Genomic DNA, 61,400 nt, shown 5'->3' with positions numbered 1-61,400 from the left:
TGCCTTTTATTCTTTCTTTTTCTTTTTAACCATGTTATTTAAAATAATACAGATTCAGAATAACAAAGGAGCAAAGGGTATATCACACTATACAAAAATATTATAAAAAATACAAAAGTTAAGTGTCTTTATAGCTATAGTTAGTTGAATTAGAAAGTATTTTAAATATTGCTTAACATCCTTCAAGAAAACAACAAAATAAGTGTTTTTATTGTTACATTTACATTTATGAACAAAATGTTTTGCCAACATCATTATCAAATGTATTATAAAAAGATATGTCTTCTTGTGTTTTTGAAGTAACCAGTCACCACATTGTCCCATAATAATGTAAAGTCTTGAAAAAATATGATCAATGACAAATCTGAAAAGGTGTAAAACTGTATCTGAATATTCAGAAAGAGAAGTTTGTGCTTATGTATTTTTTAAATGTCTGCATGTAGGGATTGGCGGGGTAATATTTATGAATACTTTTAAAAGACACTTCCTTAATCTTATTCACCATTAAATATTTATGAGGAAGGATCCAGACCTTTTATTCTTTCTTTCTCCCACAGTGGAATATGTCATTTCAATGAATGTGGTGCACTCACCTTGCACCACCAAGTGTCACTGTTGCACTTTTAAAGCTATGATTTCAATGGCTGTCGAAACGTCACGTGATCAAAACATTGGCAGTCACGGAAGGAAGTGGCATTAGTTTAGCGGCTAACACTAGCTGTTTGTTTGATGACCTTTAATCTAAAACCAAAATACGTCCTTGCAAACTACCCGGATTGATAAAGGTGGGAGCATGGATATAAAACAAAACTTTTTGTCTCTATGGGTGGGAGTCAGTCCTTTTTGAAATGTTCCCTTTCTGTTCCCTTCCAGGTATGCCACAGAAAGATCCGTGTCAAAAACAAGCATGCGCAATTCAACATTGTTTACAAGGTACATAAAACAGTCACTTGAATGCCATTATTATATGTTGTCAAAGCCACATTATCGTTTGGCTAACTCCGTGCCCCTCCTGCAGCTAACAAATACGTGGAGAGCATGTGTCGGGACGTGATCAGGGACATGCGGCGCTGCTGTGCGTCTCAGGCCGGAACCTCCGTCTGCTGCTCCGGGTTCAAGGACTCAAACCCACAGGAGAACAAAAGTAACACATAGCTCCCAGTGGGATGCTTTTCATGGCAATAATGGTGAAAAGACCCATTGTATCAATGTGTTATTAAGTGTACTATTGTATCTATACTGCAACTGCGCAGTGGACTGTGTTAAATTACCTCATCTAAATTTGAATAGGCCTTTCTTATAGCAAACATGTTGACCTGTCATTGCAGAAAGGCACACCTACCGTTATCATTGTTATTAATTACACCTGTGTTTGAAAATGTCATGTATGACATAAAGTGTACATTTATAATGTAAGCTGGCAAATGTTGTATTTATTAAAGGCAATTGTTTCATGTCATTGTGTCCACAGGCACATGTTTGTGCATGTCATATTGCAGATGTGACATGTTAAAGGTGACACACACAGGTGATTTAAATACATTTGGCTAATAAGGCCCATAGACTGTATATAAAGAGATTATACCTCTTCCCAGGATTGTGTGAGACTGCTTGACTGGCACTTCCCTGACTCTCCTGTTATTTGTGTTGCCCTCGCATAATTCCCAAATATATTATTTTATTGATTTTTAAGAATAAAAAAATATCACATAAGAATAACATGGACAATAACATTAAATCAAAACAGAACAAGGATAACTGGGATGAAGTAACAAAGGTAGTAAAGGTCAAATGAACATCCAAGTGCAGCAGAAGAGTAAATATATAAATAAATAAATGATGATTAAACTGAAAACATAGTTGGGCCTTTGATAACAAATGTAAATACTAATGTTGATTTACATGATTACCTAATCAGAAAAGTGGTTTTGTCAGAAAAGTTGCAACATATTTTTGATATTCCAATTTGTTTGCAGACCTTAAACATACACATTACATAAAACAGTTCTACAGAGCTTAAAAGGGTAGAAATAGAGAAAATAAACAACTTCATAGAAATCCAAGTGGTACCACAATAACTTCAGCACCATGGATCTTCACATCATGTGCAGCAAACACAGTTTCTCTGAGTACAACACTTTAACTGATACATCTGTCTCTCCGTGTGATTGCATGTCAGGCCCAGGCAACTTATGTATTAGTCTAGAAAGAATCTCTTCTATGTATTCATCATTCATTTTAAAGATTGAATTAACAAATAAGTATTGCTCATTATTTTTATCCTATTCTAGTGAACAACAGATTAGAATTAAAAAAAAAAGTTTGATATATTGCAATTTACCAGATCAAGGAAAACAAATATATACTGTATATCTCTCTCTCTCTCTCTCTCTATATATATATATATATATATATATATATATATATATATATATATATATATATATATATATATATATATATATATATATATATATATATATTTCTTTTTTGGGGGGAGAATAGTGAACATTTGTTATAAAACTGCATTACTACATAAACAAAGCATATTAGCATAGGCTAGGGAGATTTTTGAAAACACATCTAGAAAAAGAAAGATGAAAGCGAAAATATAGAAAATTAATATTAAAAATAAAATAATATTTTGAGATAATTTACAAAGATAGAAAATTAAGGTATACTTCTGTTAAATATATGAATGTGGAAAAACAAGTCTTCTGCTTGTCTGTCTTCCGGCGGCGTACGTCCGTGTGACGCAGTGACGTGATGACGTGCGACGGAAATTTGCAGCAGCAATTCTTTCTAGAAATCTATAGCAGTTTCTCGCTAGCCCGCGCTAGGTACGTCTATCTAAGTTTATCTTGGCTAAACACAGCCAGCCACCGCATTGAATACTAATACATATTCGTGAAAAGTGTTAAGTTTTTTGGTTTTCTGCTTTTTAAAATTTAGATAGGAGATTTGAGTTAGCTTCGTTTAGCCCTCTAACTTAGCCGAGTCATATCCGAAGCTAACGCTGTTTGCGTTAGGTTCTTACTGGCATTATGTCTAGGATAGACTACAGCGTGTGGGACCACATTGAGGTGTCAGATGATGAAGATGACATCCACCCGAACATCGACACACCCAGCCTCTTCAGATGGAGACACCAGGTACATATTTAACGATGTTTATATGTAGTGTAATTGGTGTCCTACTCTTGAATTATGGTGGACCTCCTCTCAGTTCAGCCATTAGGAATTATGGATAGGAATCATTTTCCTCACCTTCACCCCCTCCAGCATTAGCCATTAGCCTTGTAGTGACAGAGTTTGAGTCTCAAACAACCATTTGTGTATCCAGTGCTATAGACTCATCCAGGCCACGCTCTGTTTTACATGTTCATTATGATTTTAAAGCACAAAAGGTCAAGTAATACACAACAAAACACTTTCAAATAAGACTGACAATGATATTCCTCCTTTCACCTACCTTTGCCTCTCTGCTCCTTTGTATTTTTTCTTGTTCTCTCTATACTCTGGCTGTTTTTATTTTTATTTTGGTGAGGCATTTGACTTACCTTTTCAGACTTCTGTCAGCTTTACAACTTGGCATTTAGTGGCATATGTGTGTCCTGCACATCGGACCCCTGCTGTTATTGTGAAATTGTTGCATTCTCACAGTAACTGCGGGTGGTGAGGTATCAGATGACAAATTGACATATGTCTAAATGATAACAATACATATATTTATAATGTATATAAATAGTATTGTTAGTGATTTCAGTCAGTTGGTAAATTGTTGTACCTGATCCTATTTAAGAGTCAACCTTTTGCATGCCCCCCCTTGGGCTGGGGTCATCTCTGCTGCCTCCACCCTCCACCATTTGCATCAGCCAGCTCCCCAAAGAGAACATGAAACCCTTGTACCTGTGGTTTGGACTGATATGTGACTGTTATAATGTTTATACTTCAGGCACGTGTGGAGCGAATGGAAGACTTCCAGAAAAGAGGTGAAGACATGACCAAGGCACTCGGTGACAGCCGGCGTAAGCTAGCAGAGGCACAGAAGAAAATGCAAGAGCTGAGCACTTCATCAACGGATGACGCCAAAGCAGAGCTGAGCAAAGCCCAGGCTGACGAGAAGAAACTGAAAAGAGAGGAGCGGGATATGGAGAAGAAGGTGACGGAACATAACCGGGAAGAGAAGAAGATGCCATGGAACGTCGACACGCTCAGCAAGGAGGGTTTCAGCAAGGTGAGTCAGATAAACATTGTTTTTGAATTGAAATGGTATTATTTAATATTTTTTTATTACCCGCCAATTCCCCGAAGAGAACAAAACCAACAATGAATTTGTCCTGGTAACAAGTATCACTCGTCAGTGTGGCTCAAGTGTTGTCTAAAAAGACATAAATGAGCCACACTGTTGAGTTGAGCTGCATATTTCTTCACCACCAGGAACATGGTCAGTTTATAACATTGCATTAACAATCTCTGGAGAGAAGCTTTGCATCGGACAGACATCACCGAGCATGCGCACCCTCCTGAGAAGAATACACTTTGCCACCCACATGAAACAGTATGGCTTAATTCTTTTAATAGTTTTTGCATCACAATCTAAATAATAAACTATGTCAGACAAGTCAATACTTGTTAGGAAACATTGACGGTTGGTCTTTTGTCTCATGAATATCGGAGGTTCATAAGTGATGTCTTGCAACACACTCTCACCAGCAGAATAACATTGGCTGTTCATCTAGCCCTCTTAGATGATTACATTTGTTATTATAATGTATTTGCATAGTCAAATCAAATTTATTTATATAGCCCAATATCACAAATTATACATTTGTCTCAGTGTGCTTTACAGACTGTACAGGATTACGACACCCTCTGTCCTTAAGACCCTCGCATCGCACAAGGAAAAACTTCCTAAAAGAAACCCCACAATTAAAGAGGGAAAAATGGAAGAAACCTCAGGGAGAGCAACTGAGGAGGGATCCCTCTCCCAGGACCTCAGGGAGAGCAACTGAGGAGGGATCCCTCTCCCAGGACGGACAGACGTGCAATAGATGTCGTGTGTACAGGATAAACAACATAGTACAAATACAACATTTGACAGAAATTGTGTTTCTTAGAGTCAATGCTACGAAAACAATACACACATTTACAACAGTCCCAAATGCTGCAATTCAGTTTATTGCTTCAGTTGTTGCCTCTATGTCTGTGGCTTCGTAATGTGCCCACCTCTGACGCTGCTTCATTGTCTGATGCACGTCACTTCTTTTACAGCCATAATTTCCAGTGATGAAAATATGATATTTTCCCAAAAGGGAAACAGACATGGTCTGTAATGATGATCACTGTTTTTCCTCCATAGAGCATCGTCAATGTCCTGCCTGACTCTGCCGATGAGACCGAAGAGGAGAAGGAGAAAAAGCATAAAACCTTTGTGGAGAAAAACGAGAAGCAGATCAAACATTTTGGTGAGGCTCATTATCGTCCGCTCATCCATAAATGTTTCAGCGTTTTGGTGTCATAAGAAAGTAGAGATGGTCCTTCATCGCTGTCTTTACCACAGGCATGTTGCGACGTTGGGACGACAGCCAGAAGTACCTCTCTGACAACTCTCATCTAGTGTGTGAAGAGACTGCCAACTACCTGGTCATCATGTGCATTGACCTTGAAGTTGAAGAGGTAAAACACTAGGGAACAGAATGTCCAACATTTCATATCCAAAGTTAGTTTTATGGGCTGTAACTCTGCGATCGTCTTCTTTACACAGCTACATCTGTACATTATTCTAACAATGCTTCCTTTCCTGTAGAAACACGCTTTGATGGAGCAAGTGGCTCATCAGACCATCGTCATGCAGTTCATTCTAGAGTTGGCAAAAAGCCTCAAGGTGGACCCCCGCGGCTGCTTTCGGCAATTTTTTGCCAAGATTAAGGTGAGCAGCTGTGTTCGGATGATGCTAAATCTAATAAAATAACTTGTAGCTCTTTTTGATTAGAATCTTATGGAGGAAACTGAGGAACTAAAGTTTCTCGACATTACTCTTGTGAGTTTCCTTCACATCTGAAAGTAGTGACTCCTCGTTTCCTCCAGTCTGAGCGCAGGTCACACCTGGTTGAAAAGCAGTGTGTCGCCGTCCTCACTGTTTCACCTCTCAAACACTAATTGAAATGTTTAATTAAATGCTCATTTGTATGGACACCAACACACCAAATGATGTGTCTTCTCACAGACTGCAGATCAGCAGTACCAGGAAGCGTTCAACGACGAGCTGGATTCATTTAAGGAGCGTGTTCGGGGCAGAGCGAAGATCCGCATCGAAAAGGCCCTGAGGGAGTATGAGGAAGAGGAGAAACAAAAACGCTTGGGACCTGGAGGGCTAGACCCTGTTGAAGTGTACGAGTCCCTGCCAGCTGTAAGTTCTTTAGTTTTCAAGAAGCCTCAGTTTTATCTTCTCTCGTCAGTTTAAAATGCCTTACAAAGTATGTTCTTAATCGCAGGAGATGCAGAAATGCTTTGATGATAAGGACATCCAAATGTTACAAGATGCTATTAGCAAAATGGACCCAACGGTACGTTTCTTTCTTAAAGTCTACACTTGTTCTTCTTTCTAATAAACAGACTGATGCAGCGTGTTGATTATTAATAAAGTGCTGTGAGTCATATTGCAGTTAATAATTGGGTTTTCATTGATTTTAGGAGGCGAAGGCTCAAATGAAGAGGTGCATAGAGTCTGGGCTCTGGGTCCCCAACTCCAAGACAGACGACGGGGATGAGAAAGAGGAAGATGCTATCTATGAGGAGGTGAAACAGGAGCCGGAAGCAACTAAGAAGGAATGACCAACATTGAGTCTATGACTTGTTGTTTTTGCAAATGTACTTACCCACTGTATTGCGACTCCACTATGTGTATGACTAGTTTGCCAATCATGGAACAGTGAAATATTTAGCTGAGATTTAAGGGATTAGTGTTCACCTATCGGCACAGCTGCGTTGCATCAGTAACTCCTGCTTGGAAAAGAAAGTGCTGCTCGTGTTTAGGTCTTTTATTTTGCTCAGGCTGTATTCTTCCATTTATTTGTATGCACCTGTGTGGTAGTGCCTGCCTGCTTCGTTTGTGCTGTTGTATAGTTGAAATATGTTCTATACATTTTCAGGTTGTGCATATAATTAATCGGATGGATGGATGTTTTTTTGTTTTGTTTTTTTGTTATTTCCAAATTTAAGATTTGTTGCCTGACTTTTAGGGCTCGAGCTTCCAATGTATTCTGATGGTTGTTTCCCCAAAGTGACATTTTCTACAAACTTGCTTAACTAAAGGTTGAATTATATCCAACTACTCAAGGCCGAGGTGTCGTGGTCGTCTCTAAAACTCAAGGTGTGGGTGACGTGAGTCTCAAATCATAAAGTTAGAGGTCAGAAATGTGAGTCATAAAAGAATCACAAGAATATTATCCATCCGCAAGCCCTGTTGTCATGGTAACTGCTGTTTTTTTTTTTTTTATTATGGACAGACTGCATCTGTGAATGAGTTTTCTAATGAATCATTTTAGTATTTACAACATTTGCGCTACACACGGATTCAGTGATGCTGTAGGTAAAATGATTGGTATGCTATGGTCACATCACATATACATTAGACATCAAAAGACAACAAACAATGTTAAATATATACAAAGCAGTCCTAAAAGTGCTAGATGAGTGCGGTTGGACTCTATACTTTGACTTTCAATGCTTTTATTTTGAAGGTGAGAGTGCAAAGTTTGGAATTTGCTTGATGTCAGAGCTGGCATAAAAATAAACACATTAAGTGAAACAGCTTTAACAAAGGCATCGTTTGACTATCTTTAAATAAGACTTCTAATGTATCCTGACAGAAGCTGTTGTGGGGAGGGAAAAAAGCCTGTTTCTCCTGCAAGCTTTTGTGTGAGATGAGTTACTGATGATGGACTGGAGGCACCTGATTGTGGTATACTACTTTACATTGCAAAGTAACTAAATGGTGAAGGACAGCTGATCCTCCTCTTAGTCTGACAAAAGGCAGAACAAACAAGATACCATTAAAATGTGACTGACGAAGGTGGCTGCAGATGTCCTGATATAGTGGTTGTGGGTGAGGCTTCTGATTCGCAGGTGCACAGAGCAGAATTAGACAACACCTGACATCAAACAACAAATGCTTATCTAAAAAATGGCCAGCTCAAATGATAAACATGACAGTAGGCTCACACCATAACATGAACATATGATTAACCTGTTCATTATAGGCATGTTGTTATTGATGAATAATTATAATATTAAAGCCCAGTTTTTAGTCTTCCATACTTTCAAAAATGTTCAGGACATCAACTTGATCCCTTCTTATAAACATTGTAGACCTTTCAGCCCTGTAACTGATACAATTAATAATGACCCCATGCCATCTTGTGTAAAATTGTAAAGTAGGCTACTTGTGTCATGTACTTAGTTACTTTATACCACTGTGTTACTAGCGATGTCTTCTTGTCGTCTTTATGTTTTGAGTAAGAAAACTGTCTTTACTCACACATTAAAATAACTAGAAAATATGAGATTAAGAGCTAAAGGCTCCATATGTTTCTAATGTCCCCTAATACACACTCCAGTGCAGTTCAGATTAATAATACAAAATATAATCAACCGATAAATTATGATTTTACAGGTAAGTGTAATATTTTATTGATCCCCAGGTAAATTCACAGGCTACCCAGCAGCATATAAAGTAATTACAACTACCCCCACCTTTACTTTGCTAATACTTTTGTACTATTTTGAATGCAGGACTAGTAGCAGAGTATCTAATGTAGTATTGCTCATTTCTAGTACTTTTTCCACCACGTGGATTAAGTTTATTGCATACTTTGTAAAAAAAATCATCAGTGTATCGCTTTCATTGGCGTTTTATTTTGAAAGGGCAGCCCCCAGTGTGTACGTGCTTTTGCGCGAGCGCCCGCTCGAGGGAGTGACCGTGTTGGTTTCAGGAACCAGCGGTCTGTCGAGTCGACGCTTCGCACTTTCATGAGAACCGAAGAGTGGGCGAAGGGGGAAATACGGTCACCAGATAATGAAGTGTGACTGCCACTTCATTTCACCGTGTTAAAGCTTTTATGTAACGCCGTCAAAAGCTCCCCGTTGGTAAGATTACTTATTCGTCACTCACGTTAAGTTTGATTTCTGTAATGATGTTTACACATTTCCTTGTCATGGCATCGGATAAACCGTGAAATGTGTAAGGACGCGTGTTTATGTACAACTCAGTGACGTCACCGGCGTGTGTTTTTATACATCTATATTAAAAACAACAACATATAATACCGTGTGTTGAGCTATACGCGGCTGTAGAGGACTGTGGCATGTAAACAAGTGAGACGAGGAATATTCCCCGGTAGGCCTTATGGCCAATTGTATTTCCTGACGTCATATTTCTAAGTTATTGCTACATTTTCTTTGTCATTAGTTAACAGCAACGTAACTAATGATCGTTTAAACAGAATGCATCATACAGACAGGTTTCTATTTCAAATGTGTGTTTACGTAGGCCTTAATTTGTACTTGAGTTCATCCAATGCAACAGCTGATTAACCTAGCCATCATATATATATATATATATATATATATATATATATATATATATATATATATATATATATATATATATATATATATTGTGTGTGTGTGTGTGTGTGTGTGTGTTAGTGATTTGGCGGTCCCTACCATGGCTGGAAGTGCGTATTCCAAGTGCTCAACGCACGGGCCAGTCTCCGGCCTGCCCGAGCCCCCTGAGGGTCCAGGCATCCATGTTTACCTTTTCTGCTCAAAGGGAGGGGAAAGATATTTGTCCCACACAAGTGGAGAATTCACAGCAGAGGACCTGTGCATCTCAGCTGCGGAGGCTGTAGGTGAGAGTGACCAAATAGTCCAGCACAGACCAAAATAAAAGTTTATTTTCCTGTGTTATTTTAGCCTGCTGCTGCCAAGTGTGTGTGTGTGTGTGTAACACCCCTGTGTTACTCCCCAGGGATAACTCCTCTGTGCCATGTGTTGTTTGCTCTGTACAATCCACAAACACGCTGCTGGTATAGTCCGAACCACAGTTTCAGTCCAGAGAACTCCAGCCTCGTACTTCACTACTGTATGAGGTTAGTGCTTGTGTAACACTGTTTTAGGAATGCAGATGAACACACTCATCATATTCACACTGTCTGTCTTTCTTGTATCTAGGTTTTACTTTCGGAATTGGCACGGACTAACTAAGAATGAGCGAGCTGTATCCCGTTATGCTCTCAGATCTGGGGCAAGTCAGGGGGCTTCGCCTTTGCTTGAAATCGCATCCTTAGAATACCTATTCGCCCAGGTTGGTGTTAACTGTGTATTCATCACATGTGTTTGTTGTGTTCACAATAATTAAGTACCTAACCTGTTGGCGTCTCGTGTCTCCAAAAGGCTAAGTATGAATTTGTGAACGAAGTAGTACAGATGGAAGAAGGCGATTCAGAGGAGGAGCTAAGCAGCTTAAAAAATGAGAGCTTGGGGATGGCTGTGCTTCACCTCTCACACCAGGCAATGCAAATGGGCTGTACCTTACAGGATGTTGCTGACAAAGTCAGGTAATATCTTTGGAAGGAGTGAATATGTCTTATTATAATTATATTGAGTTTGTTGTACTGTCTTTATTATCCTATGTTCTGCTCCTGTGCCAATCCAGTGTCTGCTCCTGATCATTAAAGCTTCTAATCTAACCACTGGATCTATGTAACATAAAAAGATATTGTTTTCTTTCAGCTTCGTACAATGCATTCCAAGGTCTTTCGCCAAATACATTTCCAAAGTCAACTTCCTGACAAAACTCCGCATGCGGCGGGTGTTTGCAGAGTTCATGCGGACCTTCCAGCAGCACACTGTGGACAAGGGGCGACTGGGCGCCCACGAGGTCATGTACAAGTACATCTCTACTCTCGAACACTTGTCACCGAGTTTTGGAACAGAGACCTTCCCTGTATCCCACCTGGAGCTGAGAGAGGACGGGGGTGGAGGCAGCTCCTACTCTAACACCACCCATGCTCAGGGTGCCTTGAAAGACAACTTCATAGGTCCCACCACTCATGAGATCATGGTGACTGGCACCCAGGGGATTCAATGGAGGAAGGTGTCCGGTCAGAAGGTTTGTCGAAGACCGCAATTTCAAGCTTCGATGGTGTTATTCTGTGGCAAGTTCTGTACTCTTCTAGTGTGGACATTTTGTTCATTTCAGTCTCTTTGTCCAGGCTCTGGAAAACCCGTACCTCAGAAATGACTACTTAAAGAAAGCCAAACCAAAGTCCAGCCAACCAAACGCGAACACTGCCAATAAATGGACGTCCTTCTGTGATTTCCCTGAAATAACTCACATAGCCATCACTGGAGATAATGTGTGCATTAGCACTCAGGACAATCACTGCATGGTGAGAGTACTTGTTTACCCTTTTTTATGTAAAAGCTGCAATGCATTCATTTAATTAGTAAATGTGCTTGTGATGCATTAGTCCAATTGGTATGCTGAATATTAGTCATTCTGCTGATCAGATTGTTCAGTCTTTAAATTGTGGATATACTGAACTGTATGCTTAGATTTTCATAATTCTATATGTTCATGAGCTCTGGTACGCTTCGGGCTGTTTATTATGTTTTGAATGTGTCTGTAGGTGGGAGCTCTGATTGTAAGCTAGTGGTGTTTCTGTTTGTGTATGTAGGAGGTTCAGATGAACTCCAGCCAGGAGGCCCGTTCCTTTATCTCCCTCCTCGATGGATACAACCGGCTGACTGCATTCGCCCACCACTATCTTTGTCATGAAGTGGCTCCCCCAAGGGTAGTGCTGAGTGTAGCAAATGGACTGCATGGACCTATGCAGTGAGTGTTCTCCTCTTACACATGCACACACAGACACCAGCAGGCTATAGAGGAACGCAGTGTGTTATATCACAACTCTGCTGTGTTTCCAGTGATGATTTTGTGCTGCTGAAGCTGAAAAAGGAGATAGAGGAGGGATCTTTCCTCGTACGTTGGAGTGCCCTCGATTATCGCCGCATCATCCTAGCTGTCCTGAACAAAAATGAGGTAAGTCAACACCCACACTCCTCTCTGGAGATGATGGCAGTGCAGTGATGGTGGAAATGTGTGCACTTTGTGTTTAATATGTACTTCTGGCTCCTAGAATGGATCGAAGCCAAGCCACAAGCAGTTTCGAATTCAGCTCAAGGGTTCGATGTTCTGTCTGGAGGGCTGGGATCGAGAATTCTCCAGTGTCAAGAAGCTCACAGAAAGCCTCAAGACCTTTGTGCTCAAGTCTGGTTCAGAGAGCTTTACTGTCAAAAGATGCTGTTTGCCAAAACAAGCAGGTTTGTGGATAATGGGCTTTTCAATTCTAGACATGTTTTGCTGCTTTATGCCAAAACCCTCGCGTGTATTTCAAAGGTATTCTGTGTTGTGGGATATTCGTCCCAAAATCATAAATACACATTTCCTTTCATTTGTTGTTTTGAGTGTTGGACATATCGGCCGTGGAGATGGAGAATATAATGGAACTACATGGCACTCGACTTGTAGTGTTCAAAATACATTTAAAATCATGACCTCAAGATAATCCACAGGCAAACTATTTGTTTTTACCGTATCACTGCACAGAAGGAAGCGCGCATCTACTCTACTCAGGTGTAGGGAGTTAGAAAGAAAGTAGTTCCTACATGAAACTGCCCACAACAAGGTCTCCGGATTATGATTGCTGTTGAGTTTTAATGAATCTTTTGAGAGATTTTGAGGAAGAGATGTCTATGGCCGGTAACCTTTGTGGTGAACTATCCCTTTAACGTGGGTTCATCTATGTGTGTGTGATGTAGAGCTATCCAACCTTCTGGTGATGAGGGAAGGTGTTCACACTGACTCCTTGTTCCTGAACATGACCCAGCTACGCTTCCATCACATCAAGGACAAAGACATCGTGAAGGTGATCGAGACGCACTCGCCGCCTTCATATGATCTGTTCCACCTTGACTGGCTTTGTTGTTCCCAGCTCTGTGACTGACCAGTGGGTGTTGTGTTTATGAGCAGAAACAGCATTTGGGCAGCGGGACCAAAACTAACATCTACTTGGGACTTCTGCTGGTGCGAGGCGGAGGAGAAGATGACGAGGATGAGGAGTTCAACAACAACTCTACTGACCGCAAAGGGATCCCAGTGGTTCTCAAGATTCTAGACCAAAATGATAAAGATATTGATATGGTGAGCCTTGTGATCTTTAAAAGCCTTAATGGTCGCCAACACTCCAAAGGTATAACAGTGGAAGCCTATGTCTATTCGACATGCTAATATATATATACATGTGTATTCGATCTTTACCCTTCTTTTGTTTTTTCAAGGGATTTTTGGAGACTGCAAGTCTCATGAACCAGGTGTCCCACAGTCACCTGGTGTTTGTGCATGGCGTGTCAGTCAAAGGATCTGAAAGTAAGAGCAATAACACTGTTCACCTTCACATACCCACATTTTATTTACAGGTGCGTGACTTCCTCCTTTAGCTACTTCCCCATCACGCAAATGTTCTGTGTTTACAGTCAAAAGTATGATTCCAGGGATAAGTGAGCCATGACGCAAATGCAAACCCACGCACCCTGTTCTGTTTTAAAGAGGATGCCACCGGTTTAAGTGTAATTTTGTCTTTACTGAAGGCTGGACTTGTTTCTACCTTTTTTTTTTTTACAGACATCATGGTGGAAGAATTTGTGGAGTTCGGGCCTTTGGATGATTTCCTTCGCAAAGAAAAGGCATCGGTGACTCCTCAGTGGAAATTTATCGTTGCGAAACAACTTGCCAGTGCCCTCAATTATCTTGTGAGTGCAAACTCTACTTTGTGTGCCGCAGATTATATTTCAATACAATTCACTTACATTGAACACACAGCTAAGTGGTCATTAGCATTGAATTGAGAGTGAAGTAATACAAGTGTGGTACAATTCATCTCCAGATAGTTTTAAGCTTTACAATCGGCTGCTAAAATATTTAGAATATATATGAAATATTAACAGAAAGCGGGTAGTGAAGCTTTCCAACTGGACGCCAAGTTTTAAGTCTGAGCTGCAGGCAGGAAATGAAATAATGTTATTATCGGAATGTAACGATAGAAGGTTAACACCAGTGCAATTGTCATCATTGTAGGAGACCAAACGGCTGTTTCATGGAAACGTCTGTGCCAAGAACATTCTGGTGGCAAGGCGTGGTCTGGAGCCTGGCACTACTCCTTTCGTCAAGCTGAGTGACCCAGGAATTGCCCTGAGTGCCCTTTCACGGGAAGGTCAGTACCAGAAACTCACTTTACATAAGTTCAGTCAGCTTCAGGTCTTCTGTACGTTCTGTACTTTTCTGCTTTATGTTTTATCAGATTTAGGAAACCGGAAACTTTAACTAGACCATTTCCTGCGATCTATTTCCTGTTCTCTTGCAGTTTTATCTCACAATATGTCTGAAATAAAATAAAAAACTCAAACTGCTCGGAGGTATTCTTTCCAACCATCCCGGTTAGTTTTGTCTGACGACTATAAACAAGGATATATAAATCATAAAGTGCCATTTTTTGTAGCTACTGACATTAAAAACACATAAGAAACCAACTTTGTTTATTCTTTAGGTATTTTCTTTATTGAATTTATGTCATTTCATATAAAAGTAGAGCAACAATTTGCAACATTGGTTCAGTTTTCTCAAACAAAATTCTTCTGTTTTAATGGAGTTCTTCAAAACAGAGCACACGGACCATGACATGACACATGTAACTTATGTCATTTTAATTATGGCTTCTGCACTGCAGAGCGTCTTAAGCGTATCCCATGGATTGCCCCTGAGTGTGTGGACAGCGGCGCACCCATTGGCAATGTTGCTGACCAGTGGAGCTTTGGCGTCACGCTGCTCGAAATCTGCAACAATGGCGATCTTCCCATGAGTGGCAGCACATTGTTCGAGGTAGGCCCTTTATTCTACCTCCAACGGCCACGAGCTGCACCTGTTGACTTCTAATTGTAACAACGTAACCTCTCCCCCCCCAACAGAAAGAGCGCTTTTATCAGCAAAGGGGCCGTTTAGCTGAACCATCCTCCCAGGAACTGGCCAGCTTCATTAGCATGTGTTTGACCTACGACCCCGTGGAGAGGCCTTCGTTCCACACTGTGCTCAGAGACCTCACAGAAATCATGATCAAAAGTGGGTCTTTACTCCATCGCCTCTCTTTGACCTTTTTCTTACAACCTATCTCTGTGCATTTGATAATTAGTTGTTTTTTCCTGCCCACAGATCCTGATATATCCCCCAGTGAGACTCTCCCTAAAACAGACCCGAGCGTGTACCACAAACGCTACCTGAAAAAGATGCGGGACTTGGGACAGGTGAGTTTTAATACCACCTGAAGTTTTCTTCTTCCTGTATCAGAGGGTAATCCACTGCTCCATTGTTCTGTCTGCAGGGTCACTTTGGGATGGTGACTCTCTACTTGTACGACCCGGCCAACGATGGGACAGGAGAGCGTGTGGCAGTGAAGTCTTTGAAACAAGACAACGGTCAAGCGTCAGAGTGCTGGATTAAGGAGATCAACATCCTGAAGTCCCTTGATAACATCAACATTGTCAAATACAAAGGCTGCTGTACCGAACTGGGTGAGTCCTCAAAATATGTTAATGAAATTGGTACATACATATACAGTGTAGAATAATAATCGTGTTCTTATCTGATGTGTAAAATACAATACATTTTTCTCCTAAAGAAAAGTTATAAAGCTGCTTGTGTCTGCTGTCAATTATGGTTCTTGGAAATAGAAAGAAAATCTTAATTTTCCAAACAGCAGGTCAAACTTTAAAGTAATCGGAATCGACCCAAGAAAATCTCTTATTGAAATATACACAAACATACAGTGTCTGCATGTGCAAAGGAGCGCTTGCTCAGTTCTCTCTTAGCTCGCTGTGCTCAGTGGAAGTGGAGTTGTGTTCCCTGCTGTTCTTCTGTAGATATTGAAAATCTATTTGAAGTGCATCACTGTTTCCTTTGTGTGTTTGAGCGTTCGACACACAGCCAGCTTCACATAAAGTAATGGAGATAGGAGGATGAGCACTGTTGCATTGTTCATCGACAGGAGGACAAGCCGTGCAGCTGATAATGGAGTACCTTCCTCTGGGGAGTCTGAAAGAGTACCTTACCAAACGTAAACTGGGAATGCCCCAGTGCCTTATGTTCGCTCAGCAGATCTGTCAGGTGAGTTGTCGTGCTTTTGGAGTTTGTACTAATCCACATTTCCACTTGACTTTACAATATTCCTGGTGCTATGTGCAAACTGCAGAGACTGTCTGTCTGGTTATGTTCTCCTTCATTTAGAAGAAGCTGTGTACAATATGAATCCATCACATTAAGCTCAAATAGCATTTTGCGACACTGTGTAGGTTTCGGTGTTTTGTCATTATTTTGTTGTGTTTACGTTGAGTAGTTCAGTCGCACTTGCATTATGTTACACTGTCAGTAACCAAGAAAACAGGAAATAATCAGCATGCTGTCAATCAGATGTGTATCTCAGTCAGTAAATTACATTTTATTGTTTATAATTAACTTAAGTATTAATATTTATTTTTATAAGTAAAGCATGAGCATCTGACCGCATCTGCGCTGAACAGACAAGCGTAGGAACAAAGAATGCTCTTCTATTTTAATCAGGAAAAGGAATGCACATGTCATAGTTATGCATTTTACTGCCAATTAACAACCAAATAAAAACGTGTCCACGGCTGATTTTCGGGTCACTACCCTACGTTTGGGAAGGACTGGTGTCCTGCTGTAATTCAGCAAGATTCTGGGGATCATGGATGTCTGTGATGGACATATTGACTGACAGAAAAACACTGGCATCCCTAGAGACACATGTGCCGTGACTAAAAATGTAACGCTACAGGATTTACGCCATTTAATTTTCAAAAACATTATACTATACTATTTCTTTACACTGTTAAAGAAGTTCAGTTTGAATTCCACATTTTGCCCCCTCTCAGTTATTGGATCCATCTTTAGTTCTGCTGTTCTCGTTTAAAGGGTATGGAGTACTTGCACTTTAAGCGATACATCCATCGAGACCTCGCTGCCCGTAATGTCTTGGTGGAAAATGACAGTTTGGTAAAGATTGGAGACTTCGGCCTGACGAAATACATCCCTGATGGGGAGATCTACTATCAGGTCCGTGAGGACGGGGACAGTCCGGTGTTCTGGTGAGTTCATGCAGCACTTCAAAGTGTGTTTCAATGCTTTGTTCCATGACTTTGGCCGCTAAACTGTATTTTTTTGTCCTACATAGGTATGCCATTGAGTGCTTGAAGGAAAGTAAATTTTCCTTCTCCTCTGACATTTGGTCCTTTGGCGTTACGTTGTATGAGATCCTGACCCGCGGTGAACTTCACCAAAGCCCTCCAGAAGTACGTCATCCCCAGCCTCTTATAACGAGCTCAAACCTGCATATATTTCAATGTGAGACTAATCAAGTCCATTTTTAATCCATGTGTTAAATGCACTATGTATTCTGTTTTTTTTTTTTTTGCAGATGTACAATATAATGAAAGGAGAGAAGCAACCACCGATTACTGTAGTGGAACTCATAGCACTGTTGGAGAAACCGCGTCGATTGCCTCGTCCCAAAGACTGCCCGCACGAGGTAACAAGCTCATTAAACACTATTGACTTTTTATTGTGATTATGAGTAGTCAGATGTTTTCACAATTACTTTTTTTTTTTACCAACAGGTGAAGATGTTAATGGAGCAGTGTTGGGCTGCAGAGACGGCACAACGGCCATCATTCAAATCCCTCATCGAAAAGTTTGAGGCTATTCGCCAAACTTAAGAATGGCAGTCCGATATAAACTTTTCCTCGGCTCAGATTCACTGAACAGGACTCTGAAGATCTAACTTGTCTACATGTCATCACAATGCCACTATGGCCACTGTATATTACATGGTAGCCAGTGATGTGTTTCCCGCTGTGCAATGCCTGCTGTCTCCTTTTACATAGATGTCTTTATATTGTAAGTTTCTTTTTGATAAAAGCACACTGCTATCCTCTCATGTGATATTAACACAATGATACTCAACCAGCGTCTTTGTTTTCTTAAACTTCATAAAGAACAGTGATGCCTTGGGCAGTGAGCTTTTCTCTTACATAAATCATAGGTTTGCATATATCACAATAAGTACGTTTTCATTTTATGTTGAATTTTTGTCATTTGTTTGTTGACTTCGCGTATTAATTTTGTATAAATCAAAAGAACAAATTCTAAATCTAATAAACCATTTTTTCACATTCCCTTTTATAAAAGACTGAAACAGATCGATGAAAAGGTGTATAAAACTGTTTTACAGAATGTGCAACTAAGCTCAGCTACATATCTGTCGCTTAAAAACTCCCTGATCACAAGCTATGCGACACACTAAAGATTTCAGACCGGTCACTGACCTGCGAATAGTCTTTTCTAATAACCTGTGCCAGCTGTAGATGCCTGTTTACACTAGGTAGTTAAGGAAGTATATTTAAAAAACTTGAAGTACCACTGACTGCACCACACTAATCCACCTATGATCTTGCTGCACAGTGACTGCTGCTCTGACATTAGACTAATTTATACTAACGTACATGTTAACCACATAGAATTGTGTCTGTATGAGACCGGCCAAATTACCCAGATGCATCAGTAAAGAATCATCTGACGCACCACACCTCCTGTCATGCAGCATGCAGTTTGAATCGGTGCGTACACCTTGAAAAAGAGAGTCATGGACACAGCCTCAACCACATCACTGCTGCAGACATTTGTTCCAGATATTCCACTAGAGGAAGCTGACAAACAGTCTTGTACAATACAAATGAATAGCTACAAAGGGTCTCTGTTTTTCACCGGGGGTTTTCCAACCACACTGTAAACATACCAGACCTGCTGCAAGTGGAAGTAATACATACATAAACCACGATCTTAAGCCTATAAACATTTAGTTTTCGCTCTGTGGCTCCTATTAATATACTCACTCGATACACATGATGTTATCCGAGACTGTTAAAGAAAGATTTAAACATCTTTATATCTCATCCAACCTAGAAATACAAGACTGCTTATAGTGTAGAGTTGGAAGACAAATTAAAACTGATTATAAGGCAAAGTAGTTTTATTTATAAAGCATGTTTCATACAGAAAGGTACATTTAAGATGCTGTACAGAGAAGCTAGAACAACACAATACAAAATTAGAACAATATTTATATCTTACAAAATATATATATTATTATTATTAGAATAGTAGGGCCTTGGGTTTTAAAAATATTTAGTAAGCTGCAATGTTTGGAGCATTCCTAAAACATAAATGTGTAGATTTTTTTAATATGCTGAAATCTGTGTAGTTCAAATATAAGGGGAATCCCTAACATGTCATTTGTACACCACTGGCTTGTCTCTACTGAGAGATCTGCTTGATGAGCAGCATTCACATCCAGTTTTGAGCAAACTAGGCTCCGCCCCCAAACTCTGTTACGTAGTAGTCATGGAGAATGCGTCCTACTCTCGTCCAATGAGAAGCGGCGCTGGGGCCATGTGTGTATTGTTTAAACTGCTCAAATCGGGTTGACTTTCCAGACCGACAAAAACTTTCACCAAACTGAGTGATGGCGGCCGTCGTGTCTGTTAGTACAGCTGCCAGAGATGAAAGCACAGACACAGGGATCAGTTTTGCCCCGCGTCCGCTTCACGATAATTACGACCTCGCTGAGGATCACGAAAGCTGGATGTCCGGAGGAGACCACCGGTATACCGAACTCGAACCCAGCGGAGAGGACTCAACGTCGGACCGCGAGTGTCAGCGGAGGGTCGACGAGGACTTGACATCACTGAGCCCCGAAGAAATTGAGAGCCGCTTAGAAAGAACTCGCCGGGAGTTTTACAACCGTAGAAAGATTATCATAAAAAATCTACCCTCTGACGTTAGCAATCAGGTAAGAGTCAAAAGTACTGAAAGTTTAGGTTATTGGATGATTGATTGATTGAACGTTTGGCTAACGTTAGCCTAGCTCCAATATGCGTTGCCATGCTACCTATGGTAGCCTGCTAGCCATTTAACTCGTTAGCTGTCTTTTAAGTTTAATTTATGCTATTTTTTGTTTTAGTGAATCTGCAACTAGTTAATTTAAAAGTCGACACACAGTTAACGTTAATTGACAGACACCGAACATCATTAGTATTGTTTTTGATTCGTTTGGGTAGGATAACTGCCAGGTGGTCAGATAACTGTCAATAATGGTCATCTGTGGCCTGTATGACCTGCCACTCCGGCCTCGTAGGTAATGATTAGATAACTTTGACATTCGTGATTTTTATTTGTTTTACTACTCGAGCTGCTAAACTAAACTGTCGGTGATTTATAATCCCTACATGGCGGTTACAGGTGCACTGGGACCTTTTCATCAGCCCATCTGTTGTTTTAAACTGTGGTTTGGTTATCGACCAGCCAGTGATTTACTCATGATGCCACATTTTTTTGGAACGTGCCTGACTCGTGGGGAGCGGTGGGCCTGCGGGCGGTACCATTGTTCACAGAGGGGGGAGTAGTGGGAGTTCGAGATGTGAGTTGCAATATAACAAAAGGTGGAAGGTGTGGAGACAAAACGTTTCAGAAAATGCTAGACAGAATCGCCATTCATTTGTGAATTGTCAAAAGCTGCGCAGAACAATTTTCTCCTACAATGACTCAGTTATTCACCTCTCACCCCTCCGCAGGTGCAACTTGTTGCTAGTTTCCCAGTGGACGTGAATGAGTTAATTATGTGATTACTAAAATCTACAATTAAGCAATTTGCAATTGTATGATGACAAATCTACAACTTAGAAAGTGAAATATATTTTATGTGTGATACCCTGGTAAAATGGTTGTAATAATTCAAATGTCTGCATGTAATTATTGTTTTTTCTTATTTACAGGAGGTCCATGAGCTGTTGGGAAATTATGACTTGAAGTACTGCTTTGTTGACAAATACAAGGGCACAGGTTGGTCTAACTATTTGTCTATTATGTTAGGTTATGTATGTTCAGTTTAAAGAATCTATTATAGATATTTAAATGTCAACAAAAAAGAACGTGAAATAAAATTCATAGTCTCATAAACGACAAATTGTCTTAAATTTCGAGCCGTTTACTATTTGCTACAATCTTCTTGATGAAAACACATTCAAAATGATTTTTGAAGGGCTTTGTTCACAAAAAATAAAACATTCTTCACTTTTAGGGAAGATATTGAACCAAAGGAAAGGCACACATTTTGCATTAGAACGTCAATAGATTGCCCCTTAAATAAAACGTTGTTTAGGTTGTCAATGTGCTAGTATTTTATTACTAGTGGTGACAAAAGATTTCCCTTTTCACTAAACAACATTTTCCCCAGTTTTGTGCTGGTATGTATTCATTTTGAGATTTGTAGTCCGTGTACAGGCAGCAACCTCTGAACATTGAGGCCAATGCAGGAGTGCCTTTTTAAACTTGCATTCTTTCTAATATCCAGCAGGGGGCCACTCCTTTGGTTCAGAAAGAAGTCAGATTGTAGTCATTTCCTGAGTTTATGGCCTCAATTCCTAGTTTCAAGTCGTTTTCAATACAGCATGTTGTCCATTTAGTAGTTTATGGTCTCATTTAGAGTAACATAGAGGATAAAGCAGGGTATGCATTGTCACCTTGTGATTGACAGGTTGCTACGACAGCATTTTCTGTGTTTTCATCTTTTCTAACTTAAGCCCTTTTTACTAATTGTTTTTTCAGTTCTCAAAAATAAATTGTAACCTTTTTGGTTTCCTAAAAAAGGCCTTATTCAACATTTGGTTGTACTCCACCCTGTTGTGTCACTTCTGGTTGCAAGTGACCAAGGTGCACACAATTATTAATTACAAGCGGCACCAGTGGTATGAAATGGTATACACTTCAAGTGGGCACGGTCTTATGTATTTATATTTTATTTTGCAAACCTATTTACACGGCTAACTTATATTTAGTTAGCTAGGGAGTTCGCAAACTTTAACTTAACATTTTGACACGGTTTGACTAACGTTAATGCTCAATGTTGCCAGATCTTGCGAGACCACTGGATTCGAGAGAACTGATCAGTATTCTGTATTTTGTTGACAAACGGTGGGACTTCCTTGTCATAACACAATGTCATCCATTTGTATGCGTCAAACACAACCAGTCTCTGCAATTAAAACACAAAAAAGAATCTGTGCTAAATTGTCCTTGGGGGAGTGAATCAACCTTGTATGCCCCCAAAATGTGAGCTGCGTCTTAATTCAGGGGAAATGCCACGATGGTCTAAGTGCACGAAAGATCAGCTTGTCATTAGAAGTCTCAAAGTCGATTTTTTTTGTCAGGAAGAACTGACATTAAAGGAGACCAAAAACAGAAACGGCAGCTTAATGGCTGATGATAATGGGCCAGAAATTAGCATGAGCCAGATGGTAAATTCAGGGTTTGTCTGGCATCTACCGGATAACGGTCGCATTTAGATGTGCTTTTGTACAAAATACATAGTTGGCTGGTAAAAAGATTGGGCTGTAACAACTTTATTTATTTAAATGAGGCTTTTAGATGACGACAATCTTTATCATCCACTTTTTGTAACGGGATGTTTGGTTGACATGGAGCAGCTCACATAGGGCTATTAATTATTATTGTTATATTTAAGTGTCCCATTAGTAGACATTTTAAAAGTGGGTGCCAATAACATTAAAACTTCTACTGGTGTAAATGTGACTTTTTAGCTGTCAACATGCTGCAGTCAGATAAAATGCCTTTTGATTCTTGTCAGCTATGATGACGGCCATTGTAGTCTCAATAAGAGAATTGTTGCAGTGACATGGAAGTATGCGGGTGGTGACATTGTGCCACCAGCGTTGTCTTTTATCAGACCTGCTAAAGGAGAGATGGTATCACAACCCAGGTTTGCCCCCCTGAGACGGGCTGTGAATGAAAAATAATTCTCTTAATGCTGACTGAACAAATGTCACTCCATCACTTTACACCAAGTTGTGTTTGTCTCCCTTCCTCCCTCTGTCCCACGCCACCTTCAGCCTTTGTGACACTGCTCAATGGGGAACAGGCGCAGTGTGCCATCAAAGACTTCCACCAGCATGTGCTCCGGGACAGGGACATCTCTGTGCAGCTGCAGCCAACAGACGCTCTGCTGTGCATCGCCAACTTGCCTCGCGCCTTCACCCAGCAGCAGTTTGAGGAGCTGGTGCGACCCTTCGGTAACCTTGAGCGCTGCTTTCTGGTGTACAGCGCCTTCACGGGGCACTCCAAGGGCTATGGCTTTGTGGAGTACATGAAGAAGGACTCTGCTGCCAGGGCCAAGTCGGAGCTGTTGGGAAAGCAGCTGGGCTCCCGCATGCTGTACGTCCACTGGACTGAAGTTGGCTCCCTCACATATCCACTGCTGCACTCTAAATGCGTTTGCGTGGACCGCCTGCCCCCGAGCCTGGTGACTGCCCAAGACCTCCGCAACGCCCTGGCTGATACCCATGCGCCAGTCTTCTGCCAGGTCAAATTTACCACCAACAAACTCACTAGGGCCGCAACTAACGATTGTTTTCATTATAGATTAATCTGCCGATTAATCATGTGGTCTGTAAAATAATGAAATGTCTCTCAAAGTCCAAGCTGAGTTCTTACTTTAATGATTAATTAATTATTAAAATAGTTGATTTTTTCCGTTCAGCTCTAAAACACTGCTACAGATTAATATGATTTCAGAAGGATAGATTACCCATATTGTATTTTACACCAAGCTTAATGAGTTATACCCGTATGGAGCTGCAGATATTATTCCAGACATAAAATTAATCGCCAACTATTCTGTCTGATCTACAAAACAAAACTTCCAACCATTGTAATGGGCCCACATTGGGATTGATGGAGTGCCTGTGCTGCCGTGTGTATCTGAATGTTGTACACTTCCTACTGAAGGGGTGCAGCTGGCAGGAGTCTGTTTGTACCCTTTTTTTCACCTTTACCCCAGTTTTCTCTTTGCCACTCAAAGTTTCTATAGCGGTGAGCATTGCTGGTTTCTATGGCGATGACCACCTGACTCCCCCAGGTGGTGTCATTCAGCAGGCTTTTCTGGAACGAGAGAGAGGGGTGTCCTTTTTTCAGCACGACACGCATAGTCATAGTTTTCTGCTGGTTTCAGGGTTTTGTAGGATGGGGAGTCATGTGACCGTTAAAGGGGGAACCTTGCCAGCACTGGTTTTAACAAGATGCAGCTGGACTGGTCATGGACTATTTAATCCTGGTGTTATTAAATCACGAGGCTGCATCTAGTGACTGATGATTAAAGGGCAATAAGAAAAGAATAGCAACTACGTATTAGTAAGTGTAAACATTCAACAGATGTTTGTTTACGCTGCTCTCAGATTTTCACAAAAAGGATTCTGGTACATTTTCAGGGGTTTTACAGGACAGTCCCAACATAAATGTGCCTTTTTAGATGGATGCTGCACTAATCTGTGCGTAACATGAGTGTCAGTGGAAAAACACAGACCTACCAGTCAGCCCATACCTTTTTATTATTTACAGTATTTATGAGCAGCGCAGTGTGTCTTGAGATTATAATGACTTTCTTCTCCCCCTCTACAGTTGGCTCAGGGACAAGATGGAAGTTTTCGTCGGTTTGCGGTGTTGGAATTTGCCTCTGCTGAGATGTCGGAGGAGGCACAGCGGCTCGCTGATGGCAGGCTGCTGGGCGGGGCACACATCAGGGTGTCCTTCTGCGCCCCTGGCCCTCCCGGTAGAAGCATGTTGGCTGCTCTGATCGCTGCCCAAACCATGGTATTTAAGATGAATCGATGTACAAAAAAGTCAAAAGCGACTATGAAGTTTGCCTTTCTTCTTGTGCTGATTGTCTGTCTTATGGCCTCTCCCTTCAAGGCTGTGAATAGGGGTAAAGGTCTCCTCCCTGATCCCACAGCCATGCAGATACTTACAGGCCTCAATAACCCCGCCACCCTCAAGATGCTGCTCAACCCACTGTCACAGGGGCCCAAACAAGGTGAGGAGTTCTCACTAGCTCTTAATCAAGGCCTTAATTACGGGATTTGTTCTGGCGCTGTGAATCCTGATGTCCTTTTTTTGTGTGCAGGCCTCCTCGGGGCGGCCCCTACGATGCCCCTGCTGGCCAACCCTGCCCTCTCCGCAGCCTTCCTCCAGCTGCTCCTGCAGAACCAGGCCAAGGCGCAGCAGGTACTGTTACCTTTTCTTCTCTGACATGTGTCTCCTTGTTGCTCAGCTCTTTGAGTCTCCCTCTGCCACTCATGCATCCTCTCCCCCCCCCCCCCCCCCCCCCCCCCCCCCAACTCTCTGCTCTTTCCCTCTTCACTATTAGCAAGCCTTTGTGGGAAATCATCTTCTGTGGGCTCAGGTGCTGCACAATAAAGAAAACCCTCTAGTGTCTTGTGTGAGTGATAATGGCGTTGTGTTTGGCTATCGCTGTGTGTGTGTGTGTGTGTGTGTGTGTGGTGGTTAAGCTAGATGGATCTTTTTATCCTATTTGTGATAGAAAACTCAATGCTTGGGTGGGTAAGCCCTCGCTAGGAAACCGAGGTTTGTTTTTGTGTGTGGGGTGTACTTTTGAGTGGTGCTGAGTGATGTGGTAGGTGTGCACAAAACAGTGTAAATACACACTCTGCAAGGACATAATTTCATGTGGTGAGTACGCCTCGGTGCTGATGAAGTGTGCTCGTGTAGTGCAGCGGTTCTCCACCGCTCGAGTGTCGCAGCCAGGCTTGTGACACTGAACTCTGCTCTCTCCTTTGGCCAACAGGCGGGTCTCATTGGGGAGAATCCTCTGGCCGCTCTGCCTGTCCAGCAGGGAGTCCATCTGCTCGGAGACCTGCCCCAAGGTTTGGCATCCAGCCGCACAAACTGCATGTTTTTTTGCTTTGCCTATGATGCTAAACATCTGTATCCCTCTGTGCCTGTTAATCATGGGTCATGATATTTTGGTCACACTGCAAGAAAAGTCTTGATGTCATGTAGTAGAATTCCAAAGCGCTTAAATATTAAATCTGTTTAAAATTTGTCAAATGACTGATAATTGGGATTGACAATCATTCCTCTATCTAATTCACTCGGGTGGCGTAGTCCCGGGTCTTGGTCTTCAGACGGATCCCATGGCTTCCCTGAAGCCAATGCCACTCTGCAGATCCCTGGCGAGGGAGCAGGAGTCCCCCACAGCAGCGTGCACCTTCCCCCAGACTTCCTCTCCCACCCTGCAGGGCATCTCTGTGCCCCTGATGGGTGGCATGATGGGAGCAGATGGCCTCACAGCACAAGGGGTGAGGTCCCATGTAATTTCCATAATATTTTCTGCCTCTTGTATTCCTATCCAGCTTTCAGCCGAAGTGTAAATAGAAAAAAATGAATCACCCTTTCCCCTCCTGTCAGGTCTCCATATTAGGAGATCCTCCTAAAGATGTGAACCATCCCCAGAGTGCCTTCCTCGGTGTCAATGTTTTTCCCTCAGGTAATTAATTGTTTTCCTGCACTGTGTGCTTCTGATTTTGACTTGGCAGTCTGGCTTTGTGCGCTGCGTCAACTCGGGGTAAATATACTCCAGCGTATAATGCGCGACTGCCCTTCCTTACTCCAGGAGGAAGCTGCAGACCTCACCCCTACAGGAAGAGACCTACACTGAGTAATGTGTCCAACCAGCACACGTACCAGAGCATTCAGCCAAACTACAACCTGCGCTACCAGGATTCCTACAGCCCAGAATATCCTCCTCTACACCAGGTATTGTGTATGCACTCTGTTTATAGGTGCGACTTTACTGGATGATTTCACGATATGATGAGATCTGGTCTGATGCCCATCTGGTGTTTCTCCTCAGGATCCTCTGGCACACTTGTATGAACAGCAGGAGAACCTTGATACTGGAGCCTTTGTGGGATTTGGTCAGCAGGTAGTGTTTTGACAACCGATTTTTAAAGACTGCGTCAACAAAATGTTATTAATAGGGGTGTAACCGTTGTGAAAAGATTACGTCACGAGGTGGAGCTCTCAGGATGGCTGAGATTGCAGTTCAATTTGTACGTTTAATAATGTGTTTGTGTAGTTTATTTAATAAAACCTAAGAATTCTTTCCTTGTTTTTTCTTACTCCTCCCTTCACCCCAAAAGAAGCCCGTGGATTTGGAGGATGGTTACACCCCTAGTTATTAGATTACATGCATTCTATCCCCATGCTAACACACTTTGTCTCTGCAGCTCTTTCGTCACCCCGACTACAGTGAGCGTTTCCCCCACTACAGTTACCCTTCCAGCGAACCCATGTCCTCATACTTCAGCTCAGGGCCCGAGGCCTCCACTAACGGCAGCCTCCCTAACACGCATCTCAACAGGGTAAGCCTAAAGCCAAAAAGGACCCCCCCCCCCCCCCCCCAACCCTTTTTTTTATCCTTCTTTTTTTGAAAAGAAGCTCTTGTTTGGTTTCAAACTATTGGGTTCTAAGAATAAGCCCCATGTTCAATAATACATGTTTACGCTGAGTGCATGAGCCTCAGTAGAAGTCTAGTCCACTGAAGCTCGGTTGTTTGTCCTCAGGCTGTGGGAATGCCTCCTGTGAGCCACACCACCAACTACCCCCCAGGCCTGGTGAATGCTTCGAAGGTAGTATAGAAACTTTCTCGTCTTTGCGTTTCTGACTCTTAACCTTTTTGGTAAAGATATTTTACTTTTAAACCAAGCTGATCTTTTTGTTTGTTTGTTTACCAATTACAGACTCCCATTGGTAGCCACAAGCGTGTGTTCTCCCGGCTGATCCCATCTCCAGAGCCGAGCCCCGAGGGAGGCTACGTGGGCCAGCACTCTCAGGGCCTTGGTGGTCATTATGCGGACTCCTACCTGAAGCGAAAGCGTATATTCTAAGTGCGGCTGAATGCTTCCTGCTGAAGGAGTAGCCATTCAGCAGCCAGGACACAATGGCATCTCCTCCGGTCTCCTTAAATAAACTTTATAGCGTGGTGGTCCTTGGATTTGTCTCTGTGTACTCCTGTGAGTGACCCCTGGAGGGTGCCGGGGAGTGCAGCCTGTTGCTATCTGGACAGTTGTGTCACTCTATTGGAATTCTTGGTGGTTGTATTTTTTCCTGTTTGTATATATGATTTTAGTGTGTTGGTAAATTTTAAGTTTTTAATTTTTTCCTTTTTAAAGATTTTGAATTTTAAATTCCTGTTGAAAAACTTGTACAGAAAGAAAAAATGGGTAATTAGCTAATTAAGTATTTTCTCTTAATCGTCTTTTATTCCTGAGTGGTGCATCAGCAGAGCTGCAGATAGTTTGGCCAGTTTTCAGTGGCAGCCATAGGCTGCTTTTTATAATGTTTGACATCCCACTAAAGTGATGCTGTCCACAGTTCCAGGCAAAGGGACTTGCATATTATTAAAACCGGCTCTACTTTTTAAATAGCCTTCCTTATTCAATGTAAAAAGTTCAGTTGTTGTGTTGGTGTTTTTGTTCCCCCTCCTACCACAGGGTTGTATATTTTGCTGTATGACTCTATTTCTAGATTCAGGCCTCTCATTGGTTAACATGCAGCTTTCCATCCACCAATGACGGCTGTATGGACCGGCCTGTGTATTATGACGGTGAAGCTTTTTTACCTTCAGGCATATTTTCTCAAGCCTCATCTTTTCCACGTGGTTTGTCTTTTGATCCACACCCTCCAACTTGTTTACAGAGTTTGTTCTCTACACTGGTTGAGTGATGCACTTGGAGGTCACGATGCTACTTTGTTCTCACCTCTATAAGATGCCATTTTCAAGTCTCCTCTCACTTGTGTGTCCAGGTGTCGCGTATTTTCTGTGTTTATGTGAGTTCTGTTTTGCTAAGTAAAAATTTTGAATGTCCTAAAGTCCAAAGACCAGGCTGAGTGTTTGGACTTGGTTGGGTGGGGCGGTGGACATGCGCTGTGTGCTATCCCGAGACTCTGGGAGGCACTAATGGAAGCTAGTAGCAGGTGATTGGTCAGTGACATGGCTGTCCTTTTTTTTTTTTTTTATAATTATCTGGTTGACAGTTTGATTGTGAAAACCCATTACCTCTGACTTCTGCTAGGAAATGCAGCTACACTTGAGCCTTAACAGTGTTTTCTGTGACATCATCCTGCCCTGTGTTGGCTTCCACCTACATTTACCATTTCTGTGTTATTTGCTGTGTAAATAGTTAAGCGTGATAATTTTCCCCCCTGAGTCCAAAACTTTTGTTTTCTTTAATCATACCTGCCTCTGGTCGGGTGTTTTGAATGAATTTGCTGCTCCTCGTGTTCTTGTCGTTTGCCTGTATGCTTGACAGCTGATGTGACAGAGTGGCCCCCCCCCCAGCAGACCGCTCGTGCTGCGTATGGACCAAGAGATGCAGCCGTGCTGTATGATCATTTAATTTTGATCCATTTGAGTCTAACTGCCATCTTCTCATCTGTACCGCCATGGTTGTCTCTGTGTGTGTGTGTGTGTGTGTGTGATGTGAGCAAGTAAATGTTATTTAAACTCATGTTGTTGTGAACTCGTCATTTAAATGAATTTAATCTTTACTCTGGGAAAATCTGCATTTAACATGAAAATCTTTTGTGGTTTACCTAAAATGTTCCAACATGTTTCTTGGGACTTGTTTGGTTCAACACTTTCCATTAGCCCGTACTTTGCTCTTAAAGCACAACTGCCTTAAGAGTTTTGTTTTTGTACTGATTCCCAGATTCATTTTAGTGCGACCCAAATTAATTTTAAGTGACCCTTAACAGATTTGCATAATTTGATTAAAATATGCCTTGAAAACCCCAGGATGCAAAAAGAGATGAGCTGATTATCTTTCAGTTGAATGCTTAGCAATCTACATTACAAACAAGTTGGTGCGACCAATTCAAAGAGAACCTCTTCAGCACTGTACAATGACTAAATAAATGTGCATGTGTGGTAGAGGGAAGGATGTAAATGTCCCCGTAATCTTTTAATGTCATCCTTCAGTAAGGAAAGTCAAACCGTCACTGCTGGCAGCAGAATAACAAGCATCTGAGTTGTACAACCTTTTTTATAGGCAAATGTTTTGTTGTTTTTTTTTAGCTACACGAGACTCACTGTAGTGATCGTATCATATTTTAGCTGATTACGGACGTAATGAACCAGAACTGATATGCCTCTCCTCCGTCAACAATGACTGCATGCACAGCCGGATGTTTTGCTTTATTGGATTGGCAACCAACCATAAAACTAATTCATCTGCACACTTGCAGACAGACCTTGAGGAAAGACTGCGTGAAGCAAACGAAAGGGAGGATGCATTTAAACATCTGCTTGTAAATTTGATTGCAAGGTCTCTCCTTTTTGTTGCCCAGATATGAGGAACAATAACTTCACACAATTGTATTAATGTTTCATGATGTACATAATACCTCACAATAATAACCTCCATAAAAACCTAATAGTCTTTTCCTGTTTAATTGAGTTTCCACGTGTTCGCAGACACCGCGGCTCTATCAGAGCAGTGTTGCTGTGAATGTGACCTGTGTGAATGTTAAACAAGTTATTGCTGAGAGTATGAATTGTGCTCCCTGAATGAATAATTGAACAACAACCTCAGTCAGTCAGCCATAAAGGCTGATAACAGCTGCTCAAGAAATGCAAACGACTGAAGGAAAGTGTCAAAGGGAGAAGTGAGTGGAAATAGTTTTTTGCTGTGATAAGACGAGAATGATGACGTTCAGACACAATTGGAAAATAAATAACTCAATGAGCTCGAATTTCAACTATGTTCAACATACTCCCAGTATATGTTGAACACATCCTGAAGGTCAAACTGATCTGACTGCATTACTGTCCCTCAGCCTTCACACTGAGGAGCTACAGGGCAGTGAAGAGCGCTCCTCTTCCTCCCAGCAGCCATCAGGATGAAGGGTTTCGATTAGCTGTTATTTTTGTGGACCTGTGAGCCTGGAGCTGATGGAGCTTTCCCCTGCTGGGCGGCAACACAACTGCAGTGTATTGTTTTGCTTTTTAAACACGGACACAGTTTGTGATATTTTAATTAATTTCCCAGGCCGTCTTCACAAGGTGGCACACACATACAGATACAAATTATGCAAATGTGAGTACAGAAAAAGTAAATGGAGGCAAAGAGCCACCCCCTTGCCTGTTTATTTAGCCTGCAGTTAATCCAGTGAAGAACTGAGTCTGTTAAGAAATGCTCCAGTTGTTTTTAACTATCAATCTATAAAGCACAATGGAAAAGGAGAACATAGTGAAGAAATGACAGGTTTCCTTTTTTTTTTTTTGACTTACTGAGACTATATTAATGTGTTTTTCCCAGCCGCTGGGTTTATTTCTGTAATATTTGTCTGTAATGCTTCAGGCACCCTTGACTTATGTTCTCATACCTGCAGCCAGTCTACCCAGAGTTCTCAGAGGGATCCACGGAGGCTCGGTGGACGCTGTGTCAGACACATTTAGATTTCTGCCTTTCATGATTTCCACCCACACAGTCACCCTGCACAGTTGCTGGTGAATACTGCTGGTGAATGCTGCTGAAACATGCGATTTCTTCCAAATACAGAGAGGAAGGAGGAAGAGCTCTGACGGCAGATCACTGCAGCATCGTTTATTATCACCAGCTACAAACGCACAAATGAAGGGAAAGTTATATTTCTTGTGCCTGTGTGTGTGTGTGTGTGTGTCACGTTTATTGCCCGTGTGTGTTGAATAGAAATGGGTGTAATTAAATATACAGATTGACTGTAATCTGCATGTATTACACTCACTATATTCACATCTACTATGATTTGCTACAGCTCTATTTCAGTTTACAAGCAGCAAAGAGTCACCAAATAGGGTATGTCACAAGAGCTGTTTATAGCAGGATTAGTCATAGAAAGCAGCCCACTCCCCCCCCCCTGTGACAAACCGTCTATAAAACAGAACATAGCATCGATAGCCCAGGAGGAAGCTACAAGTCTGCCTTTTTGCTTAATTCAGGAGAGGGTGAAAGCCACTCAGTTTGAACGGTGCTCCTGCTTATACAGCCAAACAAGATTATATTATAGTAGGGATTTAAATTCCAAGCCAGAACACGTACCCTTATCCCCCTGAAATAAGCTCGGCTATTGTTACACTCTTCATTTTCATCTTTTCCAGTCGATCCTGTGTGTAATTGTGTATCACTGTACAAAATAAGATAAGCATTTTTTCTTGGTATGGGGAAATAAAAGTGATGTTTCCCGGCACAGTGTTATTGTTCTGCACTGAGAAAACAAGCGTTACACATGCAGCTTACATGCATTCTCAACAGTGGTGGTCAGGAGCTGACATTTACTCAAATACTGTACTTAAGTACAATTTACTTGAGTATTTTCAGTGCTACTGTATACTTCTACTCCACTGCAGGGAAATATTGTACTCTTTAATCCACTATGTTTATCTGACAGCTTTGAAGACTCAGATTTAGATTAATAATACAAAATATAATCATTTATCATGTATTATTATAGGTTAGGAAAAACCTTTCCTTGGCTCCTTGCTACTAGTATATATAGTAAAGATATAATTCAATAATGTACTTTTTGTTTCTCGATTCTGTATAATGAGTACTTTTTTGTATAGTTAGTATATTTAGAGGGTAATACTTTTTAATGCAGGACTTTTACTTTGACAGAGTATTTACGATTATTACTTAAGTAAAAGATCTGAGTACTTTGTTCAACTCTGATTTTCCAATATTAATGGTCTCCAGCACGCAGACGTTGACTGTAGCCGTGAGATGAACTGCTTTAAACTGTCAGGCTGAGAGTATCATTTAAAGCGAAGCTCCAGCGAGGTAATGTAGACACTTTTTTTCAATCTTTCCACCACACCCAAAAAGCTTGTCTCTCCAAGAAGCGTGTCTTGTCTTCCTCTCCCCCGTTGAATCCTATCTCCTCTCCCATACCGGATGACGGCATCCTCATCATTAATAGCCTACACTTTCATCAGGGACTGCAGCTCTCATCCTTCTGATTTCCTCTGCTGCCACATGATCACTATTAAACTATAAGATATTGTGAGAACACTTTATCTCTGACCAGTGCTTTTACTTTTCTCTCTCTTTTTGGTCTAAGAATTGAATCGAAGACGTTTCTTTTGCGTGGATCTCTTTGTACTGAAGCACATGTGATGTGAATGTAAAAACTGACCTGGTGCAACAACAAAACTGATGGTTTTATACTTTCCTATTTCCAAAACAGAATGTCTTCAAAGGCTGTGATCCAAACGTAAACTGAAACCTGCCGTCGTCCCAAAGTGATTGACAGGTCTTAAAACAATGACTGACACACGAGATAAAGACTAAATGCACGTTTTGATCATGAGCTGTTTAAGTTTTACTGCGGCCAGTTGTAAAACACAGATTATGCTTTCCACATATAACTATTCTATTACATATCTGAACATGCATAATGAATGTGGTATGCCTAATGGGTCCTTTATGGTCTTTCATTTGTTTTTCCTGGTAGTCTATAAAGTTTCACTTGTTTCACCACTAATACATCTCACACCAGTGACCATGAAAGTGCATTGCAGGAGTCCATATAGAGCGGTCTTCCTGACACTTGATTCTCATCTCCAGTTGCCATTATGACTCCACAACATCATTAGCAGACGTTTTTAGAAGCTTTCAAATCTAGTTATCAAGCCGTTTGAGGTCTCACTGGTCCTCATCTTGTCCCTGAAGAGAAACCTTGCCTCCCTGTTGCAACATTTCCCATCTAACTCCTCCTCTCCCTTCTACCGAGTACACGTTTCAGCAACATCTGATCGGTTGGGAGAAAAACAAGCACATTGCTTCAGCGGAAATGAGGTGAAAAGTGACGGCTCGCTCAGAATCACTTCTAAACGATCGTGTAGGATTTGTGCAGCTTTGAATCAGCAGCAGTGTGTGAGTGTTTACACACATGCACACAGCGTGGACAGGAGGACAGTCCGCCCCCACCACTGCACCTCCACAGAAAAAGACAATCTGAAGTTATTTCAGGAATCCTATTCCACACTTAATATAAATGACCCGACAGCTCGCTGAAACATTGTTACATATTACTGCAACCACATATAAAAAAGCCTACAGTTGAGCCTCCCCCCCACACACACACACACATACACACACCTACATTTAGCGCTTTCCATGTACTTTTCATTGTCTTACATGCGTGTTAACACACACATGTCCATTAGCTGCCAGACTATTGCTCACTGTCAGGAAAGAGGTGTGAATTAATATTTCATGGCCCTCCACTGGCAGAAAGTGGATCTATTTCCTAGCATTCCCTAATGCCCGATGTGTAGACTCAGTGTGGGCCAGAGGCCAGACAGGCTGCTGATGGTCTTTCTGCTGGATATGCAGGATTTGCTGCCTTCTTGTTATTAGCTGGAACATGGAGAAATGTTCAATTTGAGCTAAATCTCTGCCGTGCACACTCCTATACCCATCTACATTAAAATCAAAATGGCAAGAATGCATTAACCGCGGTGCTTTTCCATTGGCCTGCACGACCCTCTCATCCACATATTCTGGCATTTCAATTATTCCTCACAATATGAATGAATAATGTGGAGAGCCATTTGGCCAGGTTGATGATACTAAATCAGATGCTCACTAAATGAAGTGTGCGGCTGACTCAAGCAAGAGGAAACCCCTGGAGATATTAAAACAAATACATGTATACATGGTGATTTGACATAATGTCCCTTTTTCTATGTCATCAAAGAGGACAGAAACATTAACATTTCATTTCCTTTTTAATGCCATTCTATATTTAAATATTAGTGCGGTTACATACCGCTGCTGATGTTACTGAATTATTGAAGTTTCTGGAGATACAAATGTATCTGCATTCCACAGGAAGCGTTACCCGTGTCACACTCCGATGGTCTGCATACTTCTTCTTTTTTATGGTCAAGGTTTTGTTGCAGATGAAGGCCGTGAGACCAAAGGCTGGGTATTTAATCAAACACAGCACAGTGTGTGGGCATTTCTTTCCTACGTATTTGGTCAAGGTTTTCTCGAGAGGAAATGAAAGCAAGTTTCTATTGTATCGCTTATTCGCACTCTGATGAAGCGACTGAATCGTATGTGTAATTGTGCTGAAATCGTTCAAGAGAGAGGAACTCCTCACAGGAATAATTGAAAATTCATATTTCTACTTTAAGTGTTTCCCACAGAAACAATACTCCAATCTGTGAATCTGATAAACAGCCTGGAGTTGCTCATTTAAAGCTTTTCTGAATCATCTCTGAACCCAAAACAGCCGTTTAATAAAACACTATTGTTGTATCGTTTCATCAGCTTCAAATAGGAAAACGTAGGTATTTCCACATATTCTCTCTGCATCCAGTTACTGGCAGCTTTTTCATTTTCTAAGGACATGTAGTACAACTGAAAATGTTCTCTCAAGGAGAGCGTATTGAATGTACTTTAGAGCTGCTGCCCTGAGAGAAAATAATCATTTAAAGTTAAAATTCAACTGCAGATTTATTCTGAGTTGTCGCGAGGAAGTAAAGTCCCCAGAGTCGTCACACTATAGTCCAAATTTATTCTTTTCATTTTAAAGCTAAATAGCTTGCACGTTGCAGTCAAATGTGACATCTGTGTGAATTCTGAAGACACTGGTTCGTAAAAGAAAAACCTCAAGGTTACGGTTTCTGATTCTATTCAACCTGCATGTTGTCTGAGTCCTCAGATATTCCTCAAAGCTTTGCAAACAACACATGTTTGTGTGTATTTCACATCAGACGTACGACATCAACACTCTCTGACTCTTAGAGTAAATGAGCATAAAGCCCCTCGTCGACCTGACATTTTCAGCTTGCCATACTTAACCAATTTTTTGATAAATGTAACAAGCAAACAAGCACGTTCAATTGTGCATTTTTTTTATTATTCAGCTGAGAAAACACTTCTAATATTAGGCCTTGGCTTTTAAAGACACAGACAAAATGATTAATGCTTTTGTGTTGTGGCTGAACTGCCGCAACGCTTCCGTACGCACCTTCGCCGAGCTTCTGCAGCTCGGCTCCGGTTATGACGCTGCAGCTTCTTTTCTCTGCAGGTTACCACAACATTTCCAAAGTAGTTCACATTTTTAGCTTTGAGTTTTTGTGGAAAGCATTTTCATGATCCAGTGACACAGTATATGTGTAAATACTTTCGGCTCCATTATATCCTCAAGACAAGGATTCTTGTTTGTTCCAGATGGCTAACTGCATTTTTAGTGCTTCATTTATGATTCATTTATGATCCAGTGATATTTACACTTAACCAGGTACAAAAACTCCATGTCCGCATCGTCACTCAGCTATTAAATGTACCCGTACAGGCTTTGTAGGCTTAGATGTGACCACAGGATGTCTTCAATCATAACCCTTGATATTATTGTGTTGTGTGTTAATTTATTTGACTATATTCATGCTAAATGATAGCTCAAAGCAACAGTTCTTCACATCAAACAGCATGCGACAACAGCGTGTTTTTGTTTCGCTCCTGCTTGATCTGAAATATAAGAGAGCTGGACACGAGCTCAGAATAAAATAATGATTTGATTTAGGTTGAAGCAAAAAGGAATGGAGTGAAATAGTGTGGACAAGAGGAACACTTTTTACAGTGTCTATTTTTAAAGCCACTATTTCCAGTGTAGATGGAAACCAGACTGTAAATCTATACCCACGCTCAGTGCTCTGTGAGGCTGGGAAGCTCACCAGAAAACTAAATAGTTGGTTTAGTGGTTCAGACCAAGTGTCTGTTTCTGGTTATGCACCTGATTCTCCATGAAACCACAAGACATGTGAGGGTGACATAATACATGTTGATCTATTGTCAGAACACAGGAAATACTTTGGACATTTGACATTTTGGAAAATCTCTTTTAAGTGTTCATAGGAAGTCTCCTGACATGCCCTACATTTCTTCCTGGTCACGTTCTTCCCTTCTGTTTCAATCTATCAGAGCTTTCAGGGGACCCCGAGGAAAAAGTGGACTTATAGTTAATTGTTAGTGGCACCACTGCTCTATATGTTTTTGTCTAGCTTTTGTCCTGCTGCACACACACTCCACACATGGAGGGCAGCATCACTTTGTCCCTAGCGGCTCCCGGCTAACGAGCCTGCCTCCCCTGAGGTGTGAGGCCTGAGGTTACAGCTGCCTGCTGTAGTTCAGCCGGCCAACAATGGATGGAGCCAGTGGGCGGGATTGTAGCAGACGTCCACTAAGACTCTCTACAGCCACTCACTATGGCTTTATCAAAGTTACTAGTCGTTTCTTATTTCTTTACGTACTTTGACACACCTGGCTTGATGTCATTCTTTTTCATACATGTGAAAACGTATACTGTATGTGTCAGTAAATAGTTTTTGAGCTGAGGCTGCCATGAGTCCGGTCATGCTGCTTCCTGGTGGGCTGGTCACCAAAAAGGAAATGTAACCTTAACTCCTCTCAGTGCTCAACATATGTGTCCCTGTTACACAGCATGAGACAAATGGATGTATCTCCCATGCAATCCCAAGTACAGTACGAGACACAGAAATCTGAACTCCTCCGTTCAAAGAGTTATTACGTTCCACCGAGAAATGGAACAATGAATCAGGAATGAAACACACTCGCACCCATTGTTGATGTTGACACATCTGCAGATATGCACCTTGATTACAGTTTGACTCAAGTCTTTGAGTCAATTTGTGTCGATCTCAATTTGTACGTGTTAACGATAAATCCTCCATGACAGCCAAAGTCAGTCTTGGAGTTCCACAGGGTTCTGTACTTGGACCAATTCTATTCACCTTATATATGCTTCCTTTGGGCAATATTATAAGGAACCACTCTATAAACTTTCATTGTTATGCGGATGATACCCAATTATATCTATCAATTAAACCAGACGAAACCAATCAATTGGCTAAACTTGAAGCATGCCTTAAGGACATAAAAACTTGGATGTCTAGCAACCTTTTGATGTTAAACACAGACAAAACTGAAGTTATTATACTTGGCCCTAAACGCCTCCGAAACGCATTTTCTAATGACATAGAAGCTCTGGATGGCATTAACTTGGCCTCCAGCACCACCGTAAGGAATCTTGGCGTCATCTTTGATCAGGATCTGTCTTTTAACTCCCACATAAAACAAAACTCAAGGACTGCCTTCTTTCATCTACGTAACATTGCAAAAATAAGACACATCCTGTCTCAAAATTAGAAAAACTAGTCCATGCATGTGTTACTTCAAGGCTGGATTACTACAACTCATTGTTATCAGGTTGTCCCAAAAAGTCGCTTAAGACTCTTCAGTTGATCCAAAATGCAGCGGCACGTGTATTGACTAGAACAAGGAAATGGGATCATATTACTCCTGTATTAGCTGCACTGCACTGGCAGCTAATAGAATTCAAAATCCTTCTCCTGACTTACAAAGCAATTAATGGTCAGGCTCCAGCATATCTTAAAGATCTCATAGTACCTTATAAACCATCTAGAGCATTACGCTCCCAGACTGCAGGGTTACTTGTAGTTCCTAGAGTCTCTAAGAGTACAATGGGAGCCAGAGCCTTCAGCTATCAAGCTCCTCTCCAGTGGAACCATCTTCCAGTTTGTGTTCGGGAGGCAGACACCCTCTCCACATCTAAGAGCAGGCTAAAGACTTTCCTTTTTGATAAAGCTTATAGTTAGGGCTGGCTCAGGTTTGCCCTGGATCAGCCCCTAGTTATGCTGCTATAGGCTTAGACTGCCGGGGGACACCTCCCTGCTCTCTTCCTTCTCTTCCTCTCTCCTCCCCTCCCTCTCTTCTTCTCCCTCTCTATCTGTATGCATTTATGTAAATGTATGTTACTAACTCATCATCCGGGGTATCATCCCCGGAGTTTCTGTGTCTCTCATGTGGCAGGTTGCCACTGATAAAGTTTACATCAGGATCATGAATCGTGACTGCGCCTGCTGCCCTGGTCCTGCTGGACACCGGGAGGCCTTTTTGACATTTTCATGGATTCATCCAAACTTTCTCTTTTTCAACACAACATCATTTCTGTCAAATGTTGTATTTGTACTATGTTGTTTATCCTGTACACACGACATCTATTGCACGTCTGTCCGTCCTGGGAGAGGGATCCCTCCTCAGTTGCTCTCCCTGAGGTTTCTTCCATTTTTCCCCCTTTAATTATGGGGTTTCTTTTAGGAAGTTTTTCCTTGTGTGATGCGAGGGTCTAAGGACAGAGGGTGTCGTAACCTGTACAGTCTGTAAAGCACACTGAAACAAATGTATAATTTGATTTGATTTCACATCTAGAATCAGACTCAATGTACCTCCACAGAAATGGACGTAACAGCTAAAAACAAAGCTGAACGAAGTAAACATGAACATTGACTACTATGTCCAGATTAAATATATACAAACAAGTATCTATATAGTATCATATATACATACACTGAAATATAAATTGTAGACTGGGACATCTAATCAAGAACATGTAATACCTTCTGAGTGTTACAGTTCAGTGTTGGTTATTAAACACCGACAATCTAATATCCAAAATAGAGAAAAGAATTCAGACTGCGTTTTTCCGAGAATTAAAAATCAAAAGATCATACTGGTCTATTTATCACATATCAATTTTCAGCTATGAGAATATGGAACAGCATAGAAATCAATTTGATCTCATGACTTACTTGATAATTCATCACAGTCTGACGTGGACCACATATGTCTTTAGGTGAACGTCATGTCTGCTCTTATTTTTGTCAAAGTTACATTGAACACAAACGCAGTCCTGTGGGTGTTGTGACAGCTGTAATCAATTGTACACAATGTACAGTAAATGAAAAACACTAAATATAACCAGTGTGATCCATTAAAATGTGCAAATAATAATATCACGCTCCCTGTATTCCTACTTAGCTCATCTAGCACCTGATTTGGCATCAATTGAAATGCATCGCATGCAAACATTGATCCCAGGCTGACAGAGGTCAGCTCATTGTCACAAATGTCCCTACAGTCAGATGCTTTCATCCAAAGTGTTTTACAGTACCATTAGCTGGCCTTGATGGGAATAAGACCTTTTATCTCACAATGGGAGTGCCCTGCGCAGCTCCCAAACAACAGGAAAGAGTTTAATTTTGTTCCTCTTCTAAAAATACCAGCTGCAGGAAAGACTATGTGAAGGACTGGGAGGTGTCAGTGTGGCATGGGGAGGGTAAGTCAAAGTAACAGTTTTCAGCTACAAATAGGTAAAATGACAAACAGTTGCTCAGCTGCCATCATTTGAGCAATTTGCTGTGTTTGTTTTTTGTTAAGAAAATGCACAGTGAATGTAGGCACGGGGCAAAACATAATGGTTGAGCACATAAAGGTTCAAAAGCCTCCAGTGCTGACAAATCACTGAGGAGAACAACCACCACACAGATAGACTGGACTAGAGAGAGGGAGAGAGAGAGAGAGAGAGAGAGAGAGAGAGAGAGAGGGAGAGGAGAGAGAGAGAGAGAGAGAGAGAGAGAGAGAGAGAGAGAGAGAGACGAGAGAGAGAGAGAGAGAGAGAGAGAGAGAGAGGGAGGGAGGGCAGGGAGAAGAGAGGAGAGAGAGGAGAGGAGAGCGAGAGAGAGGGGAGCGTGTGGTGAAGCCAATGTTTGCCGTCGAACTCCAGCAAATATGAGAATGGGAAGATAATGGTCCACACTGAACAGGATGACTGAACCTCCGCAATTATCAATTTGTGTCCTTTTATGATGCATTTTGACAAAACGAAGCCTGGAGAAGAGAGTCTGGACAGCAAGGAACAAAGGATCGCATGTGTTTTTTGGACTTGTCCCACCATTCCTCACACCATCCCGAGGTATTGAGAAGGGATGGTTATTGAGTCCAGTATGACATCTTGCTGAAATCATTGGATCCAACATCTCCATGGAGGAATTACTGGAGACTTCTGCGGTGTTTGCGCGCTCAGAGATGCCGTAGCTCTACATGAGCCGTGATAGATTGAGTACTTTTATTGAAATCGCTTGGAAATTTCAGCTCAGCTGAAAGACATACGGGCAGCAATAATTCACACACACACACACACACACACACACACACACACACACACACACACACACACACACACACAAGCACACGCACACACATACACACGCAAGCACACGTACACACACACACACACGCACACACACACACACACACACACACACACACACACACACACACACACACACTTACACACACAGAAGCTAGCGCCGGCAATTTGTGTGTCTCTGCAATAAGTGGCTAATAAAAAGCAATAAATTCTCTAAAATAAATACAGTCATCCGGTTGTGCGCCATGGGCGACGAGGCGTCAAACTTCAGGGGCAGCAGCAGGACCGGTGTCTCATCACCAAAACGCAGGACTGGTGAGGATCACGGCAGAGCGGAGATTATACTGAATTAAAATTGATCACCACTGAAAACAATGAGATGAATGATTTCTGAGTTTCCAGATTACCACTGTGACAGTTTTTGATGTTATTCAGAAAACAAGACTCAGATCTGGGCTGTGCTGGACTTGGTCACTTTGATTTGTTCGAGTGGCAGAGAGGGACATGCAGCGTTTTGTTTTGTTCTTGAAATAAACGAATACAGCCATATCATTTTTTTAATCAATAAGTTTAAAGGGGAATTTTTTTTGTTGCACTATGATGGAACCATCGCCGTGCTCGAAGAAGAGCCTGTCCCTGTCGCTCCCGGTTCCCCGGGAAGGACAGGCGACTCTGAAGCCTCCGCAGCATCTATGGAGACAACCCCGGACCCCGATCAAAATCAAACACCGGGGGTACTCCGACACCGACCGGCACCGGCACATGGAGCGCTCAGACGCCGTGGATACGAGCGACCGACCAGGACTGAAAAAGTCTCGGATGTCCTGGCCATCCTCCTTCCACGGGACCACAAACACATCCATCGGAAATTGTGTCGGGAATAAACGGTAGGCGAGAGAGGAGTATGCATTCCAAACATCCCAATAATAGCCCATGACAGCCCACAAGGCATATGCGTAAACGAGAGGGGAGGAGGGGGTGCATTTTAATGAGTGCGTAATAACGCAGTGTGCCTGAAGGGTTAACTGATATGAAGCGCTTTCTACCGGGAGGCGGGACGCGTGGGTTTTCTGTGCTGATGCGTTATGCGTCTTTGGATAGACTGTCAGATGGGTATGAAGCGCAAACCAGTACGCCCACTTGAAACGCAGGAGCAGCATCTGTAAATACCAGTTACATTTTTAAGAGTGTCCACATGTTACACGTAGTCGATAAGAGAGGAACAGTCGCTGTAATGGCACCAAAGGTCTAGTGGGTGCGATCGAGCATGCAGCTCCTGAGATACTGCCGTCCAATCCAGTCCTTTATGAGCATGTTTGCAGAGGGCGGTTCACTAGGATGCACCCTGCTTCCCTTTAGCAAGGCACTGAGTCTATCTCACATCTATTCCAGGTGTAGTGGATGAGGTGGAAGCTATATGGTATAAATAAAATATGTCAAAGTTGTCAAGTGTTACCTGGACCGTCACACAGATGCTTTCAGACCGCTTCTAATTGGCACAGCACTGGCTGCTCTCTGATCAGATGTGACAGGAAAAAAAATTCATGGTATTAGGGGGAGAACATAAAACACAGCAGAATTATATGATACTTAAACTCCACCAGTTAACAACTCTTCCAGCACTTAAATCAAATTACACGATGCATGTTAATCAAGCAAACTAGATTAAAGGCATTTCATTAAGTGAGTCATGGATACTTTGTCCTTACACAACAACTGCTCCATTACTAAGAATCCAGCACCTAGTTTTTTTATTGTTTGCTTCTCCATATAAGGACACATATGTAAGAGCGTTATAGAATTGACAGCCTGTTCTCTCGTTTTTAGCTGTTTGCTCGACGCATTTGTGTTTCAGATGTTTGTAAATGGGGATATCCCTGTTTCTAGGAGAGATTGTCAGAGAGAGAAAGTCGTGGCTGGAAATGCTAGTCACTCCCTTTTCCACTCTGTCCTTTTTGTGACCTGAAATCCCCAGATGTTTCTGCAAGTGAAAGAGTTAGTTTACATGTTGGACTGTTTCTGACTCCTTTATTATCTCCCTCATCCTGGGAAAGCCCCGTTGTGCTTCCACAAGAGCAACACATTTACCAGGGTGAATATTAGACTAATAACACATCACTGAGAGTGTGCTGGGTCTTGGAAGGACTGTTGGGGTCCTGCTTTTTAAAATATTATTTGTTTTCATTCTCTCATTATCTTTTTAATGCCACAGACGGCCTTCCTGGCAGGCTCCTGGGAAAAGGGCCAACTCCAGCTGACTGGAGGAAGGGCTGATTTGTATTTTAGTCCTCAGGACACGCTCTGAGGCAGTCCAATCTTTAGTGCACTGGGACTGACTCTGCCTGCCCTTCTCCTTCTGTGGGCGGCTAACCATGAGAGGGCAGAGAGAGAGAGAGAGAGAGAGAGAGAGAGAGAGAGAGAGAGAGAGAGAGAGAGAGAGAGAGAGAGAGAGAGAGAGAGAGAGAGAGAGAAAGAGAGGTAATTTGATTCCGACAAACTCAGTTCTTGGAGCTCACCAAGCTTGCTCCAACCGTGTGTGTGTGTGTGTGTGTGTGTGTGTGTGTGTGTGTGTGTGTGTGTGTGTGTGTGTGTGTGTGTGTGTGTGTTCATGTGTGTGTACGAGCCTTAGCACATCCATGAGGCGATGTGTACGGTCTGTGGGTGTTTGTACTACACATTGGTCAGGAAGGAGGGTGCACGGAGGAATGGAGGCTGGTAGATAAATGTTGTGTGTCATGAGTAGTTGTAGTGCACTCAGTGTGTGTGTGTGTGTGTGTGTGTGTGTGTGTGTGTGTGTGTAGGGGTGTAGAGGTATTTGTGAGTGGGCTGTGCCCAGGTTAGTGTCTGACTGGTCGCTTGTATGGATTGCAATAAGCCTTATTGAACTTGTTTTCATATCAGTGTGAGGCCAGAGGGATTTCCGTTGTGTTGATATTATTTTCATTCTTTTCACATATTAGACTGTATATTCTGCCTCCTTACTTATGTCCGAATAAAGGATGATTCCAGCTGAATGCCTCATCTCCTCGCTGGATTTATCAAGCTTTATGAACATCTAGTCGCTCTGTGTTTTCAGCTCAAGGCTAACTTTCGCTGAATCCAGCCTATGTACTGCAGCGCCATGCACATCCGCTCTCACTACCACTGTCAATGCCTGAGAATATCATTTCACTAAACCCTTGTAGAAAAGAGGACAGGAACAAGGAAGTGCTGCCTAAATCCTGCTTAGATTGACAAAGTTACTAAACAAGCATTGGCAAAAAAAAACAAAAAGTAGGCTTAATACTCTCCTGATGAGATTTCTTTATGAAAAGATGTGAATTCAGGATACATTTCCAACAGTTTAGCTCCGTACAAACACACTTTGGCCATTACTATGACAAACATTGTACGGTCAAATGTATTAGCTAAGGAACATGAAGTGACTTTGTTGTTGGAGAGTGGAAAAAGTAATTGGTCTATGATTGGTTGGGCACAGTGATGACCTTATCGTCTCGAGGAAGCAGACCGTTCAATCTCGGAAGAAGTTGGTCAAGACCTCATCTGGAGGTTGGAAAGATCAATCATCCTGACAGATGCTGGTGGAATAGTTAAGGACAAAGTTCATAGAAAATCAGATTGCACCGTGTTACTGTAATTGATACACTTGCTTTCGAGAACGAAGCAGTCCCAACAGTCACCAGTCTAGGGATGGAGAGCGTACAAGAGGGATTCTGGGTGTGGTTTAGCATAATTGTTTGAAGAATCATTGTCTGCGACTGTTTTCACTTGTCTATTTCTGTCTCTGTGTTGTATCCCACAAAATGGCAGTCTTAGTGGCAATCAGCTTCCTCCCCCAAGAGTGTCAGTCTGCCTCCTCTCTCCACCCCTGATGTCTTTTGTTCGACCGGCTTGTCACTCCTTTTGTCAGAGGATGTTAATATGAGCGTATCAAGTCTCTGGGAAGTTCAGAAAAACGACTGACTGACTGACACCGAACGAGTAACGACTCTACCCGCAATTCTGTTGCTATGGTTACTTGTTTTGTGCATTTGTAGAATCGATTTCATTTACCCAAAAAAAAAAAAAAAAAAGGCAAAAGCCTGCAGACACTAGATGGGCTTGACTGTATAACGTGTCAGTATGTGTCAGATCCCGCTGGATATGCATCATGACTTGTATGTTTATAAGGTGAGAGAGTGAATATTAATATACCTCTGACTGAAGAGCTGCAGTCTGCCGTTACAGTTTACTAACAGCACAGAGTCGGTTTCCTGTTCGGTAACAATTTCCAAACAAAGCCTCCCTCACCCCTGACCTGCCACTTCATGCATTCTTTACACCTTTGCCCTCCTCCCCAGCTGGGATGCAGGGCTGATCTGTAAGCCGGAGCTGCTCTTTTGCCTGCCTTGTCTGGCCGGTAGCATTAATAATTTAAATCATAATGAGGTACAGCTCCAGTTAATTACCACAGCAGCTGTATGTTGTCGTTGATCATACATTTACAACACTCTAGGAACAAAAAAAAAAAAAGTCTCATGCAGAGAGTATTCAGGAATTATCCCAACAAATGTGTTTTAATAGCGTTAAGTAATAGACCTCTTATCTCATTTGGATCCATCTGTTTAAGCTACAGATTGCACTCTTCTGTGAAAACATTGTGCTTTTCTCACTACTCTCAGCGCTAATTAGTATCTGGAGACAGCTCATGTACTGGAGCGGCGCTCGTTATTGGTTTGCTCAGGCAGATCCCAGACACCTCCGGTAAAATCCCTCCGAGATCTTTTAGCGATGACACCAAACAGGTTGTTTTGCCCGAAGGAGATGTATGCAGCTCTCATCCAAGGTCCCTCTTTGTGTTTGTTCTCATCACTTTCTCTCACTGGAGGAGGCTTTCACAGGCTCCCTCAGATACTCAGGCCACTGGTAACCACATTTAGCAGTCAGTTTGCTTCGTGAATCAGCTGGAAACCTTGGCGTCTTTACATTTGAATTACTTTCACACTGAATCCTCTTAAAGTGGTGATACACTAGTCATTTGTGTTTTTTTTGTTTTTGACAAGTGTGGATGGGCAAGGATCCCAGCGAGAAGAAACAAAGTGAGCCGTGGCATCAAAAATCCAAGTTGCACAACATGTCCACCTGTTACCAACAAATATCGCCCAGTTTTGGTGCAACTGCTCTGCTTGCATTTAGTCTATAACAGCACCCGGTCCTTAATTCCTTTTCATCATCTCCCTTTGTCATTGTCCATTAATTAAATCACCTTCATGGAACTTTCCGCCACAGTTTATTATGCGACAGTTTCCTCTCTCAAGATATCCAGTGTGATTGCACTAAGCCTCATGCTGGCCTGTTTTTTTTTTAATCTCTTCTGATCTAATAATATTGTTTGAATCACTCTTTTGTCCATAAAAATTACAGCCTTTGATTTCTGTATTTCTCTTTTTTTTTGATACTCTATCCTCTCAGTGCTTCGTTTCACCCCAGTGTAAATGGGTAGCATTGATTCCATCTCTATTTCTGTTCTCCGCTTTATCTCTCTATTGTCTGGCCCGTCTCGCTGCTTCCCTGTAGCTTCTGAGATTCTCTCTGATAGATAGCCTTGTTCTTGCTTACAGCGGCATTAAGCACACAGTTTCTCTATCATAAATCCATCTATCATTTCATCCCACTCTCCCTCTCTTGTCCACTGAGATCGTCAGCTGCTTGCAGAATCTCTCCCTCCTCGAAGCCATTTCTGAATCTCAAACCTTCATATCCCCAGTGGTGGATTGTACTGCCCACCACTGACAGCTTGCAGTGCCTCCTCTTGTCCTATATTATTCTCCTTAAAGGTATTTCACACTGATGTAATTCTTCATTCTTCATGCTCCAGCCGATACTTGAAGAGTCACAGACTTTAAGGGGCAGAGCACACACACCAACACCTTCATTATATGGCTGAGTTCAAACAGACCTGTGCATCAAAGAGCAATCTATTGGAAAACTGCTAATAATTATGCTGTGGGATGAAAATACAACCTAAAAACCCTCCTGTGTGAATTCAGAATGAACTTTGGATTTATTTTTCTTATGTAACAAAAAAAAAAATGCTTTTTAGTAGTAGTAATAGTAATTTATTATTCAAGCCCATAGGCGAGAAGAGGAACTTAAACAGAAAAAAAGCTTTTTAGTGTAATCAAGTAACCCACTTCAAACCAAGAAAAAAGGTCTTCATTGCTGAGACTTGCGAGAATTTAAATGTGAAAATGTGCAGTGTATTCAATTTCAAAATAAGTGGTGGTCTTTCACCTCTCAGCAGCTCTGCGTGACACGATGCTCCTTCTGTGTGAGATTTCTTCTCACAAAGTGGATGTTTGAACAAGGCTATTGAGTCCATGTTGCATCCCAGCAGGTGCGACAGACCACCGTAATTCAGACACGGTCGGTGGTCTCCGCTGCTGTGGCACAGAGCGGATCCACTGAATGGACGAGCCCTCTGAAATGTGCTTTAGGCTGCTCTCTAAGCTCAGATCTATCTGAGTGACTGAGACTGACAAACCGTCTGTCAGCTGTGTAACAATGCAGCACACACACACACAATGGAGCAGAAAGAACAAATAGCCCACACCTGTCGAGCAGAGCGCCGTGTCAGACTAATGCAAGGTACGTCAGGGGAGCGCGGAGAGAGCCTAGTTCAAAACAAGAACTCACAACAAATCAGAGCAGAAAGGGATGAAGGAGTGCACCTGGAGACCACGCTTGGCACGGACAGACCACGTGCTCGTTCAGATGCCTGCTGATGCCAACGTCTCATCTGAGGTATCACTTCCCGACCTCCTGTCCCAGGACAGTGTTGATGCCAAAAATTACTGGCAGATTATCAGCTTCACTGGATGATTATGAACGAGTGTCAGTCCTGTTCAGAGGAGAGGGACAGATGGCGTTAATAATGGCCTGCATGTCACAGACTTCCTTACTGTGCACTGTGGTCTCAAAAAGCTTTGTTCAGAAGTTCATTATTATTCTGTTCACAATACAAATCACAGCCTTCTCATATAGGCTGCCTATATATCATTTTATGATAACACAGTGTTGTCAGATATAAAGTACGCCTGAGACGGAAATATAGCAGGAAATGGTTTGCTTTTGTCTATTCTTGGTCTGACTCAGCTCCACTGTTGTTTTCTGAGCTTGATTGGAAAAAATGCAGAAAACAACAGCAAATTATATTCAGTTGCTGTCAAAACAAAAACAGCATAGGGGCTAAATGTGACACTAAATAATATTTCATAGCGTGTTTGTTTTGAAATTGACGTGAAAGTATGTAAATTAATACAACGTAGTTTACTTAAAAGTACTTAAAGTGGATGAATGTCTCCTGTGAGTGTTATACTAATAATGTTATATTATTACTATTGATGAATTAATGCGTGCGCTGCATTTACTGTTGAAGCTGGTTAAAGTGGAGCTAATAGCTAAATAGGTAGTTTAATCTATAAAAAGTTATATATATATATATGTTATATATTTTGAAAGAATCTTTCGGTAAAATATTTTTTCATGAACTCTAACTGTCAAATAAATGTAGTGGAGTAATAAGTGCAATATTTCCCTCTGGAGGAGAAGAATAAAGTAGCATAACATGGAAAAGTAAAGTATGACTGTGGACATAATCCCCACGACATCTCTCATTGGTTTGTGGACTACGGTATCATCATTAGAGGGTGGAGCTAAAGTACAACCGAACGCTGAAAAGACGTTTTTAGGCGACCAAAATGTTTACAATTACCTTTCATGAGCTGAAAACACACTGTAAAAGTGTGAAAGTTGTGTGACGTGGACATGGACAACACCCAGACCGGACAACACGGTGGTAGCGACCTAAAGCATAACCTGCTTTATCGTCTATATTACCCTAAATGGGAGCATAATTGACTAAATGAACATCATGCTGTATTAAAGAAGACTTGAAACTAGTGATTGAGATCATACACTCATCAGGAGAATGTTTACTGAGGTAACAAATCAAGTGAGAAGTTGGATCATTTTTTCATAGACTTCTATACAATCTGACTTCTCTTTGAAACCAGTGGAGTTTCCCCCTGCTGGTCATTAGAGAGAATGCACGTTACAGGCACTTCTGCATTGGCTTCACTTTTCAGACTCCTGTTTGCAAATCGTATCAAAGTACAGTACTGACGTTTGCATGTACGGTGGCTCTGAGTGGTCAAACAACTCTGTTTAGACTTTTGTGAAAAATGTGAAAAAATGCAGAAAATGAAACCTTTAAAACTTTAATGGCGAAAGATCTGGAGTCAATGTGTAAACCAAATTGATACAAAGTGAAGTCGTATTCAAACGTGCAACAATTTCGAACATAACATACAAACGTGTTGTGCAAAGGCCATATTGAATATGACAAAGCATTTTTGAAACAATCCAATAGATGCTTATACGAGTTTCCTCGAGCATGTAAATCTTAAAATAGTCCAAATCGATGTTTTTCCATTACTGAAATTCTCCAGTTTTCTTAAATTCATGTCACTGTGAGGGCATAAAGCTTCTTGTGTATTATTTATATGGAAGGTTTACATGTGCAGTGCACACTACAATGTATTTTTAGTTGATGTTGCTGTCGATGTGTTGATGCCATCTGAGGCTTCTGCTTAGAAGTGCTTCCTGTCTAAGTCGGGGCAAATTCGTTTTTTATTGCCAACAGAATGAATCAGAAACCCATGAAAATAAAACGGATGCAATAGGTTTGTGAGAGGAATATATATATATATATATATATATATATATATATATATATATATATATATATGTATAACAAAAATAGGACTGGCAATCTGTGCAGCTGCAACAGGGTTTGTGGGCACACTTGATAACTTTACATAATGCATGAAGCAGCTTATGATTTATAGCTGACTGAAGGTGTGGAAAACAGGCTGATGTACCCCTCTGTGTAAAAAGAGCTGCTGTTCCAGCTCCGGACCTCTCCTAGACCCGTGTGTGAGCGTAACCTGTAATGTCAGTGCAGTGAGCTTATTTCTTGTAGGTCATGTTCATGTTCACACATTAACACTCAACATTCAGGCTGTTGGAGGGCAGCGAGGGGGAAACAAAAAAGCGTGGCCTGAGGTTTCCGGATGGTATTTTCATTTGTTCTACTTTTCACTTTGAGATCTGGGATGTTGTTGAAGATTTTTCTTGGGCCAGCTCCCCATCAGAGGATTGTACTTTAGGTAACATCGTCCGTTGTACACATCTCCATTACATGGGATGTGTAATGATGCTGACGTAGACTGGGAGGTGTATTTCACCTCCAACAAAGGCAAGTAATTAACACCAATGAGGTCCGACTTCTCTCTCTCTCATTTTTTGCTGTGTGTGTGTGTCAAGGGGCTTGTAGTGATTACTTGTGTGCTTTGGGTTTTTGTTTTTGTTGTGAGAGGTTTCTGAAGAACAGAATTGAGTGTTCTCTCACTCCACGCAGCTTTTCTCCCGAACGTTTTTCACTTTTTTGTTGCCATTTCTTAAGACATTGAAAAGTTTCTGGTGCAATCCAAAGTACTGACAATGCCAAGTAGAAGTTTCAAAGTGTCCCTAAGCAAGCCAGCTAAATCCATCCAAGAATTTCCATCCTCATCTTCAGTTTGAGTACCAGAGAAACATGTTGGCAGCAGAAGAAGAAGAAGCCGGTGCTCCCCGGCACATAGACGCAGCCTGCTTTAATAAAAGACAAGCCCTGAGCCCATTCCTCTGCATTAAACAGGTGGGACGCTGACACCAGGGAGAAGGTGTGAAGATAAGGAGAGTGGAGAGGAACAGAAGGTACATGTGGCAAACGAAGAAGTCTGCATGTGTCTGGAAAATACAGAATGAGGGTGGTTGTCTTCACAGATCATTGGCAATTGTATATATTGTCACATCAAATTTGATGCAAGACCTGTCTGCGATTGGTCGTGTCCCTTTGCCACTCGCGGCCGCCGTTGCACAAGCCAGTGACGATGTTGTGTACATGAAGGCCGGCCCTCCTCTCTCACAGGGTGCTATAAATAGGAGGAGAGAGGCCTCGGGCTCTCAGTGTAATGAGATTAAACCAAACCAGCCTCAGCTCCCAGTGTTTTATTGAGCTTTATTTCAGTTTCCATTCTGCAGTTCAATATGTATAAGGAAGATATTGAGTGTGGCTGCTTCTGCGTGCTACAGTCCATGGAGGAACATTCGGTGGTGCATGAGTATGTCAGTGTGTGTTTGTGTACATGCATGTGTGTATGCGAAGGCAGTGAGAGTGAGAGATAATGTGAAAGACTTGTGTGAGTATGTGTGTGTAATGTCCTCATTTTGCACCCTGCAGGGCATGGCATGTCTCCTAAAGACGCGTTCATCATGATGGTAAAGCGTTTGTCACCGTAATCACGAAGCTCCAGCAACCGTAGGCTTGAAATGGTCATGAATTTCCCCACTTTGCTTCCTGACTTTACAGCCGTTTCAATGGTATGCACGTGAGGCCCGTCTGTTGTGATAGTTAGCTGTCGCAGTGCACGAGGCTTGTGCAACGCTTATGGTTGAATCCTGATCTGCGAAAGGCAGACAGAGAGCCGCACTGGCACAGCTATCGTGGCTGAACGTCTGCGTGTGAGCATGTGCTTGTGTGAATATTTTTGTGAGACGGAAGGTGTCTGGGGACATGCAGAGTGGGAGACATCCATTCTGTTTGGACATACTGCGAATTCTCACAGCCCATATTCCCAGACTCTGACGTTTTGGAAATGGTCTGCTACACTCCGACTGCTTTTTCTACCACGCCGCTCAGGCCCCATTACCCAATCACAGCTTCTTCCTCCATCATTTTGCCATCAGTAAGGGAACACTCGGCTCCCCAGGTTCACTCAATTCTCTGCTGATAAATCTAATAAATCGTTATTCATAGCCTGCTTCTGTTCCTATTAGTCGGAGAACACAACATTATCAAGATCATCTGCACCTCTAAGACTCATCTTAAGAACACATTCATCAGTGGTCAGAAAAGACAAATGGAGAAGGACAGCACGAGCAGAGATAAACACACTAGTGCAGCTTAAAGCAAAATGTATCCATCTTTCACAGTTTTGTTGACACTTCTCTTAGCTTTTATTTAACGTAGTCAAAACAGCAACCTCCCCAGATTTAGGACATGAGCCTTTTTGGTGAGGTCCGGCCACTTAGTGAGACAGAAGTAAAGTCAGACAGACGCTGAAAAGTTCAAGCTGCTGGAATGACGTGATGTGAGGAAAAGACGGGGAGAGGGAAAGGGCTCATTTTGAAATGTGGAACATTTTCAAATTATATTGCTTGTGCTTACAACAAAAAAGGAGACTATAAGGGACGGGAGGGCATCAAATGACATAAGAATAAAAATGACAGACATATAACTCATCAGACAAGCATGTCGCATTCACTGCCCCACTGCAAGGCAATGGCCCTGAGGCAGTTTCATGACACATTAATCCACACATATAATCCTGCCTTCTCCTCACTAATGATATCTAACTGCTGGGATGATCACACTGATTTTCTTATTGTTCTCTTGCTAACATGACTCTCCTGGTTAACGCCTATTATAACCGCACTATAATTGTAACATGTGATCCAGGGATGTAATTAACCTACCGTATCTTTTCAGAGTATAATCCGTAATTATACACATTAATAGTATGTGTTACAGGGTAATTCAAAGCAGCTATAATTGATATTTTTTGTACTAACAATGGATAAAATGACTGAAAAAAAGGCCTAGCCACCCTACGCAGGAAACTCATTTTGACTGCGTGTATCCGCAAACTCGTTCTTTCGCCACCTACCGAAGTCTCACGACACATAAGTGTGGGTGTTTTTAAAAGCAAAATTATTTTTGTTTCACATTGTTGTTGTTTTTTGTCTTTTTAATCAACTGGAGCTTACTTACAGTGAGACTGCATTAGTTGTATCTAATTATTTCTTACTGTGCAACACCGCTATACATGGGGTTCAATATGAAGGACAATACAGCAAAGCGAACAAGGGGGAAGCAATTCAATGGTGCACTCACTTTTGTTCAGCCACGCCATGAATGCATTACAGGACAATTCAGAGCATCAAGCTAAATGGACCATTTCACCGTGTGTCAAATCAACCTTGTACTCCCGCTCACTCAGGTGCACCCTGCCCAGGATTTGTTTTTGCACCACATTATATCAGTAATTATCTATCATTCCAGGATAATAGGCAGCCAACCATCTTTGTGCTGCGGAATATGTATGACGAATTGGATGCTGAAATGGTTTATTAGTCTGCATCTTACTTGTAGATTGGATTAAATATGACAGAATTTGATATACAGAATGAATATGTAGATTTTCAGGCCATGAAACACACAAAACTAGATGGATGGATGGAAAGAAAGATGGATAGATACTCTTGCATTAGCCAAGAGTGGCAGACTGAGTGTAAAGACAGATGGAGGAGAAGATAGTGAGATGTGAGGAGGAATAGAGCCACAGTGACACAAAGGTATAGCTCTGGATGACTCACACTCTCTCTCTCTCTCTCGCTTTATCTCTATCTAGTCTGGATTAAAATAAAAGAGGCCCACCAGCACCAGCCTGCAGAGAGGGAGTTACACGCTCCATCTCAGAGATAGGCAGATGCGCTAAAAATACCACTCCTTGTGTTTGTGTGTGTGTGTGGGGGGGGGAGGTTTATGGATTTGGTGGTATAGTACAGATGTCAGTGCTATCACTACTTTCTACAGTCCATCTTCATCGCACTCCCAGCTTCTCTCAGCCGTTCATTCTCAGTCTTCTCATCATCTCTGCTCCACAACGTGTACTAATTGGGTTTTGAAAGAACACTCTTCCACGTTTTAGGAACACTGGTCAGTGAAATGAAACCCCTCCCCCCTTTCGCTTCGCTATCGTCTCCTCTCTGAGAAACTCCATTAAACATCAAAAGCAAATCAATATCGTTCTATTACTCTCGCTGCCGCGGAATAGTTATTCTCCGCGTTGAGGACTTCGGCTCTCAACTCATAATTTATCTGGATGCGAGTGGCAGGGAACTAAACAGAGCACCAATTGAACACGTCCCTCCATCTGTCATCTCTCAGGATGGTTCTCTGTGTCAGCTGATCCATCTGTTTCGCCCAGCCTCAGTCTCCACAACAGCAGTGGGGAGGAGAAATACAGAGGAGCTCCTGTAACTCAATCCTACAAGGTGCTTTTTCAGAGCAATGATGCTCATTAAACAAACAGTTCCTCTGGTTACCCAGAAGGCTGCTTTTAAAAAGAGCTGGGTGTTTGTTTGGAGTCCCACTTCTCAAATACTTACCTTTCACACTAAACGGCCTCCGGGGTCATGAGGGATTTACATATCAAAGAGTAGAGAACTCCTGTCGGGGCAAGGATGAAGAGGGAAGAGATTGGGAAGAAGCAGGAACAAGAAGGGTTCCTGCTTGTGCTGTGTGTGTGCCCAGTCTCAGCTGTAATTAATAATCTTGCATTGGGAGAGAGAGAGAGAGAGAGAGAGAGAGAGAGAGAGAGAGAGAGAGAGAGAGAGAGAGAGAGAGAGAGAGAGAGAGAGAGAGAGAGAGAGAGAGAGAGAGATAGTGAGAGAGAGTGAGTGAGTGTGAGAGAGAGAGAGAGTGAGTGAGTGAGTGAGTGAGTGAGTGAGAGTGAGAGAGAGATTGAGTGAGTGAGAGAGTGAGAGATAGTGAGTGAGATAGTGAGAGAGATAGTGAGTGAGAGTGAGATAGTGAGTGAGAGTGAGAGAGATAGTGAGTGTGAGAGAGATAGTGAGAGATATAGTGAGTGAGAGTGAGAGAGATAGTGAGTGAGCGTGAGAGTGAGAGTGAGAGATAGTGAGTGAGAGAGATAGTGAGTGAGAGAGTGAGTGAGAGTGAGAGAGAGATAGTGAGAGAGAGAGTGAGTGAGTGAGTGAGTGAGAGAGAGATAGTGAGTGAGATAGTGAGTGAGAGTGAGAGTGAGAGAGATAGTGAGAGAGATAGTGAGTGAGATAGTGAGTGAGAGTGAGAGTGAGAGAGATAGTGAGTGAGAGAGTGAGTGATAGTGAGTGAGATAGTGAGAGAGAGAGTGAGAGAGAGATAGTGAGTGAGATAGTGAGTGAGAGTGAGAGTGAGAGAGATAGTGAGTGAGAGAGTGAGTGAGAGTGAGAGAGATTGAGTGAGTGAGAGAGAGAGAGTGAGAGAGTGAGAGTGAGTGAGTGAGAGAGATAGTGAGTGAGTGAGAGATAAATACACTCTAACAGGAGGAGGACTGAGAGACACAAAGAGAACGAAACAGAAAATAATACAAGCTGTGCTGACCTGGTTGCCCCCTGTATCTAGTAGATGCTGCAAAAGTGCAGCAGACAACAGCAAAATAGTGTGCAGAGACAGAGCAGTTGGAAAGCGTTTATTTATTCTTTTGGCTTTACTCCAAGACAGTGTCTGTAAAGATTTGTAGCTCTTTGCATACAAAGTCTCCCAACTGTAGGACCCAACAGCAGGATAATGCTCCTCAACAGGCATGCAAGGCAACCAATTATTTTTTGTGTCCAAATAGTGAAATAATCTTGACTGGGCAGGTCAGTCATCTGAACTCAGTCCAACTGAGCATGTGTTTGACTTCCTGAAGACCAGATTGAGGGCAAAACGGCTGCAAAACAAGCAAGAAGTGAAGATGGCTGCAGTACAGGCCTGGCAGAGCGGTACACTATGACTGCAATGGTTTGCATCCAAATGTAGTCTGACTTTTGTTGAATATCTCTCTGATTTATCTGATGTCGGCGTAAACACCCAGGTATCATATTTAGGAGTCAGGATTTTAACCTCATAGTGACTGTTTCAAATCAAAAACAATGTGCGAATGCCCTATAATATGTATTCACTCCACTTTACATTTGAAATGTAACATACATCAGCAGCTGTGCGCTGTGCAGGCCATGTCACAAAGTTGCATCTAAACAGAGTTGAAAATGGAGCAACCCGCGAAGCAGAACGAGCGTGGTGACAGGACGCGTCTGTCTCCACCTGAGGAGAAACTCCTGCGAGTTTGCCAGAGTTCAGAGATCTGTTGATGGGAATGTAAAGTGACGCCTGGGATTCGAAGAATATAGAGTGTTGAACAATCCACAGAGCAGCAGAGCCCAAATTCCTCTGGTGAAAGAAAACACTGCGCTAAGAGCTTCGTGTGTCTAATGTGAACCACTCAATCCGGTTGGAATTTATTTTGTACAGTGCATTAATAGATTAAGAGTGCTGGCGGTGGCTGTCCTTTCACAATGTGGAGGGCCTGTTGCTGTGCGGAATAAAGGCTGATTATTCTGTCTAGTGTAGCCCATAAAATAAACTCCTCTCCCGTGCCATTTGCCAGGTGTGTGATGGGTTCTTCCTGAAAGGCATGTGTTCTGCCCTTTCAGAGGCTGAGGCTCTCTGTGTTTGGCCGCCCGGAGTTGGGTCGGTGATCCTGTGGGCAGGATAATCTGCTGTAATCCGCGGCTCTGTGATCTGACCACAGCGCAGCGGAGAACTGGATGGGTGGGAGAGGCTACGCCTGGAGTTGGGGGACAAACAGGGGAGGGGAAGGCCTGAGGGCCACGGCACTGTAAAAACATTAATTGATTATACTACAAAACGACCAGGCATTTATATTCCGTATTAAATGAACAAGTGTGTGAGACTCTCTTACACTATGGATTTAAGGTTGTTATACTCCATGCACAGTAATAAATACACTTTTTCTCATTCTGTGCACAGCTACATTCGGTCCACAGTAAATACTGAAATGTAGATCTCACTGCAGCTCTGCTGATTTATAAACTGAGAGTGTGGGGGTAGGGGCTGAAGTGGATTTGAATTTTCATCGGGGTTAGTATTGTTTTCATTTTTATCTGAGAAAATATCTGTGAGTCATCTGAGATGCGTGCATGAAAAGACTCATAACAAGCCTCCATTACGCAACTGTATTCAAACAGTGTTTGGAGAGCTTTGACTCAAAGGCAATGTATGCTGGGAAATATGCTAATAAGATAATGATGTTTCCCGCCTAACATAATTGATGAGTTTAATGAGCCAGGTTGCAAAAAGTCACGAAGCTTGAGTTCATGATTATAAGCTTTTAAATTGTTGTGATTGTGATGATGAGAAATTTGATCTAATTACATTGAATTAGTGATTAATGTCAACAAAAGATCAGACTGCTCTGTCCAACCTGTCAGTCACATCGTTCATTCCTGCTCCAGTGTCCCGTCTTGTGTTTCCTCCTCTCCGTGTATGTCATTGCATTGTTTCTCATCGTCTCCAGTGGCCGGATGCCCTCTCTTTGACCGTGTGGCGTGGTGCCAGCACTTTCCTTTAAGATTCTTGTGCATCGTACTGTACATTTCGACATTAAAATGGAAGCAGGCTCAAGCATGCTTCTGTCTTCCTATGTCTCTTGTGATTGCCCGAGAGGCACAGAGGGCAAGCTGAGGCAAGCGGGGATGGCATGCCCGCTCAGGACATTTCACAGGGCATTTAATCTGAGTTGTGTCAGTTACGGGCATGTGGCCCTAAAAGCATGCCCCAGCCTGAGAGTACCTCATAATACAAACTCCTAATGTGCTCCATAGATCCGCGGATGATTCAACCGCAGTAATAGAGTACAGCTGTGATTATATGGTCAGCCTATGAAAGTAGCACCCTTTCCCAATTTGCAAGTCCCCGCTCCCTCTTCCCTTCAACTCCCCTCATTGCCACCCCCACACTGGTAGCAATCAGCCAGGTGCTTTAAATGCCTGGGTGAGGCACAGCTCATGGGTGGGTGGGGGGAGTACTGGAGTGGGGGGGTTGAAATTGCACATGGAAATAAGCATCTGTGCTTGCTTGGCAGAGGAGGAAGCAGGGGGAGGAAATATCTGTCATTCTCCACTGAGCTGAGAGTATGGACTGTGTGTGTGTGTGTGTGTGTGTGTGTGTGTGTGTGTGTGTGTGTGTCCTGGGGAGAGAGAGGACAGGTTAATCATTAATGTAGTGAACTGAAAATAATGAAGAAAATGGGGGAGATCGACTGGGAGTATTTCTTTCTTTTATTTTTTTTAAAGAAGCTTAAATGAATGAGTGTTGGCTCATCCCCTCAGAGAGGCCTGATTAACAGCACCATACAGTGTGATGAGGGAAAGGAGAGCTGACACCAACCAGACTGTAGGAAAATGCTGATGCGGCACCAGCTAAGACCATCGAGGGCCTTCCTCGTGATGACTGTTAATGAATAATCGATTGCAAGAGCGGGTCAATGGAGGGGATGTATGTGAATCTCCTCTACACTCTCATATAGACTTAAAGGTTTAATTAAACTAATCGCTGCATGACTGGGAGCTCCAAAGCCCTTTGAAGTCTGCCGTATTAATGACACGAAAATCAAGCTTCCCCTTTTGTTGCAGAAAAGAGTGCAGAGAAGAGAGAAAATTAAGTGCTGTTGCAGAACAGTTCAATTGTCCCGGCTTATTCTGCACACAAGGACTCTGTGAGAAGACGCATCGTTCTAATTTAATAACCACACCACAGTAATACCTGAGATGTATCCTGCACAACCCTGCACATGTGATAATATGATTTACATGTTCCAAGTCAGTGACGCAACACAATGAGTCGTGATGTTAACACATATGCATTACCATAGGTTCGTCTCTGCCGTGCGTCAACGAGCCGAGGTGAGTGAGGCTTTCAGGTGGCGGGGGCTACGTAAGAGACAGCAGCTTTAATGTGCTACACTCCATCCTGGTGGAGAAGGGTTGTTATCTTACATAGGAAGGAGTCACTCAGCTGGCACAAATCCCCTTCCCTTTGAAACCTCTGATCATCATGTCATTGTCCGCAGCGATTCTCTCCAGGGACTCTGCTTTCACATAATGAAACCAAGAGAGCTGCCCACAGCTCGGCTTCTAACCAGCCTGTGTACAGTCTGTGTGCACATGCATCTAGTTCTAGTGAAAACACAAGAGCTTCAGCGTTAATGCTCATCTGTGTGTGTGTGTGTGTGTGTGTGTGTGTGTGTGTGCGCTTAAGTGCAACATGGGGGCGTGTTTCTGCCAGTGTGTGTGTGTGTGTGTGTGTGTGTGTGTGTGTGTGTGTGCGTCCACATGTGTGCATGAGTCACTTTGAGAGGTTTCACCAGCTATTATTGAGATGGGACTCGTGGATTTAATAGTAGATAGAGTAATTGTCTCCTCATCAGCTCTCCAGAGATTACAATAGTAACTGTCATGTGAATTAGAATTCTTGACATTTTTCCAAAGTCTGTCTTTGAAAAGGCACCGTTCAAACAGGCCGTATGTGAGGCCTTTTCAAAAGCGACTTTCCAAGACGAGCTCCATCATCCATCCCCCTGTGCGTCACAAACAAAGGATAGTTACTCTACCAGGAAAAGAGGGGAGGGAAAAGCGAGACTCAGAAGAAAGGGTAACGTACTGAATGTGGAAGGCAGCAGGAGAGGAGGAAGCAGCTTGACAAGGCATCTTACCTTTACTGTGTTCTTCGCTGTGCTCAGGCCTTAAGCTCCTTGCTGAAAGGTGGAAAACGAAATTCATGCTGCAGGTTGTGCTTGCCTTTTTTTTTTTTTTTTTTTGTTAGCTGCTCTTGCAGAAAAAGGCTGAGGGGAAAAACAGACAGAGACTATTCACGAGCCGTCTCATTTGTGCTCTCATTTGGTATGTGTAGAGTGTATATTCAAATTGTGACACGCAAAGTTTGAATATCTTTCCTCTTTGTGCTTCGCAAGAGTTGCAAATAAACACACAAATGCAGGTTGTCAGATGTGCACACACAATATCTCTCTCACACATACACACACACACACACACACACACATTTAAATGTCCAATCTGTATTCCAAACACAGACTAAAGGTTAGCCCCGCTACCAAAAACAAAAAGTGTTTGGAGTGAGTTTTCCACTCAGACAAGCAGAAATTAGAAATGAGATTTAAATTAAGAATCATCAGCATGTGATCCTGGAAAGTATGATCTGTTCTTATTGCTTTTTCTAACTTCAACCTGCAGTATAGACTTTTAAATATCCAGAAATCTGAATTTCTCTTAATAAACACTGGAGTCATTTCTATTTCCCTCATCACAGAACAACACCAGATATAACATATCTCTATATTACTCATATCATCTGACGCTATCTAAGGTTTCTTTATATCCAAATTCCGTCTATGCTTCAAAGTCTTCAGGTATATGTGAGACAACAACGTGACTATTAGTATTACACAGTTTTATTTCTCAGTTAAGTAAAAGTGTGTGAAGATATGGAGTACTGCGGTAAGCTACGCAATCATTACTGAGAAATTACCGAGCAAACCACTTCTTTAGTTCTCTCTTCAAAAGGAAATTGCCACACTTGCAACAGTGTTGTTTACAAATCACATTTAAGTAATTCCGGGGTTTATACAGTTGTTAAAATGCTGATAATCAATGCTATATTATTAAAGTAATAAACCACCTCAGGAGCTGCCAGCAATCCTAAAACCTGCAGCGGTGCTCCAACATAGTTGTACTAACACTGCAGTGGAATATTTAAGAAACCATGTAAGTGTAAAACAAAAATCCGGCTTAAGGCTGTCTAACATTGCTATCTCCCATGTCATCACTGAATTAGTTGTGGTTGACCTCAGGCACCTTGTTTGAAAGCTATTTCATGGTCTAATTGTTGCTCATGCACAATATTAAGGCAGCGCTGTGTCTGCTCACATCTAAAGGCCAGGGAAAGTGCTGCTGTTGAGCAAGGCTGTTGATGTCAAAATAAGAAATGTTTTGGGCGCAAACCTTGCACGCTCTTTAGTAGAACATGCAAACATTTACACAGGGGTATGAGTCAACCTGTTTCCCTCTCTTCTCTCCTCCTCTTTCTGGGTTGTTTTCTTCCTTCTCTTCAAATCCTCATTACACAGACTATGTGTGTTGCTCGACTCTGGCGCCTATTGCCTGTTACTCTTGCTGATCAGCCTTCCTGTTGCTGCAGAGGAACTGCTAGCAGTGAGATTAGGACAGTGAGAGCACATGCTTGGGCGAGGGAGGCGCGGGGGGGGGAGGAGATAAAAAAAAGTAACAGATACGACTTGAAGGGCAAAACTCTGCCTAATTAGGATATTAACAAAGATCATCACAGTTGTTTGTGCAGCTAAACAGAACTGAGGTGGGGAAATATCACAAGAGCTTTCTTCTGGCAGGCTGAGGAA

At 42.1% G+C, this 61,400-nt stretch overlaps 5 protein-coding genes across 6 annotated transcripts in view; all 5 read left to right on the top strand.

Moving 5' to 3' along the window:
• Nucleotides 1-652: 652 nt before the first annotated feature.
• Nucleotides 653-1,459, top strand: cmc4 (C-x(9)-C motif containing 4 homolog (S. cerevisiae)). Its single transcript, XM_029438240.1, has 3 exons — nt 653-785; nt 874-933; nt 1,019-1,459. The coding sequence occupies exons 2-3, from the start codon at nt 876-878 to the stop codon at nt 1,153-1,155; spliced, it is 195 nt and encodes a 64-aa protein (XP_029294100.1). The 5' UTR covers nt 653-785; nt 874-875; the 3' UTR covers nt 1,156-1,459.
• Nucleotides 1,460-2,758: 1,299 nt separating this feature from the next.
• On the top strand, nt 2,759-7,341 carry LOC115011951 (hsp90 co-chaperone Cdc37-like). The gene is made up of 8 exons (XM_029437255.1): nt 2,759-3,152; nt 3,955-4,236; nt 5,362-5,467; nt 5,563-5,678; nt 5,809-5,931; nt 6,229-6,411; nt 6,497-6,568; nt 6,696-7,341. The coding sequence occupies exons 1-8, from the start codon at nt 3,045-3,047 to the stop codon at nt 6,834-6,836; spliced, it is 1,131 nt and encodes a 376-aa protein (XP_029293115.1). The 5' UTR covers nt 2,759-3,044; the 3' UTR covers nt 6,837-7,341.
• Nucleotides 7,342-8,971: 1,630 nt separating this feature from the next.
• On the top strand, nt 8,972-18,153 carry tyk2 (tyrosine kinase 2). 2 transcript variants are annotated; one of them, XM_029437253.1, is made up of 23 exons: nt 9,730-9,913; nt 10,033-10,153; nt 10,236-10,368; nt 10,458-10,621; nt 10,797-11,175; nt 11,279-11,455; nt 11,744-11,901; nt 11,994-12,108; nt 12,206-12,389; nt 12,888-12,994; nt 13,099-13,269; nt 13,407-13,494; nt 13,750-13,877; nt 14,203-14,338; nt 14,852-15,003; nt 15,090-15,240; nt 15,331-15,422; nt 15,500-15,689; nt 16,163-16,281; nt 17,107-17,279; nt 17,366-17,483; nt 17,609-17,719; nt 17,808-18,153. In XM_029437253.1, the coding sequence occupies exons 1-23, from the start codon at nt 9,730-9,732 to the stop codon at nt 17,904-17,906; spliced, it is 3,450 nt and encodes a 1,149-aa protein (XP_029293113.1). In that variant the 3' UTR covers nt 17,907-18,153. The 2 variants fall into 2 exon arrangements, with proteins under 2 accessions (XP_029293114.1, XP_029293113.1); XM_029437254.1 differs by lacking the exons at nt 17,366-17,483; nt 17,609-17,719; nt 17,808-18,153 and adding an exon at nt 8,972-9,149 and having other exon boundaries at nt 9,711-9,913; nt 17,107-17,283.
• A 1,540-nt stretch (nt 18,154-19,693) lies between these two features.
• On the top strand, nt 19,694-29,844 carry raver1 (ribonucleoprotein, PTB-binding 1). The gene is made up of 14 exons (XM_029438688.1): nt 19,694-20,038; nt 21,021-21,087; nt 23,154-23,623; nt 24,718-24,909; nt 25,009-25,129; nt 25,220-25,320; nt 25,901-25,979; nt 26,221-26,414; nt 26,524-26,602; nt 26,729-26,871; nt 26,969-27,040; nt 27,345-27,479; nt 27,681-27,746; nt 27,858-29,844. The coding sequence occupies exons 1-14, from the start codon at nt 19,712-19,714 to the stop codon at nt 28,002-28,004; spliced, it is 2,193 nt and encodes a 730-aa protein (XP_029294548.1). The 5' UTR covers nt 19,694-19,711; the 3' UTR covers nt 28,005-29,844.
• An 11,952-nt stretch (nt 29,845-41,796) lies between these two features.
• Nucleotides 41,797-61,400, top strand: part of pde4a (phosphodiesterase 4A, cAMP-specific) — a 38,813-nt gene continuing 19,209 nt past the window's right edge. Inside the window, 1 exon segment of the mRNA XM_029437741.1 lies at nt 41,797-42,086. Within this exon segment, the coding sequence (XP_029293601.1) occupies nt 41,797-42,086 (290 nt within the window).

This window comes from Cottoperca gobio, chromosome 8, assembly GCF_900634415.1.
Source record: "Cottoperca gobio chromosome 8, fCotGob3.1, whole genome shotgun sequence".
In the NCBI taxonomy this organism is placed as follows: Eukaryota; Metazoa; Chordata; class Actinopteri; order Perciformes; family Bovichtidae; genus Cottoperca; species Cottoperca gobio.
The sequence above is the reverse complement of the archived record's forward strand: the minus strand, read 5'-3'. Positions and strand labels throughout refer to the sequence as shown.

Excerpts from the sequence above, each read along its gene's own strand:
- cmc4 (XM_029438240.1), top strand. The coding sequence starts at position 876 with ATGCCACAGAAAGATCCGTGTCAAAAACAAGCATGCGCAATTCAACAT. Across the intron at positions 934-1,018 it reads AATTCAACATTGTTTACAAG|CTAACAAATACGTGGAGAGC; the intron begins GTACATAAAACA and ends CCCCTCCTGCAG.
- LOC115011951 (XM_029437255.1), top strand. The coding sequence starts at position 3,045 with ATGTCTAGGATAGACTACAGCGTGTGGGACCACATTGAGGTGTCAGAT. Across the intron at positions 5,468-5,562 it reads GAAGCAGATCAAACATTTTG|GCATGTTGCGACGTTGGGAC; the intron begins GTGAGGCTCATT and ends TCTTTACCACAG. Across the intron at positions 5,679-5,808 it reads TTGACCTTGAAGTTGAAGAG|AAACACGCTTTGATGGAGCA; the intron begins GTAAAACACTAG and ends CCTTTCCTGTAG.
- tyk2 (XM_029437253.1), top strand. The coding sequence starts at position 9,730 with ATGGCTGGAAGTGCGTATTCCAAGTGCTCAACGCACGGGCCAGTCTCC. Across the intron at positions 14,339-14,851 it reads GAGTGCCCTTTCACGGGAAG|AGCGTCTTAAGCGTATCCCA; the intron begins GTCAGTACCAGA and ends TCTGCACTGCAG. Across the intron at positions 15,241-15,330 it reads CACAGAAATCATGATCAAAA|ATCCTGATATATCCCCCAGT; the intron begins GTGGGTCTTTAC and ends TCCTGCCCACAG.
- raver1 (XM_029438688.1), top strand. The coding sequence starts at position 19,712 with ATGGCGGCCGTCGTGTCTGTTAGTACAGCTGCCAGAGATGAAAGCACA. Across the intron at positions 25,980-26,220 it reads GCTCGGAGACCTGCCCCAAG|TCCCGGGTCTTGGTCTTCAG; the intron begins GTTTGGCATCCA and ends CGGGTGGCGTAG. Across the intron at positions 26,415-26,523 it reads ATGGCCTCACAGCACAAGGG|GTCTCCATATTAGGAGATCC; the intron begins GTGAGGTCCCAT and ends CCCTCCTGTCAG.